Source organism: Lithobates pipiens, unplaced genomic scaffold, assembly GCF_037356315.1.
Source record: "Lithobates pipiens isolate NorthernLeopardFrog02 unplaced genomic scaffold, aLitPip1_a1.2 Scaffold_346, whole genome shotgun sequence".
NCBI classification, from domain to species: Eukaryota; Metazoa; Chordata; class Amphibia; order Anura; family Ranidae; genus Lithobates; species Lithobates pipiens.
Genome location: NW_027507809.1, coordinates 1 through 62,545, shown reverse-complemented (window position 1 = coordinate 62,545; position 62,545 = coordinate 1). Strand labels below are relative to the sequence as shown.

The following is a 62,545-nucleotide window of genomic DNA, read 5'->3' as shown; positions in this document are numbered from 1 at the left end:
GGTACTCTGCCCAAGAACCGCTGCACCACCAGGTTAAGGACGTGTGCTACACAGGGCACATGGGTCAGTTGTCCCTGTCGGAGGGCGGAGAGGAGGTTGGTGCCATTGTCGCAAACCACCATTCCTGGCTTAAGCTGGTGTGGCGTCAACCACCTCTCGGCCTGCCCCTGCAGAGCTGACAAAATATCTGCCCCAGTGTGGCTCCTGTCCCCCAAACAAACCAGCGCAAGCACGGCATGGCATAGTTTTGCCTGCGTACTTGCGTAGCCCCTTGAACGCCTACGGAGTACCGCTGGTTCCGAGGACAGAGCACTGGAAGAGGCCATGGAGGAAGAAGAAGAGGAGGGGGTGGAGGAGAGAGGTGTGTCACAACCAGTAGTAGTATTTTGGAGGCCGTGGTGGCGGAACAACCTCCACACTACTGCACCTTGTCCTGCATCCTTCCCAGCTGCCAGAAGAGTGACCCAATGGGCCGTGAAGGACAGGTAACGTCCCTGTCCATGCCTGCTGGACCATGATTCAGCGGTAATATGCATCTTACCGCTGACCGCCCTGTCCAGCGAGGCATGGACATTCAACCGCTGGGCATGTGGATGGCTGGGAGTAAACTTCTTCCGCCGGTCCAGCAGCTGGGGCAGGGACATTTGCCTGCTATAATCGGATGTGGATGTACCACTAGCAGAGTTCCCGAAGCACTTGACTGTGACACACCTAATTCTACACCTTCATTCCTCTCAGAGCAGGTTTCAGAGAGGACTGAAGGTCTAGTGGGGTTGGAGATGCCAGCTAATGAGGAGCAAGGAGAGGTCCGCTTTGTTCTTTGGTGTGGGTCTTTAAGGTACCCTTGCCAACGAGCTGCATGGCAGGTCAACATATGTCAGGTCAAGCATGTGGTGCCCAAGCGGCTGATGTTTTGGCACGTGAGATACGCTTGAGACATATGTTGCAAATAGCAGCGGTGCGATCTGATGCACTCGTCTCAAAAAAGGCCCACACCAAAGACTTTTAGAATAACGCGCAGAGGCAGCGCCCTGCACAGGCGGAGCTCTGCGGTGTGATTTAGTCGGTGTGCTGCCCCTAAGCTGGCCCCCGGAGGGCATCCTGCCTTGTTGGAGATGTGCCTACTCCTCCTCCTCTCTCCTATCAGGCACCCATGTGGAGTCAGTGCCCTTATCATCCCCTCCCTCTTCATCGCTGGAGTAAACCTGGCAGTATGCTGCAGCTTGTGGAACATGACTGCCAGATTGCTGTCCTTCTTGAGCATCCCCTCTCTCTGCGCTCACGCTACTGCCTTCCTCTAGCTGGGTATCATCATCAGAGCCTTCAAAACACTGGGCATCCTCCTGGAGCATGTACCCAACACTGTGCTCAAAGAGTTTGGGGATTCCTCAGGAGGACATGGTGGGTCTAGGGAAGGAGTGACTGATGATGACATTGAGATGAAGGGAAGAGGATGCGTTGGCAGCCCTGAGCCTGGGTGAGAGAGGATGAGGAGGATGAGGAGGGCTTGGTCATCCACTCTACCAAGTCTTCGGCATGATGCGGCTCAACACGTCCAGCTGCTGAAAATAAGGACAATCGTGTCCCATGGCCACGTGCTGATGATGACGATGCACCGCGTCCACGACCAGCACTGTTGTCTCTAGACACAGAGCTTGCTTGCCCTCTTTTATCGGCTCGTGACTGTCTGACTCTCCTTGTTGGCCTTCCAGACATGGTAATGGGCTGCAGGGAGATGGGGAAAACCAGCAATTGGGTAGTGTATATTGTGCTGGAGGCACACAACACCCACTAACTCCTGCAGATGCCGTATTAGAGAACACCAGCAATAAAGGGTAGATACAGGTGTATACTGTGCTGGAGGCACACAACACCCACTTGAACGCCTGCAGATGCCTGAGAAAAGAACACACTTTCCCGCCTATCTTGCTCTTTCCCTGCACGCCGGAACACACTACACATGGCCGCCGCGCTGGCGGCCTTATATAGGTGAGCGTGTACTAAACCCCCTGAGCTATAATTGGCCGCAGGCATCCAACCTGTGGCCAATTATGGCTGTCCTCGCTGCCGGCGCTGTGATTGACCAAGCATGAGGGTCACAGTGCGTGCTTGGCCAATCATGAGCCAGCAATGCGCTTTCGATGGCCCAGTGCATTATGGGCCGTGAGCGCCACACGAATTTGGCGCGAACGGCCCTAACGTTCGGTAGTCACCGAATGGGCGAACAGCCGGTGTTTGAGTTGAACATACGTTCGACTCGAACACCAAGCTCATCCCTAAATGGTCACCAACAATACTCAGGTAGGCCGTGGTGTATAAACCATGCTCAATTGGTACTAAGGGGCCCAAAGTGTGCTAAGAAAATATTCATCCCCCCCCCCCACAGCTCAGTTTCTTGTTCTTAGCTGATGAGAGTGGTACCGGTGTGGTCTTCTGCTTTTGTAGCCCATCTGCTTCAAGGTTGGATGTGTTGTGAGTTCAGAGATGGTATTCTGCATACTTTGGGTGTAACGAGAGGTTATTTGAGTTACTGTTGCCTTTCTATCATCTGGAACCAGTCTGCCCAGTCCTCCTCCGACATCAACAAGGCAATTTTCCGCCACAAAACTACCGCTCACTGGATATTTTCTCTTTTCCCACCATTCTCTGTAATCCCGAGAGATAGTTGTTGTGTGAAAATCCCAGAAATGCTCAGACCGGCCCGTCTGCCACCAACCACCATTCCACGTTCAAAGTCACTTCAATCCTCTTTCTTACCCATTCTGATGCTCGGTTTGACCTTCAGCAAGTTGTCTTCACCACGTCTAGATGACTAAATGCATTGAGTTGCTGCCATGTGATTGGCTGATTATCAATTTGTGTTACCGACCAACTGAACAGGTGTACCTAATACAGTGGCCCGGTGAGTGTATAAGGCGCAAACACTAATAGAATCAAACTGATTGATCCATAAAAGACAAATCGGTTTGGCGGATGTTAACGCGTTTCGGCCACGGCCACCTTTTTCATAACTGGCCTTTGGAGCCGTCTTTGGTCGCTAAAAACGTTTTCAAAATCCAAAAAACTGCCAATTTGGATTCAGCTCAGGACATCCAAAATTCCACCTGAAATTCGGGACTGGGGTTTGAGTTTCCTGATGGTGACAACATTGTAATAGACATGTGCGCAGCCGAAAAATTACTTTCCTTTTCATTTTTGTTTCGCTCGGTTTTTTTTGTTTGTTTTTTTTGTTTTTTAGGTCATTCGATCGCAATTTGTAAATTCAAAATCAAAAACCGGAAAATTTGAAATCTGAATAATAACTAACTAATAATAACTATTACTAAACTCTTAAATGATAGGTATTGGAATTTGCTTTCAAATTTGGCATTTAGCGAACGTAACGAATACGAATTTATCGAATTATCTGAAAAAAAAATAGAACAGAACGAATTAATAATAATAAATAATAATAATAAAGTTTTTTATTATTATTGTTATTTATTATTAAATTTGTTAACATTCCATTTGTTTAGATGCAGCATTCGTTTGTTTTTTTGGGGATTAATTCGTAACTTTGGATAAATTTGTATTCGTTACGTTCATTAAAACGCCTATCCAACACCTATCAGTTAATAGTTAGTAATATTATTATTATAAGTTAGTTATTATTTTCAGATTTTAGAATTTTCCAGTTTTTGGATTTTCCTAGAATTTTCTAATTACGAGTTTCCAAGTTTCTGAATTTTCAAATTTTCTCATTTCTGATTTTCTGAATTTCCGAAGTTTCAAATTTTCAAATTTCCGAATTTCTAAATTTCTTAATTTCTGAATTTCTAAATTTCTAAGTTTCTAAGTTTCAAAATTTCAGAATTTCTGAATTTACGATTTTCTGAATTTCGAAGTTTCAAATTTTCTAATTTTCTCATTTTCTCATTTCCAAATTTCTGAATTTCCTAAGTTTCTAAGTTTTTAAATTTCTAAATTTCTGAATTTTCAGAATTTCTAAATTTCTGAATTTCTGAATTTCTGAATTTCTAAATTTCTAAGTTTCTGAATTTCTGAATTTCTGAATTTCTGAATTTACGAATTTACGAATTCCCGAATCTTCAAATTTTTAAATTTCCGAATTTTTGAATATCTGAATTTCCGAATTTCCAAATTTTAGAATTTCTCAAAATTTAAGAATTTACGATTTTTGAAAATTTGAATTTACTAATATTCTGAAAAATTTGTTAAACGGGTGTTTTTCGTTAATTTGGATATTCCAAATGAACAAATTTGGCAAAATTTGTTAAAGAAACGAAGTCGGATGTCTACATTGTATCCGGCCTGTGTAATCTGTGATGAAATGGAGACTTCTAGTCGCCAACAGAAGCCCTGTGACAGAGTGACAATGTAGAAACACAACTGGGGTACAAGGACAGAGCGTTGTCACCCTATAGCAGGAAGTGCCTGAACGAGGACCTCCATGGCGGGATCACCAGTAAATCTTTAATGAAAACTGCAGATAAAACTTGGATGGAATTTTAATGATTGGGTTTTTTTTTCCCATGTGATGCTCAGACAGCTCTGCCGCCCAGCCCCATCCTGACATCTTTTTTTGGAAGGGGGGGAGCATTGTTTATTTTCACGTGTACCTGACCGCTAACCTTTCCCTGCTGAAAAGGCGAAAAAATTTCATAGACAAACTGTCAAATTCCACAGCCGGAGACAGACTGTAGACGCTCTCAGCTCCGGAAACCGTACCGGCCCTTTAAAAAAAAAAGAAAAAAAAAAGATACAAACAAAATAAGTGAAAACAATGAGGACATTCATCAGCCTCTGCTGCTTTCCCGCATTATTCCTGCCGCTGGCTCCTGCTCCGGGCCAATCAACTGCCAATTCTGTTTTTCTGTAACGAGTCGGCGCACTGATTACATGGGCCGCGATAATCGGGAGAAATATACGCATTCCAAAAAAATAAAAATTAACTTTATAAGTATTATAAGAAAAGACTTAATAAAAAATTTTACACATTTTATAAAAAAAATGTAAAATTAAATTTTTTGATGACTTTAGAAATTTCTGACAAATTTTATAAAATGTTATAAAGTCGGACCGCTGATTACATGAGTCGCAATAGCTGGGAAAAATGCGCATTCCAAAAAAAAAAAAACGTTATACATTAAAAAAAAAAAAAAAAAAGACAATACATTTTTTTACAGATTTTTATAAAAAAAATGTAAGATTAACATTTTTTATACAAAAAGACTTTATAACATTTTAGACAAATTTTATAAAATTTTAGACAAATTTCATAAATTTTATAAAGTCAGCATGCTGATTACGCGAGTCGTAATAACCAGGAAAAATTCCAAAAAAAAAATGTTTTATAGTATTTCTATAGTATTATAAAAAAAAACTTATAAAATGTTGACGAATTTATAAAAATTTTAAATAAAACATTTTATACAAAAAGACTATTAAAATATTTAAAATTTTATAAAAAATTATATTTTTTTTTATATAAAAAAAGACATTATTAAAAAAAAAAAGACTTTATAAGTACAGCCTAAAAGAAAATGATGACGGCTGCATGGCCTTTGTCGGAGTTTCCTGATGGTGACACAACAGCGGAATAATACTATTTTTGAAACGGCCAATGTAGCCTCCATTGTGTGGCAGAAGACATAGGTGACAACGCAAGTGCGATTGAAAGATGGGGGCGGAGCGTTGTCACCCTAAAACAGGAAGTGCCTGAACAAGGCAGGATCACCGGGGATGGTTGTAATCATTGTTGTAGATTTCAGAATGTGGAAAATTAACTTTTTGAAAGGGACATTTTTTTTATTTTTTATAAAACGCATTCTTTTTGTGGAGGCCACGGGGTACAGAGCTCTCCCCACCCCCCAGTACAGAGCTCCGACCCCCCCTACAGAGCTCTCCCCCCCAGTACAGAGCTCTCCCCACCCCCCAGTACAGAGCTCCGACCCCCCTACAGAGCTCTCCCCCCCCAGTACAGAGCTCTCCCCCACCCCCCAGTACAGAGCTCCAACCCCCCCTACAGAGCTCTCCCCCCCCAGTACAGAGCTCTCCCCCACCCCCCAGTGCAGAGCTCTTCCCACCCCACAGTACAGAGCTCTCCCCACCCCCCAGTACAGAGCTCTTCCCACCCCGCAGTACAGAGCTCTCCTGCCACCCCGCAGTACAGAGCTCTCCTCCCACCCCACAGTACAGAGCTCCCCCACCCCCCAGTACAGAGCTCCAACCCCCCCTACAGAGCTCTCCCCCCAGTACAGAGCTCTCCCCAGCCCCCTACAGAGCTCTCCTCCCACCCCACAGTACCGGGCTCCCCACCCCCCAGTACAGAGCTCCAACCCCCCACCCTACAGAGCTCTCCCCCCCAGTACATAGCTCTCCCCACCCCCCAATACAGAGCTCTCCCCACCCCCCCCTACAGAGCTCTCCTCCCACCCCCCAGTACAGAGCTCTCCCAGCCCCCAGTACAGAGCTCTTCCCAGCCCCCTACAGAGCTCTCCTCCCACCCACAGGACAGAGCTCCCCCACCCTCCAGTACAGAGCTCCAACCCCCCACCCTACAGAGCTCCCCCCCCAGTACATACCTCTCCCCACCCCCCAGTACAGAGCTCTCCCCACCCCCCTACAGAGCTCTCCTCCCCACCCCCCAGTACAGAGCTCTCCCCACCCCCCTACAGAGCTCTCCCCCCAGTACAGAGCTTTCCCCACCCCCAGTACAGAGCTCTCCCCACCCCCTCACAGAGCTCTCCTCCACCCCACAGTACAGAGCTCCCCCACCCCCCAGTACAGAGCTCCAAACCCCCACCCTTCAGAGCACCCCCTTAGTTTCCCCTCCCTCACAGTACATTGCTCTCCCAATCCCCTCAGTAAAATCACCCCCCACAAAGTACAGAGCCCCCATTCCCCAGTAAAGAGCTTTCCCACCCCCTCCAGTTCTGAGCTCGCCCTCCCCCACAGTACATTGCTCTCCCATCTCCTCAGTAAAGCCCCCCTGTTTAGTCAACCCCCCACAGTACAGAGCTCTCCCCCAAACGCAGTGTAGTGCTCCACTTACTGTACAGGCGCTCCCACCACTCATCTGAGAGCTTTCCCCACCCCTCTAGTTCAGAAATTCCCCTCCCCACAATACAGAGCACTCTCCTCCTTCAGTACAAAGCCCCCTCCCCCCACACAGTAAAAATCCCCCTACAATGCAGAAACCCGTTATCCCTAGTAAGAGCTCCCCCAACACTTTAAGGACCGTAGTGAAATCAAACAAGTCAGTCTGTACCCCAATACAGCTCCCCCGGTCAGTGTGTACCCCAGGTACCCCAGTAAAGCCCCCCAGGTCAGTGTGTACCCCAGTACAGCCCCCCAGGTCAGTGTGTACCCCAGTACAGCCCCCCCAGGTCTGTGTGTACCCCAGTACAGCCCCCCAGGTCAGTGTGCACCCCAATATAATCTCTCCTTGGTCAGTCTGTATCCCAGTTACTTAGTTACATAGTAGGTGAGGTTTGAAAAAAGACAAAGTCCATCAAGTCCAACCTATGTGTGTTGATTATATGTCAGTATTACATTGTATATCCCTGTATGTTGTGGTCGTTCAGGTTCTTATCTAAAGTTTCTTGAAACAGTGATGCCCCTCGCTGAGACCACCGCCTGTGGAAGGGAATTCCACATCCCTTGCCGCTCTTACAGTAAAGAACCCTCTATGTAGTTTAAGGTTAAACCTCTTTTCTTCTAACTTTAATGCGTGGCCACGTGTCTTGTTAAACTCCCTTCCGTGAAAAAGTTTCTCCCTATTGTGGGGTCACCAGTACTGTATTTATATATTGAAATCATATCCCCTCTCAAGCTTCTCTTCTCCAGGGAGAATAAGAGGTCAGTGCTCACAACCTTTCCTCATAACTAATATCCTCCAGACCCTTTATTAGCTTTGTTGTCCTTCTTTGTACTCGCTCCATTTCCCAGTACATCCTTCCTGAGGACTGGTGCCCAGAACTGGACAGCATATTCCAGGTGCGGCCGGACCAGAGTCTTGTAGAGGGGAGAATTATCTTTTTATCTCTGGAGTTGATCCCCCTTTTAATGCCAATATTCTGTTTGCTTTGTTAGCAGCAGCTTGGCATTGCTGAGCCCATCATCTACTAGGACCCCCAGGTCCTTTTCCATCCTAGATCCCCCAGAGGTTCTCCCCCCCCAGTCTATATATTGCATTCAGATTTTTGCCACCCAAATGCATTATTTTACATTTTTCTACATTGAACCTTATTTGCCCACCCTATTAATTTGTTCAGCTCTTCTTGAGATTCTACAGAGATTCAACTGTTTCCCCCATCCCCCATCCTCCAGGTCATTTATGAACAAATTAAATAGGATTGGTCCCAGCACAGAACCCTGGGGGACCCCACTACCCACCCCCGCCCATTCCGAGTACTCCCCATTTATCACCACCTCTGAACTCACCCTTGTAGCCAGTTTTCAATCCATGTACTCACCCTATGGTCCATGCCAACGCACCTTATTTTGGACAGTAAAGGTTTATGGAGAACTGTGTCAAATGCTTTTGCAAAATCCAGATACACCACGTCTACGGGCCTTCCTTTATCTAGATACACCACGTCTACGGGCCTTCCTTTATCTAGATACACCACGTCTACGGGCCTTCCTTTATCTAGATACACCACGTCTATGGGCCTTTCTTTATCTAGATACACCACGTCTACGGCCTTCCTTTATCTAGATGGCAACTCCCCTCCTCATAGAAGGTGAATAGATTGGTTTGGAAAGAATGATTCTTCATGAATCCATGCTGATTACTGCTAATGATACCGTTCTCATTACTAAAATCTTGTATATAGTCCCTTATCATCCCCTCCAAGAGCTTACATACTATTCATGTTAGGCTAACTGGTCTGTAATTCCCAGGGATGTATTGTGGGCCCTTTTTAAATATTGGTGCTACATTGGCTTTTCTCCAATCAACTGGCACTATTCCAGTCAGTAGACTCTCAGTAAAAATTAGAAACAATGGTCTGACAATTACTTGACTGAGTTCCCTAAGTACCCTCGGGTGCAAGCCATCTGGTCCCGGTGATTTATTAATGTTAAGTTTCCCAAGTCTAATTCTAATTCTGTCCTCTGTTAACCATGGAGGTGCTTCCTGTGATGTGTCATGAGGATAAACACTGCAGTTTTGGTTACTGAAGCCCCCCGATTCCCTCGTGAAGACTGAGGAGAAGAATAAATTCAACACATTCGCCATCTCCCCATCCTTTGTAACCAGATGTCCTTCCTTATTCTTTATGGGGCCAATATGGTCTGTCCTCCCTTTTTTACTGTTTACATACTTAAAGAATTTCTTGGGATTTTTTTTTGCTCTCCTCCGCTATGTGTCTTTTGTGTTCTATCTTAGCCACCCTAATTGCACCCTTACATTTCTTGTTGCATTCTTTGTAAAGTCTGAATGCTGATGATGATCTCTCAATCTTATATTTTTTGAAGGCCTTCTCCTTTGCTTTCATATGCATTTTTACATTGGAGTTAAGCCATCCAGGACTTTTGTTCGCTCTTTTAAATGTATAACCCAATGGGATGCATTGGCTAATGCCCTTATTTAACCACTTGCCGACCAGCGCACGACGATGTACGTCGACAGAATGGCACGGGCAGGCAAATGGGCGTACATGTACGTCCCTTTAAATTTGCCGCCCTGCCATCGGGAGCGCGCCGCCGGCGGTGCGCTCCTGCGCTGGTCGGGACCTCCATGAGTCCGACGCGGGACCCGCGGACTCGATCGCCGCGGGCATCCCCGTGATCATCTCACGGAGCGGCCGAATGAAGAAATGCCGTTGTAAACAACATTTCTCCATTCTGCCTAGCAACTAGTGACGCTGATCTCTGCTCTATGTAATTGGAGCAGAGATCAGTGTTCACTAAATGAAAGCCCAACCCACCCACAGTTAGTAACACACCCCTAGGAACACTTAACCCCTACACTGCCACCCACTGGTTAACCCCTTCACTGCCAGTGTCATTTACACAGGAATCACTGTATTTATATAGCAGTGATTATTGTATAAATGACAATGGTCCCAAAAATGTGTCAAAAATGTCCGATGTGTCCGCCACAATGTCGCAGTCACAATAAAAATCGCTGATCGCCGCCATTACTAGTAAAAAAAAATAATAAAAAATTATTAATAAAAATGCTATAAAACTATCCCTATTTTGTAAACGCTATAACTTTTGCGCAAACCAATCAATAATCGCTTATTGCGATTTTTTTTACCAAAAATATGTAGAAGAATACGTATCGGCCTAAACTGAGGGAAAAAAAATTTTTTTATATATTTTTGGGGGATATTTATTATAACAAAAAGTAAAAAATAATGCGTTTTTTTCAAAATTGTCGCTCTATTTTTGTTTATAGCGCAAAAAATAAAAACCGCAGGGGTGATCAAATACCACCAAAAGAAAGCTCTATTTGTGGGAAAAAAAGGACGTCAATTTTGTTTGGGAGCCACTTTGCACGACCGCGCAATTGTCAGTTAAAGCGACGCAGTGCCGAATCGCAAAAAGTGGTCTGGTCTTTGACCAGCAAATTGGTCCGGTCTGAAAGTGGTTAATATGCTCTTAAAGCAAAATCTCTCCTCCGCGTTCTTTGTTCCTAATAATTTCTCCCAATTCATGCCTTCTAGCAAGGTTCATAGTTTAGGGAAGTTGGCTCTTTTGAAATTCAGTGCTGTTGTATTCCCCTTATGTTTCCTATTTGTGTGATTTATACTGAAGCCAATTGACCTGTGATCACTGTTTGCTAAATTGCCCCGTATTTCCATATCCGTGATCAGGTCTGTATTGTTGTTAATCAGTAGGTCTAGTAAAGCTTTATTTCTAGTTGGTGCGTCTACCATCTGACCCATAAAATTGTCCTGCAAGACATTTAGGCGAGCCGTAGATGAATGCGCGGTTCCCTCCGCCCAGTCTATGTCTAGATAATTAGAATCGCCCCCCACCAATATAAGTAAAAGCACTGGAAGCTGATGGGAGGGAGGAGAGGAACAGGAGGACTGGTTTTCCAGGGCTACCACTGATGTGTCCGGACACAGGATCTAAAACCCAGCCTGTCCGGGTCAATCCCGGACCAGTGGCAACCCAAAGCGCACCGCATTTCCCAGAGATAACACCACTGAACCAAGACAAAAAAAAAATGGCAGGGGTTCAAGGGTTTTGTAGCCGATCGTTTTATCAGGCCAGGCTGCCTGGAGCTCCCCAGACCATTCTGTGCAATCTTACATTTGCTTAATACACACTTCAGCAGCCGGCTTCAGATTCCCATTCAATTCCCAACACAGCTTCCGGCTTAAAGATTCACAATTCGGGAGGTTTGCTTTTTTTTTTTTTTTTCCAACCAACAAACCAATCGAACTTTTTAGACGTTCGCTCATCTGTAACTAACAAATGCCAGGCAGTAAACTAAAGACCATCCATTCAGGGTTTACATCGACTTTAATGAAAAAGTTCTCCTCCATTCACGTCGATGTGAAAGCCACATGTTCGTGCCGCTCGCGGTATGAAATCTATTTTATACGGGTTTTGGCAATATCCTGGACTGATTTTATTTTTCCAGTATATCACATGCCAGCGAGCCAATGTTTAGATGGGTTTTCTTTTTTTTTTTTTTTTTTTTCGTGAAAGGAGTTTTTTATTTCGTCTCTCTGTTTATCCAACCCCCTCCCCCGTTCTTGTTCAAAATTAAAATATATGCGAAGAAAAAAAGAAACTTTTTTTTTTTTCTTTTTTGTAAGCTAATAATTTAAACGGCTTGATATGATCGTGTATTAATATTTTTTGGTTTCTTGGCTTTGTAATATTCTGACTCTGCAATGAGAATCCAATGACAGATCCCATGTCCTGACCTCCTTGTCCATGTGTCACGCTGATTGACAGGAGCTCGGGGGAAGTCTGGGGGAGTCTGTGAAATTTGGCACCCTCAGCATCCTCCATTCCCAGATTTGATATTTATTTATTTTATTTGAAATTGATTTAATTTAATTAAATTTTAATTGTTTTAATATAGTTTAATGAATTAATAAAATTTTTATGAATTAATTAATAGTTATTTAAAATTTTAATTAATTAAATTAAAAACAAATTAACATATTCATACAATTTTACATTTCTTTTTTTTTTTTTTTTTATTTGACATTTTATATGTTTTTATACATTCACGAGCCACTTTATTAGGTTCATCTGCTCATTTGCTCAAAGTGCTAATCAGCCAATCAACACGGCAGCAACTCAATGCATTTAGGTATCTAAGCATGGTGAAGACGACTTGCCGAAGTTCAAACCGAGTATCAGAATGGGGAAGAAAGGGGATTTAAGTGACTTTGAACGTGGCATGGCTGTTGGTGGCTGACGTGCCGGTCTGAGTATTTCTGGGATTTTCAACTCCGATTTTCAACTCAGACCCCGACAACCAACGGCCAGGGTTGTCAGGAAGAGGCCCTTGTCCTTATGAACATGGGGACAAGGTGCTTTGGAATGGGGAGGCCGCGCGCCCCCCTTCCCCAAGGCACCCCCCCATGTTGAGGGCACGCGGCCTGGTACGGCCCAGGAGGGTGGGGGGGGCACTCGCTCGTCCCCACCCCCTTTCCTGGCCAGCCGGGTAGCGTGCTCGGATAAGGGTCTGATATGGACCTGGCGGGGACCCCCACGCCAATTTTTCGGCGTAGGAGTTCCCCTTTAAGTCCATACCAGGTGACGGGGCCAGCGAAACCTCCTTCGCTGGCCCCGGCTACCTGGAGAAGCGCTCCGCGTGTGTGGGTGAGTCCGTTCATTTCAAAAGTACGCCGTATTAGTCCGCCGAAAAAGTGCCGTGTGTGGGCAAGTAGCTAGTTCGGAAAGTCCGGCGGAAAGTCCGCCAGACTAAGTCCGCCGGATAGTCTGCTACGTGTGTACGCGGCATTAGGATCACAGAGAATTGTGGGGAAAAGAGAAAATATCCAGTGAGCGACAATTGTGTAGAGGAAAATGCCTTGTTGAGGTCAGAGGAGAATTTGGCAGACTGGTTCCAGATGATAGAAAGGCAACAGTAACTCAAATAACCTCTCGTTACAACCAAGGTATGCAGAATATAATCTGTGAATTCACAACACATCCAACCTTGAAGTAGATGGGCTACAGCAGCAGAAGACCACACACCGGGTGCCACTCAGAACGGGAAACTGAGGCTACAATTGGCACAGGCTCACCAACATCGGACAATAGAAGATTGGAAAAGCGTTGCCTGGTCAGATGAGTCTGGATTTCAGCTGCGACATTCAGATTGTGGGGTCAGAATTTGGCGTATGGATCCATCCTGCTTTGTATTACCGGTTCAGGCTGTATCCATATCACCTTGTTGTATCTACGCCACCAACAGGGGCGTTGCTAGGCGGCAAAAAGACCAGGGGCTTCAGCCCGAAGTCTAGTGGGGTGTCCACCATAGGCGCTGCAGGCTCCAGAAGACAAGACCTGTTATATCACCGGTTCAGGCTGGTGGTGGGGGTGTAATAGTGTGGGGGATGGGGTATCACCGGTTCAGGCTGGTGGTGGGTGTGTAATGGTGTGGGGGATGGGGTATCACCGGTTCAGGCTGGTGGTGGGGGTGTAATGGTGTGGGGGATGGGGTATCACCGGTTCAGGCTGTTGGTGTTGGGGGTGTAATGATGTGGGGGATATTTTCTTGGCACATTTTGGGCCCCTTAGTACCAATTGATCATGGTTTATACACCACGACCTACCTGAGTATTGTTGGTGACCATGTCCATCCCTTTATGACTACAGTGTCCCCATCTTCTGATGGCTCCTCCCAGCAGGATAATGCACCATGTCACAAAGCTCCAATCATCTCACCACTGGACAATGAGGTCCCTGTCCTCCAATGGCCTCCACACTCACCACATCTCATCCAATGGCCTCCACACTCACCACATCTCATCCAATAGAGGAGCTTTGGGATGTGGTGGAAAGGGGAAGTCTGGAGCAACTGTGTGATGTTATCAGGTCACTATGGAGCAAAATCTCTGAGGAACATTTCCAACACCTTGTTGTATCTATTCCACCAAGAATGAAGGCAAAAGGGGGTCCAACCCGCTACTAGCAAGGAGGACGTAATAAAGGGGGTCCAACCTGGTACTAGCAAGGTAGCCGGGGAGTGTATATTTGTTGTTAGGTACACTTTAAAGAGATACATTGTATCTAAGAAGTCAGCTGCCTTTTTCTTTCCATACCTCGAAGATGGAAAATTTCCGGCACTCTTCCAGGAAGGTGTGAGCTCCTCCGGCCCTCCTTGTATCAGTGAGCTGTACTCAGCCTAATGCACCCTCTCCCCGGTGTACAGTATATAATGGTATATATGGTCTGTTTATTGGACAGTAGATGGACAGGGTGTTGTGATTGGTCAGGTGTCCGGACAGAATACATTTTTTATCTGCGCTGTCTGAGATACACTTAGAGGACCACAAATCAGACATTGAGAGAAGGCTCTGAGTGTTTAGAGGCAGTATAGGAGGAATAATAATTCTAGACATGAAGCTGACCTCCCTCCCGGCAAACCTTCTGCAGAATACAGACGACATGCTAAGGGCCTGGTAAGTTAAAACTCATTGTGTCTAGAGATGAGATGAACGTACCTGGGTTCAGCTGGGGGGGGGGGGGGGGTAGGTTAGAAGACAGTGACTGAAATTCAGGGGCCAGATCTGAACCCCATTGAGGTCAACTGGAGGCAAATGTCAACAGTTCTGGCCATTGCTTAGACTAATAGGCAAGAGATTGTCAAGGAAATGAAATGGGGGTGGGGGGCTGGGCACTGCCCTGGGGGACATGTACCAGAGGATACTTTCCCTCAACAAAGACTAGATTTGCTCAACATGGGGGAGTAACTTTGCCAGGGGAGACCCTTCTTCAAAAGCATCCCATGCTGATGAGTACAACCGGGACAGCTGGATAAATGGCTCTATATTTAGGATGTATTCGGTCTATAAACCAGAAGCTCTGGATGGACAGTTGGAGAAATGGCTCTATATTTAGGATGTATTCGGTCTATAAACCAGAGGCTCTGGATTGACAGTTGGATAAATTGCTCTATATTTAGGATGTATTCGGTCTATAAACCAGAGGCTCTGGATGGACAGTTGGATAAATTGCTCTATATTTAGGATGCATCCGATCTATAAACCAGAGGCTCTGGATGGACAGTTGGATAAATTGCTCTATATTTAGGATGTATTCGGTCTATAAACCAGAGGCTCTGGATGGACAGTTGGATAAATTGCTCTATATTTAGGATGCATCCGATCTATAAACCAGAGGCTCTGGATGGACAGTTGGATAAATTGCTCTATATTTAGGATGTATTCGGTCTATAAACCAGAGGCTCTGGATGGACAGTTGGATAAATAGTTCTATATTTAGGATGTATCCGGTCTATAAACCAGAGGCTCTGGATGGACAGTTGGATAAATTGCTCTATATTTAGGATGTATTCGGTCTATAAACCAGAGGCTCTGGATGGACAGTTGGATAAATGGCTCTATATTTAGGATGTATTCGGTCTATAAACCAAAGGCTCTGGATGGACAGCTGGATAAATGGTTCTATATTTAGGATGTATCCGGTCTATAAACCAGAGGCTCTGGATGGACAGTTGGATAAATGGTTCTATATTTAGGATGTATCCGGTCTATAAACCAGAGGCTCTGGTTGGACAGTTGGATAAATGGCTCTATATTTAGGATGTATCCGGTCTATAAACCAGAGGCTCTGGATGGACAGTTGGATAAATGGTTCTATATTTAGGATGTATCCGGTCTATAAACCAGAGGCTCTGGTTGGACAGTTGGATAAATGGCTCTATATTTAGGATGTATCCGGTCTATAAACCAGAGGCTCTGGATGGACAGTTGGATAAATGGTTCTATATTTAGGATGTATCCGGTCTATAAACCAGAGGCTCTGGTTGAACAGTTGGATAAATGGCTCTATATTTAGGATGTATCCGGTCTATAAACCAGAGGCTCTGGATGGACAGTTGGATAAATTGCTCTATATTTAGGATGTATTCGGTCTATAAACCAGAGGCTCTGGATGGACAGTTGGATAAATAGTTCTATATTTAGGATGTATCCGGTCTATAAACCAGAGGCTCTGGATGGACAGTTGAATAAATTGCTCTATATTTAGGATGTATTCGGTCTATAAACCAGAGGCTCTGGATGGACAGTTGGATAAATGGCTCTATATTTAGGATGTATTCGGTCTATAAACCAAAGGCTCTGGATGGACAGCTGGATAAATGGTTCTATATTTAGGATGTATCCGGTCTATAAACCAGAGGCTCTGGATGGACAGTTGGATAAATGGTTCTATATTTAGGATGTATCCGGTCTATAAACCAGAGGCTCTGGATGGACAGCTGGATAAATGGTTCTATATTTAGGATGTATCCGGTCTATAAACCAGAGGCTCTGGATGGACAGTTGGATAAATGGTTCTATATTTAGGATGTATCCGGTCTATAAACCAGAGGCTCTGGATGGACAGTTGGATAAATGGTTCTATATTTAGGATGTATCCGGTCTATAAACCAGAGGCTCTGGTTGGACAGTTGGATAAATGGCTCTATATTTAGGATGTATCCGGTCTATAAACCAGAGGCTCTGGATGGACAGTTGGATAAATGGTTCTATATTTAGGATGTATCCGGTCTATAAACCAGAGGCTCTGGTTGGACAGTTGGATAAATGGCTCTATATTTAGGATGTATCCGGTCTATAAACCAGAGGCTCTGGTTGGACAGTTGGATAAATGGCTCTATATTTAGGATGTATCCGGTCTATAAACCAGAGGCTCTGGATGGAAAGTTGGCCATAGGAACCTATGGAGATCAATTGCATGACTCTATTGGTCATTGTGCTTATGGGTATAAAGGGGGGGGGGCGGGTTAGGAGAGAAGCAGTGTTACAATGTTGCCATCTCTACTCCATAGTATTTTATTGGGATGTTCCTCCCCCCCCCCACTATGCTCCATGTATCTGTACCGTCTCTCTGTATAGAATCAGGAGGGGGGGTTCACATTGTGTAGGAAAATTAGAGAAGCCGATTGATTAGGAATGCAGAAATCCCCTTTCTGGACAATTTCCATGAAAATTTGTTTTCTCCCCTTAAATAGTGTAATTTTGTTTTCTTGCTGAGCCGTTCTCAGTGTATTTGCTGGCGCTGAAGTATTGATTTCTGCTCTAACCTGCATGGTAATGCAATCAGGGGAAAGTGTCCTCCGACGCAGACTCTCAATTATCAGTCCTTTATGTAGGAAGTCTGGCCAATCTGCATCTCATCCTGACCCAGGAGAACCCCAAAGGATTCTGGGAATGGAGCTTCAGTACTACAAAGCCAAGAGGACTACTGTAGTACAGAGCATGTGGCACCGGTGTACAATCTGGGGGGGGGGGTGTTAAAAGGGGGGAACTGTCAGGTATTTATTCTTTCTCAAGAGATCCCAGTACTCTCCCCTGATGATGCCACCATCTGCTTCTCTGTCCAGAAGGACGGAGTCATCTCTGATCAGGCATCATCCAAAGTCACCATCTACTTCCTGGACTAGTATAGGCTAGTGTAGGCTTTGAGATGACACGATCAATTCTTGGATGTGTTCAGAAATGTCTGATACAGATTCCCCCCCCCCCCCCTGCAGTCTCAAGGCTGGGGGCAGGGGGGCAGTGTGGAAGTCTGGGCAGCATTGTGGTGAAGATGGAGGTTATGGACTGAGATAGGAGACTCTGCAGAAAACCTGGTGGTCCTATAAAGGATGAGGTTTCTGGAGCGAGCTGAAGGGCACTGTGGGACTCTGTTGAAGTTTGGGCGCTATTGAAAATTGGGAGCATTATGGAGGGCTGAAGGCTCTGAAGCAGGCTTGAGGTGTGTGTGTGGGGGGGGGGGGTGGTGGTGAAAGTGTGGGAGGCTGGGTGGTACTGTGGTGGGGATGGAGGTTCTGAACTGGGATAGGGGACTCTGCAGCAGACATGGTGATTCTGCAGCCGACTTGGTGGCCCTGTAGAGCATGGGTCTTCAAACTACGGCCCTCCAGTTGTTCAGGAACTACAATTCCCATCATGCTTAGTCATGTCTGTGAATGTCAGAGTTTTACAATGCCTCATGGGATGTGTAGTTTCGCAACAGCTGGAGGGCCGTAGTTTGAGGATCCCTGATGTAGAGGATGAGGTTTCTGGAGGAAGCTGAGGGGATCTGTGAGGCACTGTGGAGTTTGGGGACACTATGGAGGGCTGGCGGGCTCTACAGCAGGCTAAAGGGCACTGTGGGAAGTTGGACGCTACTATGGAAGGTGGAGGACTCTTAGGGGATTTGGGAGCACTATAGGAGGTTTTGGGGGCACTATGGGAACTGGGAGGCACTGTGAGAGGTTTTAGGATCTGCAGTTGGCTTGAGGCCTGGGAGAAGGGAGGCTGGGATGTGGCAGTAGGCCACGGCCTGGCAGTTGAGAACCTCTGCTTTAACATGACCTCAATAACCCAATGGCTTAAACAGTCATGTGAAATAATTAAAAAATTAGGATCTGTTTGTGGCCCCACCCATGACAGTTATGGAGCTCTGTAGACTCCCCATTTCTGATTGATCTTGGGCAGAGCCAATGGGCTGCCATTGATTTTCCTGTGACCCAAAAAGACCTGTATTGTGTGCTGTTCAGACTTTCTGGAGGGGGTACTAGTCCTTAATGTCCGCCACTGGGAGTGCAGGTCAGGAGGGAGCCCATCCCGGCTCCAGTGATCACTCAGTATGAAGGAAAGGAATCCCTATGACCGCACATCCGTATCATCCCAAGTGCAGTGGTAAGTGGCAAACTCAGCCTGCACTCCGGCCAGGCGATGGCCCCAACGCGTTTCTCTCCGCCCCTCGGAGCTTAGTCATGTGGATGGGGATTTTCCTGTGATGCCTGTTGTGTCCCCAAGGCCGGCCAGGACCCCTCAGCTCACTCATATCAAATGGACCTTCAGGCTTATAGAAAGATCTTTAGTAATTAAAGTTCCCTGCCTTCCAACCTCCATTTCACGTGTATGGTCTTCTTCTTCAAGGTAACAAAAAGAAAGCCAAAAAAACAAGAAGATTTATTTGGACTCCTATTACCACGTGGGAACTCACCCGAAAAAATCTCTTAATCTCCCCTAAGCTCATAACGATGGAGTTTTTTTTTTTTAATGTAGCTAACGAACGCGGACAAAACAAAAAAGCTTGGATTCCTCCGATGTCTCCCTTTTCACACAAAGGGCGCCCTGAAACAGAATCGCCTTTTAGCAGATGACCCAGTTTCTGCGATATTGTCTGACGGAGAGGGGGGGAGGGGGGGGGGGGCGATTATTTGGAAATATCAGCGGATGGTTTAAATGACTTTGCTGGCAAAATACAAGCGCTGTCCTTTTCTGCAAAGAAGAGCTTCCAAAAAAAAAAAAAGAAAAAGAAAAAAAAAAGTTTTGTGTGCAGTCATATAAGAAGCTCAGTGTTCGCAGCGTGGAGGGGGAGGCGGGCAGCCCTGCAGTTTGTTGAAAGTGTTACATGCCATTAGGTGCAGTGTAAACCATCCCGGGCTCTGCTCCTGACAATGGCGCTCTCAATCCGAGATGACTTTTTACTTTTATAGACTGGGGAGGAAAAAAAAAAAAAAAAACCTGGGTCCTAATACCGATAGCAGCATTTGCAAGAAGTTACAAAACGTTCATGTCCTGCCTGGGAGTTGGAGGCTAGACGGTCTTCCTGAAAGGGACGAGGTAAGGGGGTCTCTGCGTTCGGAATTCTGCAAGGAATTTCAGTTTCCTGAGGACGTTCTCTGCGACTAATTAACTATATTCCAATCTATTGCTAACCACCACAATCTATTGGATAGAAGCGACCAGACTGGACATTCTGGATGGCTTTTCAGGTTCCTGAAACCTTCCTGACCTTGATATGTAACAATATTGTAAACTATTGGTAACCTACACAATCCATAGGTAAAGACTTATAGGATTTGAGCTTTCTGAACCTCTACTGTGCTAAAAAAAAATTGTGGATCTCTTGCTAACCAACGCAGTCTGTAGAATCTATCAAGTTGGTCATTTTGGATGGCATTTGTGGTTCCTGAAGCTTTCCTGTCTCAATATGTATCAATATATTATTAAAATATTGATTACCTATGCAATCTATAGATAAAGGTTTATGGGATTTGAGCTTTTTTTCGAAAACCTTTATGGTACTAAAAAAAAGTAACAATATTTTGATATATTACTTACCAACTCAACCTATAGGATAAGGTCTACCAGATTGGACATTCTGGATGGCACTTCAGGTTCCTGAAACCTTCCTCAGCTTGATATGTAACAATATTTTAAACTATTGGTAACCTACACAATCCATAGGTAAAGGCTTATAGGATTTGACTTTTCTGAACCTTTACCGTGCTAAAAAAATATGTTTGGATCTCTTGCTAACCAAAGCAGTCTGTAGAATCTATCAAGTTGGTCATTTTGGATGGCATTTGTGGTTCCCGGAGCTATCCATTCTCAATATGTATCAATATATTATTAAAATATTGATTACCTATGCAATCTATAGATAAAGGTTTATGGGATTTGAGCTTTTTTTCGAAAAACCTTTATGGTGCTAAAAAAAAGTAACAATATTTTGATCTATTACTTACCAACTCAACCTATAGGATAAGGTCTACCAGATTGGACATTCTGGATGGCACTTCAGGTTCCTGAAACCTTCCTCAGCTTGATATGTAACAATATTTTAAACTATTGGTAACCTACACAATCTATAGGTAAATGCTTATAGGATTTGCGCTTTCTGAACCTTTACAGTGCTAAAAAATATTTGAATCTCTTCCTAACCAACGCAGTCGGTAGAATCTATCAAGTTAGTAATTTTGGATGGCATTTGTGGTTCCTGAAGCTTTCCTGTCTGAATATGTTTCAATATATTATTAAATATGTATAGCCTATGCAATCTATAGATAAAGGTTTATGGGATTTAAGCTTTTTCAAATCTTTATGGTGCTAAAAAAAAAGTAACAATATTTTCATCTATTGCTTACCAACTCAACCTATAGGATAAGGTCTACCAGATTGGACATTCTGGATGGCACTTCAGGTTCCTGAAACCTTCCTGAGCTGATATGTACTCCATATGTATCAATATATTATTAAATATTGATAACCTATGCAATCTGTAGATAAAGGTTTATGGGATTTGAGCTTTTTCGAACCTTTATGGTGCAAAAAAAAGTAACAATATTTTGATATATTGCTTACCAACTCAACCTATAGGATAAGGTCTACCAGATTGGACGTTTTGGATGGCACTTCAGGTTTCAGTAGCCTGCCTAGGCTGAAATGTAACAATAATAAAAACTTCTGATAACCTACACAACCTACAGGATAAGGTTGATGTGATTTGAGCTTTCCGAAGCTTTACAATGCTAAAAAGTAACAATATTTTGCTCTATTGCTAAACCTATAGTATAAGAACTATCAGATTGGACATTCTGGATGGCATTTCAGGTTCCTGGACGCCTGGTTATGCTGATATATAACAATATTTAAAATTTTTAAAAATCTGCACAATCTGTAGGATAAGACTTATAGGATTTGAGCTTTCTGAACCTTTACTGTGCTGAAACTTAATATTTCAATCTATTGATAACCAATGGGCAGCACAGTGGTGTAGTGGTTAGCACTCTCACCTAGCAGTAAGAAGGGTGGCTGGTTCGAATCCCAACCACAACACTACCTGCCTGGAGTTTGCATGTTCTCCCTGTGTGGGTTTCCTCCGGGTACTCCGGTTTCCTCCCACACTCCAAAGACATGCAGGTAGGTTAATTAGCTTCTGTCCAAAATTGGCCCTAATATATAAATGGGGACCTTGGATTGTGGGGTAGGGTAGGGACTGATGTGAGTGTGCAATGGAAAGTGATGGGGACAATTGTAGACACTCAGGTTGAACTGGGTGGACTGGTGTCTTTATTCAACCTTACTAACTATGTAACTATGTAATGAAATCTGTAGGCTAAGATCTATCAAGTTGGTCAATTTGGGTGGCATTTGTGGTTCCTGAAGCCTGCCTGTCCTAATATGTTACAATATATTATTAAAAATGAATAACCTATGCCGTCTATGGGTAAAGGTTTATGGCATTTGAGCTTTGTGAACCTTTACTGTACTAAAAAGCAACAATATTTTGATCTATTCTTAACCAACTCAACCTGTAGGATAAGGTCTACCAGACTGGACATTCTGGATGGCACTTTAGGTTCCAGAAGCCTGCCTAGGCTGATATATAACAACATTTAAAACTATTGATAGCCTACACAACCTATAGGATACATTTTATGGGATTTGAGCTTTCTGAACCTTTACGGTGCTAAAAAAGTAACAATATTTTGATCTATTGCTAACCAATTCAACCTATAGGATAAGAGAACTATCAGTTTCGACATTTTCAATGGTACTTCAGATTCCAGAAGCCTGCCTAAGGTTTATATATTACAATATTTTAAACAAAAACCTATACAACCTTGAAAACGTATACAACCTATAGGCGAAAATGTATAGGTTTTGAGCTTTCTGAACCTATACTATGCTAAAACACAATATTTTGATCTTTTGTTAACCAATGCAATCTGTAGGATAAGATCTGTCAGGTTGGTCATTTTGCATGGCATTTGTGGTTCCTGAAGCATTCCTGTCCTAATATGTAACAATATATTATTAAATATTGATAACCTATGCAATCTATAGGTAAAGGTTTTATGGGATTTGAGCTTTCTGAACGTTTACAGTGTTAAAAAGTAACAATATTTAGGTTTATTCCTAACCAACTCAACCAAAACGATAAGATCTATCAGATTGGACATTCTGGATGGCATTTCAGGTTCCTGGAAGTCTACCTAGGCTGATAAATAACAATATTTGAAACTATTGATAACTTACACAATCTATACTATAAGGTTTTTGAGATTTCTGAATCTTTACTGCGCTAAATCGTAACAAGATTGCAATCTATTGCTAAGCAACACAATCTATATGGTATGATATTGGATTGGTCAATCTGGAGGGCATTTCAGATTCCTGAAGCTCTTCTGTCCTACAATGTAACAATAATTAGAAAAAAAATGTTAACCTGTGTATTCTATGGAATAAGATTTATGGAATTTAAGCTAATTTATTGTGCTAAAACATAACAATATGTTAATCTATTGCTAATACACACAATCTATAGGATTAGGTCTACTCTATATTGTCAAAAGTATTGGGACACATGCCTTTACACGTACATGAAATTTAAGGGTATACCAGTCTTAGTCTGTAGGGTTCAATATTAAGTTGGCTCCGCCCTTTGCAGCTATAACAGCTTCAGCTCTTCTGGGAAGGCCGTCCACAAGGTTTAGGAGTGTGTCTATGGGAATGTTTGACCATTCTTCCAGAAGCACATTTGTGAGGTCGGGCACTGATATTGGACAAGAAGGTCTGGCTCGCGATCTCCACTCGAATTCATCCCAAAGGTGTTCTATCGGGTTGAGGTCAGGACTCTGTGCAGGCCAGCCAAGTTTCTCCTCCTCAAACCCACTCATCCATGTCTTTATGGACCTTGTTTTGTGCACTGGTGCACAGTCATGTTGGAACATGAAGGGACCATCTCCAAACTGTTCCCACAAAGTTGGGAGCATGAAATTGTCCAAAATGACTTGGTATGCTGACGCCTTAAGAGTTCCCTTCCCTGGAACTAAGGGGCCAAGCCCAACCCCTCAAAAACAACCCCCACACCATAATCCCCCCTCCACCAAATGGTTTGGACCAGTGCACAAAGCAAGGGCCATAATGACATGGATGAGCGAGTTTGGGGTGGAGGATCTTGACTGTCCTGACCTCAACCCGATAGAACATCTTTGGGGTGAATTAGAGCCGAGACTGCAAGCAAGGCCTTATTGTCCAACATCAGTGGCTGATGCGCTTCTGGAAGAATGGTCAAACTTTCCCATAGACACACCCCTAAACCTTGTGGACGGCCTTCCCAGAAGAGTTGAAGCTGTTATGTCGGCAAAGGGCGGGGCCAACTCAATATTGAACCCTATGGACGAAGACTGGGATGCCATTAAAGTTCACATGCGTGTAAAGGCAGGTGTCCCAATACTTTGATTCATTGATAACCTTTAAAATGTATTCTATAGCATTGGATCGATGAGAGTTGAACTTTCGGAACCTGTTTTGTGCTAAAATGTAACAATATTCAGATCTTTTGCTGATCTACACAATCTATAGGATAAGATATAGCAGAGCGGATTTGTTCTCCTTCTTGATTTTGGCACAATATTCTTGAATAGGGTAAGGGGTGTTTAAAGGGGGGAGTTTCAACCTCCAGAAGGGGTTCTGTGGTATTAGCTAGTGATGTTCCAATCTATTGCTGACCTAGACAGTCTATATTAGCAGTCTACAAGCGTTTCAGAGGTCTACATTGTACACCTCTTACATCAGAGTTCCCATCTGAGTCCTTCTTTACATCAGAGGCCCCCGAACATCAGGATCCCCATCAGAATCCCCCCTTACATCAGGGTCCCCATCAGAGTCCCCCTTATATCAGGGACCCCATCAGAGTTATCCCTTACTTACAGGTCCTTATTAGAGCCCCCCTTTACATCAGGGACCCCATCAGAGTTCTTCCTTACTTATAGGTCCTTATTAGAGTCCCCCTTTACATCAGGGACCACATCAAAGTCGCCCTTACATCAGGGTTTCCATCAGAGTCCCCCACTTACATCAGGGTCCCCATCAAAGTCCCCCATACATCAAGGCTAGAGTTGCCACCTTATCCCTTTAAACCCGAACACCTTTGAATTAGTCGGGTTCTGAGGCTAATTGAATGCAGATAAGGCACTGAGTTTAATTACCACCTTAATCAGCCACAGAACCCGTGTAATTTAATATGTGTTTGGGTTTAAAGGGATGAGGTGGCAACCATAATCAAGGCATCCATCAGAGTTCCACCTTACATCAGGGGCCCCCACTTAAATACGGGTCCCCATCAGAGCTCCTCTGAAATCAGAGCCTCCATCAGTGTCACCCTTGCATCAAGACTGAAGGCTTTTGAGAGGAGTACTAAGGCAGGGTGCTGTGATGTTTTCAGGAAGCCATGTACAGCTCTTCCCACCAGCCATGATCTGCTTCAGTGGCGGAACCACCAGGGTTGACTTGCGGCTGGGCCCCGCTGTTCTGCCACTGCCGGGGACATTAATCATTCAGCTTCTGGACTTCATACTTCCCACGGTGCACACAGGAGAGGGGTGGGAGGAGGAGGAGGAGCAGATGGGCTCTCTCCATAACCATCTGTGTGAGGGAGGGGTGAGGGGAAATGTAAGTGCAGGCTCTGGGCTGTATGAGAGAGACACTCTGAGCTCAGAGTCCTGCTGAGGAGGCACTGATAGGCTGCACTGATGGGCACTGATAGGCAGCATTGATGAGCACTGATAGATGGCATTGATGAGCACTGATAGGCGGCACTGATGGGCACTGAGAGGTGGCATTGATGAGCACTGATAGGCGGCACTGATGGGCACTGAGAGGTGGCATTGATGAGCACTGATAGTAAGCATTGATGAGCACTGATAGGCAGCACTGATGAGCACTGATAGGTGGCATTGATGAGCACTGATAGTAAGCATTGATGAGCACTGATAGTTGGCACTGATAGGCAGCATTGGTGAGCACTGATAGGCGGCACTGATAGGTGGTATTGATGAGCACTGATAGTAAGCACTGATAGGCGGCACTGATGGGCACTAATAGGCGGCATTGATGAGCACTGATAGGTGACATTGATGAGCACTGATAGTAAGCATTGATGAGCACTGATAGGTAGCACTGATGGGCACTGATAGGCGGCATTGATGAGTACTGATAGGCGGCACTGATCGGTGGCATTGATGAGCACTGATAGTAGGCATTGATGAGCACTGATAGGCGGCGCTGATGGGCACTGATAGGCGGCATTGATTAGCACTGATAGGCGGCGCAGATGGGCACTGATAGGCGGCATTGATGAGTACTGATAGGCGGCACTGATCGGTGGCATTGATGAGCACTGATAGTAAGCATTGATGAGCACTGATAGGCGGCGCTGATGGGCACTGATAGGCGGCATTGATGAGCACTGATAGGCGGCGCTAATGGGCACTGATAGGCGGCACTGATGAGCACTGATAGGCAGTATTAATGAGCACTGATAGGCGGCCCTGATGGGTGGCATTGATGAACTCTGATAGGCGGCACTGATGGGCACTGATAGGCGGCATTAATGAGCACTGATAGGCGGCATTGATGAGCTCTGATAGGTGGCACTGATGGGCGCTGATAGGCGGCATTGATGAGCACTGATAGGCGGTTGTCATGTGCCTTGTGGCAGAGCCTTAAGTGTAAAGGGAGACGCCTCGTACAGCCCCAGCTCAAGGACCACTGATGTTGCGACAAGGTAAGGTAAGTGTGCCTGTAAGATCTTCCATTGGTTGCTGAGGTGCATGGCAGGTGTGTCACCAGGGTTGGGCTGGATAGTTGAAGCAGCGGATGGCAGCAGGAACAGCAGACCCCAGGCTGGGTAGGCAGCAGCTGGTAGATGCAGTGAGACCGGCAGCACACAGCAGATAGAGGACCAGCGTAACTGGGTACAATGCAAAGCAGGACAGGCGGATAACTGGACGCAGGGTCAGACAGGCCCGATCAGCAACGGATGGTCAGGTACAGGCATAAACGGCAGGCAGAGAATTGTCAGGACACAGTGAGAAGTTGGTAACACGAGATCAGGCAGATGGGCAAGAGGTAAACAAAGTCTAGAGACAAGCCAGGGTCAGGGCAGGTAGTGTTCAAGCGTGGTCAGAATAAGCCGGGTCATTCACAGAAAACAGGAACACAGGTAACAGCTTCAGATTAGACAGCAATCTCCTTGGGGGGGGTCAGAAGCAGGGGGGACCGGTCTTACGCTCAGAGAATGGGCAGATTAGGTAAGTATATCTCTGCTCTGCAATCCTCTAGACAAAAACTAGCAGTTAACCCATGTGGTGCGGGCACAGCCCCGCTGCATGGGGGAATAATATGTTTTCCCGGAGTTCTTCTTTAAGTATCTGTTTTGCCCCCTTATACATTATTTTAACAAATTGACAAACTCTATTAAAGTCTAGTGGACCCAAATGTGAAAAATCAAAAATGACCATTTTGGGGGGTTAGAGTACTGCCCTGGGGGACATGTATCAATGCAAACTTTTTTTTTTAAGGATCGATTTTAAATGAGCAGTGATTTAATGATGCTTAAAGTAAAACAATAACAATGAAACATTCCTTTAAATATAGTGCCTAGGGGGTCCCCTTCGTTTGCCTGTAAAGTGGCACATCTGTGCCATGTATGGAACCTGCTGCAGCAAAATTGACATTTATAAAGAAAAACAAAATTCCATTTAAATTGGCAGCAATACAAAAAATGTTTGGTCCTCCCCTAATCCATACCAGGCCCTTATCCGAGCATGCAGCCCGGCAGGTCGGAAGGAGGGGGGCGTGGTCTAGTAACCTCAACATAGGGGGGTGCTTTGCTGCAGACATTTTTCTATACCCTTCCCCTGGTCTGTGCCACCATACAATCCTGTCTCGAAGGTCTACAGACAATTCCTTGGACTTGGTTTGTGCTCTGACATGCACTGTTACCTGTGGAACCTTCTATAGACAGGTGTGTGCCTCTCCAAATCATGTCCAATCACCCGAATGTACCACAGGTGACCTCCAATCAAGTTGTAGAAACATCTAAAGGAGGATCAGTGGAAACAGGAGGCACCTGAGCTCAATTCTGAGTGTCATGGCAAAGGCTGTGATAATTATGTAGATGGGAGGAGCCTGTGATACTTATGTACATGGGAGGAGTCTGTGATACTTATGTAGATGGGAGGGGCCTGTGATACTTATGTAGATGGGAGGGGCCTGTGATACTTATGTACATGGGAGGAGTCTGTGATACTTATGTAGATGGGAGGGGCCTGTGATACTTATGTACATGGGAGGAGTCTGTGATACTTATGTAGATGGGAGGAGCCTGTGATACTTATGTACATGGGAGAGAGCCTGTGATAATTATGTACATGGGAGGAGCCTGTGATAATTATGTACATGGGAGGAGCCTGTGATACTTATGTACATGGGAGGAGTCTGTGATACTTATGTACATGGGAGGGGTCTGTGATACTTATGTACATGGGAGGAGTCTGTGATACTTATGTACATGGGAGGGGTCTGTGATACTTATGTACATGGGATGAGCCTGTGATACTTATGTACATGGGAGGAGTCTGTGATACTTATGTACATGGGAGGAGCCTGTGATACTTATGTACATGGGAGGAGCCTGTGATACTTATGTACATGGGAGGAGCCTGTGATACTTATGTAGATGGGAGGAGCCTGTGATACTTATGTGCATGGGAGGAGCCTGTGATACTTATGTACATGGGAGGAGCCTGTGATACTTATGTACATGGGAGGAGTCTGTGATACTTATGTAGATGGGAGGAGCCTGTGATACTTATGTACATGGGAGGAGCCTGTGATACTTATGTACATGGGAGGAGCCTGTGATACTTATGTACATGGGAGGAGTCTGTGATACTTATGTACATGGGATTTTTTCGCTTTTTATTTTTAATACATTTGCAAAGATTTCAAACAAACTTCTTTCACGTTGTCATTATGGGGGATTGTTTGTAGAATTTTGAGGAAAATAATGAATTTAATCCATTTTGGAATGAGGCTGTAATATAACAAAATGTGGAAAAAGTGCAGCTCTGTGAATGTTAATAGTATGTACAGCACTGTGACGGCTCCTCCCACCAGCCATGATCTGCTTGCATTGCATAGAGAAGGAGATCCATTGATGACATCATCATCAGAATGTGATGAAAACGTGTGATGTGAGATTTGGGGCTCATTGCGGTGTTTCTTCTCCCCTCAGACTCTCCTCTGTGGTCATGATGTGCCCCACGTTAAGTCCAGCAGGACGTAGTCCGGGCCTCTCCGACATGCACCAATACAGTCAGTGGCTTTCCATCCGGCATGAAGCCAACCTGCTGCCCATGAAGGAGGACCTGGCCCTATGGCTGACCATCATGCTGGGTAAGAACATTCATCACAAGGGTTACGCTGCCCAAAAGTGACATTTCAGTTGTAGATGGAGACTGCTGGGCTGGCGTTATATATCTGCTGGAGAATGTTGGCTCTGCCCCCCCCCTCCCCCATCTCTAGAGTTGGGGCAACTCCACACACCTCTATGTGCTCCAGATTCTCCTTCCACATTCTACATTAATCCGGCAGAGAGGGTGGGAACCCCTCATAATGGGCACAGCGGGTGTACAGACCCGGGAACTTGGTGCAGGCTATCAGCACTTGTATATCAGTTATCAGCCCTCGTATATCAGTCATTAGCCCCCCTTATATCAGTTATCATCCCTCGTATATCAGTTATCAGCCCTCGTATATCAGTTATCAGCCCTCGTATATCAGTTATCAGCCCCCATATATTGCGCCCTCATATATCAGTCATTAGCCCCCTTATATCAGTTATCATCCCTCGTATATCAGTTATCATCCCTCGTATATCAGTTATCAGCCCTCATATATCAGTTATCAGCCCCCATATATTGCACCCTCATATATCAGTCATTAGCCCCCCTTATATCAGTTATTATCCCTCGTATATCAGCTATCAGCCCTCGTATATCAGTTATCAGCCCTCGTATATTGTGACCTCATATATCAGTTATCAGCCCTCATATTTCAGTCATCAGCCCCCCATATATCAATTATCATCCCTCGTATATCAGTTATCAGCCCTTCATATATCAGTTATCAGCCCTTGTATATTGCTCCCTCATATATTAGTTATCAGCCCTTGTATATCAGTTATCATCCCTCACATATCAGTTATCAGCCCTCGTATATTAGTTATCATCCCTCAGATATCAGTTATCAGCCCTCATATATCAGTTATCAGCCCTCACATATCAATTATCAGCCCTCGTATATTAGTTATCATCCCTCACATATCAGTTATCAGCCCTCGTATATTAGTTATCATCCCTCACATATCAGTTATCAGCCCTCATATATCAGTTATCAGCCCTCACATATCAATTATCAGCCCTCGTATATTAGTTATCATCCCTCACATATCAGTTATCAGCCCTCATATATCAGTTATCAGCCCTCACATATCAATTATCAGCCCTCGTATATTAGTTATCATCCCTCACATATCAGTTATCAGCCCTTGTATATTGTGACCTCATATATCAGTTATCAGCCCTCATATTTCAGTCATCAGCCCCCCTTATATCAGTTATCATCCCTCGTATATCAGTTATCAGCCCTTCATATATCAGTTATCAGTCCTCGTATATTGTGTCCTCATATATCAGTTATCAGCCCTCACATATCAGTTATCATCCCTCACATATCAGTTATCAGCCCTCACATATCAGTTATCAGCCCTCACATATCAGTTATCAGTCCTCGTATATTGCGTCCTCATATATCAGTTCTCATCCCTCGTATATCAGTTCTCATCCCTCGTATATCAGTTCTCATCCCTCGTATATCAGTTATCATCCCTCGTATATCAGTTATCATCCCTCACATATCAGTTATCAGGCCTCGTATATCAGTTATCAGCCCTCGTACACGGCTGAGTGTACTGTGAGAACCATTTCACGATTGTAATGGATTTTCCATAGAAATAAAGAAGGTCCCCCCCCCCCCCCCCCCCGCAGATCGCTGGTTCCAGTTAATACGGCGCTCTGTAAAATATGTCGGGGGGCCGTGTTTCAGAAATGAAGTACAACCTCTCGCCGGTATAAAGCACGGCAAATTGAAAGCTGACACCTAATATATTTTTCATTGGATACAGATGTTCCCGGCCAATGTAATTGTGCTGCCAGAGCTTAGCTGCACTAAAAAAAAAGAAAGAAAAAAGAAAGAAATGTTGAAAAGAGTCCTGCGGCGCGCAGAGAGAGGAGCGTCCAAAACCTGGAGGAAAAGAAAGGTCCAATCCGAAGTGGTCACATGACACGCGACACCACCACTGTCACCGCGTTACAGCTCCTTCTCTAGGCTCCGTTCACATACATCCGAATTGGAAGCGTTTTGAGCCACATCCGATCCGCATGACATGTGAACCAGACCGGCTTTCTATAGAGCCGGGTCACATATGTGCGGTGCGGCGGCGGCGGCGGCAGTGCGATTTCACTACCAATTTGAGTCCCGTGCGTTTTCTGAGCACTGCAATGCGGCTCCGATGCAAATTCCAGGCTCATTGCCTCCTATGGGAACGCTTCGGAATCGCACATGTCATCAGTTTTGAACACGACCACTTACTTTAGGTATGGATTTTGAGGGGAACCCCCACATCAAAAAAACAAAACACGTGGTGCCCCCCCAAAATCCATAGTAGACCCTTAGATCTGGTATGGATTTTAAGGGGAACCCAATGGCAAAAAAATCACTCCCCCCCACAAATCTATACCAGATTTTGAGGGGAACCCCATGCCAAACCCCCCCCCCCCCAAAAAAAAAACACATTTCCAACCCTCAATCTATACCCCATGGGTTTTTTCTTTTTTTTTAATTTTGGTGTGGGGTTCCCCTCAAAATCCATACCAGACCTAAGGGTCTGGTATAGATTGGGGGCTGGAAACGCGTAGGTCTGGTATGGATTTTAAAGGGAACCCCACACCAAAATGCAAAAAAATAAACGCGTGGGGTCCCCCCCAAATCCATACCAGATCTTGTATGGATTTTGAGGGGAACCCCATGCCAAAAAAACAAAATAAAAACAAACCCCCTAACCCCTCCCCACAAATCCATACCAGACCTTGTATGGATTTTGAAGGAAACCCCATGCCAAAATTTTGGAATTTCAAAAAACACGTCTCCCCCCCCCAAATCCATACCAGACCCTTAGGTCTGGTATGGATTTTGAGGGGAACCCCACACCAAAATTAAAAAAAAAAGTGTGGGATCCCCCCAAATCCATACCAGAACGTTAGATTTGGTATGGGTTTTGAGGGGAACCCCATGCCAAAGAAAACCAAAAACGCGATTTCCAACCCCCGATCTATACCAGACCCCTTAGGTCTGGTATGGATTTTGAAGGGAACCCCACACCAAAATTTAAAAGAAAAATGTGTGGGATCCCCCCCAAAATCCATACCAGAACGTTAGATCTGGTATGTATTTTGTTGGGATCCCCATGCCAAAGAAACCCCAAAAAATGCATTTCCAACCCTCAATTTATACCAGACCCTCAGGTCTGGTATGGATTTTGAAGGAAACCCCACACCAAAATTAAAAAAATAAAAGTGTGGGGTCCCCTCCCCCCCAATCCATACCAGATCTTGTATGGATTTTGAGGGGAACCCAATGCCAAAAAATAAACAAACCCATTCATCCCCTCCCCACAAATCCATACCAGACCTTGTATGGATTTTGAAGGAAACCCCATGCCAAAATTTAGGAATTTCAAAAAACATGTCTCAGACCCTTAGGTTTGGTATTGAGGGGAACTCCACACCAAAATGACAAAAAAAATGCATGGGACCCCCCCCCCCCCAAATCCATACCAGAACGTTAGATTTGGTATGGATTTTGTGGTGAACTCCATGCCAAAGAAAACCAAAAAACGCGATTTCCAATCCCCAATCTATACCAGACCCCTTAGGTCTGGTATGGATTTTGAGGGGTACCCCACACAAAAATGTAAAAAATAAACACATGGGGTCCCCCCAAATCCATACCAGATCTTTTCTTGATTTTGGAGTTTGAGGGAACCCCATGCCAAAAAACAAAACAAAACAAAAAAACCCGCTCACCCCCTTCCTACCAGACCTTGTATGAATTATGAAGGGAACCCCATGTCAAAATCTAGGAATTTAAAAAACACGTCTCCTCCCTGGTATGGATTTTGAGGGAGACCCCATGCCAAAATTTAGAAGTAAGAAAAACGCGTCCCCCACAAATCCATACCAGACCCTTAGCTCTGGTATGGAATTTGACGGGAACCCCACATCACAATTTAAGAGAAAAATGCGTGGGATCCCCCCCAAATCCATACCAGAACGTTAGATTCCCATGCCAAAGAAACCCCCCAAAAAAACGCATTTCCAACCCTCAATTTATACCACACCCTTAGGCCTGGCATGGATTTTGAAAGGAACCCCACACCAAAATTTTAAAAATAAAAGTGTGGTGTCCCCCCCAAATCCATACCAAATTTTGTATGGATTTTGAGGGGAACCCCATGCCAAACTTTAGGAATTTGAAAAACGCGTCTCCCCCCCCCCCCCGTATGAATTTTGAGGGGAACCCCATGCCAAAGAAAACCAAAAACGTGTTTCCAACCCCCAATCTATGCCAGACCCTTTAGGTCTGGTATGGATTTTGAGGGGAAACCCACACCAAAAAAAATAAAAAAAAGTGTGGGGTCCCCCCAAATCCATACCAGATCTTGTATGGATTTTGAGGGGAACCCCATTCCAAAAAACAAAAAAACAAAAAAAAAAAACAAACCCACTCACCTCCTCCCCACAAATCCATACCAGACCTTGTATGGATTTGGAAGGCAACACCATGCCAAAATGTAGGAATTTAAAAAACGCATCTCCCTTGGTATGGATTTTGAGGGGAACCCCATGCCAAAATTTAAATAAAAACACGTGGGGTCCCCCCCAAATCCATACCAGACCATTAGATCTGGTATGGATTTTGAGGGGAACCCCACACCAAAACAACCCCCAAAAAAGCGTTTCCAACCCCCAATCTATACCAGACCCTTGGGTCTGGTATGGATTTTGAGGGGACCCCCACACCAAAATTAAAAAAAAAAAAGAAAAAAAAATGTATGGGGTCCCTTCCAAATCCATACCAGAACCTTAGATCTGGTATGGATTTTGAGGGGAACCCTACAATAAAATTAAAAAATAATTAACCCCCCCCCCAAATCGGTATGGATTTTAAGGGGAACCCCAGGCCAAAGTGTTTTTAAAAATGGCGTGGGGGGTCCCCCCAACAATCCATACTAGACCCTTATCTGAGCGTTTCCAACCCCCAATCTATACCAGACCCCTTAGGTCTGGTATGGAGTTTGAGGGGAACCCCACACCAAAATTGTTTAAAAAAAAGAAAAAAAAAACGCATGGGGTCCCTTCCAAATCCATACCAGACCCTTAGATCTGGTATGGATTTTGAGGGGAACCCTACGATAAAATAAAAAAATAATTAAACCCCCCCCAAATCGGTATGGATTTTAAGGGGAACCCCAGGCCAAAATGTTTTTAAAAATGGCATGGGGGTCCCCCCAAAAATCCATACCAGACCCTTATCTGAGCATGCAGTCTGGCAGGCCAGGAAAGGGGGTGGGGGGGTGGACAAGTGACCCCCCCTCCCCCTGAATGAACCATACAAAGCCACACCCCCCCCATGGGGACAAGGGCCTTTTCCCCACAACCTTAACTGGTAACAAGGGGGGCCCCAGATCCTGGCCCCTCCATGTGAATGAGTATGGGGTACATTGTACCTCATACTCATTCACCCAAAAAAATTTTTTACAAATAAATACACAATTTTTTGACAATTTCTTTATTAAAAAAAACCCCAAAAAACAATGCCCCCCCCCCCCCCATGTAAATCTATCGGCAATCATGATGAATGGTGAGAAAACTCCCAAAAAAACAGGCTCGTCCCCGATGCTGGACAGTTCTTAGATAACTAAGGGGCGGGGCCACCCGATGACGTAACCAGGTGACCCCACCCCTTATGACGTCATCGACCCAGAGATTCCTATCCCTCTGTTTGCCCTCTAACATTTAGGAACATGTGTAGAGATTTGGGTTTTGTTTATGCCCACACCTCAGAGCTCAGCTGGTCTGCCCCAGGAAAAAAAAGGGAAATCCAGCATCATCTAGCCCCTTTTCATCCAGAGCCTGGCGGTCCCTGGCCCCACCCCTTTCATTTATTGGATCATTTATTGTATCTCAGTTCATACAATCGTAGGCTTAACGTCACATGATGGCGGGTAAAAGACGATGAAGTCATTTTGTAATGCGGATATCCTCTTGTCTGCTCAGCAGGGAAGGAGGTGACGGCGGAGACCTTCATGGAGAAGCTGGATAACGGGGCCCTCCTGTGTCAGCTGGCGGGAACTCTACAGGACAAGTTCAGGGAGAAGCTGAAGGAGGCGGGAAAGTCGGAGAAGGTGAGCGGAGCTCTGCTCCTCGCTACTAACTCATATCCATTGGACCGTTTATCAGACACACAGTGCCTGGAAAAAGTATTCATACCCCTTGACATTCCCCCACATGTTGTCATGTTACACCCAAAAACGTAAATGTATTTTATTGGGATTTTATGTGATAGACCAACACAAAGTGTCACATAATTGTGAAGTGGAAGGAAAATGATAAATGATACAAATAAATATGTGAAAAGTGTGGGGGGGAGGGGCATTTGTATGGCGCCCCCCGGAGTCAATACTTTGTAGAACCCCCTTTCTCTACAAGTCTTTTTGGGGGTGTCTCTACAAGCTTTGCCCATCTAGAGAGGACATTTCTGCCCATTCTTCTTCTTTGTAAAATATCTCAAGCTCTGTCAGATTGGATGGAGAGCGTCTGTGATCAGCAATTTTCAAGCCTTGCCACAGATTCTCAATGGGATTTAGGTCTGGACTGTGACTGGGCCATTCTAACACATGAATATGCTTTGATCTAAACCAGTGATGGAGAACCTCGGCACCCCAGATGTTTTGGAACTACATTTCCCATGATGCTCAACTGCCCTGTGGAGTGCATGAACATCATGGGATAGGTAGTTCCAAAATATCTGGGGTGCCAAAGTTCTCCATCACTGATGTAAACCATTCCATTGTAGCTCTGGCTGGATGTTTCGGGTCGTTGTCCTGCTGGAAGGTGAACCTCCGCCCCGGTCTCAAGTCTTTTGTAGGTTTTCTTCTAAGATTGTCCTGTATTTGGCTCCATCCATCTTCCCATCACCTCTGACCAGCTTCCCTGTCCCTGCTGAAGAAAACCATCCCCACCACATGATGCTGCCACCACCATGTCTCACGGTGGGGATGGTGTGTTCGGGGGATGGGCAGTGTTAGTTTTCCCCACACATAGCGTTTTGCTTTTTGGCCAAAAAGCTCCATTTTGGTCTCCTCTGACCAGATCACCTTCTTCCACATGTTTGCTGCCCCCTCCCCCACATGGCTTCTCCCAAACTACAAACAGGACTTCTTATGACTTTCTTTCTCCAATGTCTTTCTTCTTGTCACTCTTCCATAAGGGCAGATTTGTGGAGAGACGACTAATAGTTGTCCTGTGGACAGATTCTCCCCCCTGAGCTGTGGATCTCTGCAGCTCCTCCAGAGTTACCATGGACCTCTTGGCTCTTCTCTGATGAATGTTCTCCTTGCCCGGCCCGGTCAGTTTAGGTGGACAGCCATGTCTTGGTCGGTTTGCAGTTGTGCCCATACTCTTTCCATTTTCCGATGATGGATTGAACAGAGCTCCGTGAGATGATCAAAGCTTGGGAGATTCCTTTATAACCCAACCCTGCTTTATACTTCTCCACAACTTCATCCCTGACCTGTCTGGTGTGTTCCTTGGCCTTCATGATGATGTTTGTTCACTAAGGTTCTCTAACAAACCTCTGAGGGCTTCACAGAACAGCTGTATTTATACTGAGATTAAATTACACACAGGTGGACTGAATTTACTAATTAGGTGACTTCTGAAGGCGATTGGTTCCACTAGATTTTAGTTAGGGGTATCAAAGTAAAGAGGGCTGAATACAAATGCCCCCCCCCCCCCCCCCCCACACACACACACATTTTTCACATATTTATTTGTATCATTTATCATTTTCCTTCCACTTCACAATTATGTGACACTTTATGTTGGTCTATCACATAAAATCCCAATAAAATACATTTACGATTTTGGTTGTAACATGACAAAATGTGGAGCATTTCAAGGGGTGTGAATACTTTTTCCAGGCACTGTATATTTCATGCTCAGTAATGTGCACCCCATTTGTTCCATAAATACGGAGCCATATTTGTTTTAGGCATCATCAAGGGTCACTTAGATGCCGAATCAGAGATGACACAATCATTTAAATCCTGGTGTCTGTGCGGTGCTTGGTTGTGTCCACAAATGTCTGACACTGATCAGCCCCCTGCTGCAGCCTCCCACCTTGTGACTTGTTATAAAGTTACATCGCTGGAGGCTAATCAGTAAAAAAAAAAAAAAAAAAAAAAAAAAAGTAGGAACAAACCAAAAAACGTATTTTTTTTTTTTTTCGAACTTGGCTGGTTGCTTTAACTGACATCATAAGCAGATGGAAGCTCACGCCCTCGATCTGCAGGCAAATTAAACAGAGTATTTACAAAAGTAACAATGTTGCTCTGTATCTCTCCATCTCCTGTCTGATCAATGTGTATAAACAATGTAACTTTGTATCTTTATCCTGGCTAAAGAATGTTTATAAACAATGTTACGTTGTATCTCTCCATCTCCCATCTGATCAATGTTTATAAACAATGTTATTTTGTATCTTTCTCCTGGCTAAACAAGGTAACTTTATATCTCTCCATCTCCCATCTGGCCAATGTTTATAAACAATGATACTTTGTATATCTCTATCTCCTGTCTGATCAATGTTTATAAACAATGTTACTTTGTATCTCTCCATCTCCCATCTGGTCAATGTTTATAAACAATGTTACATTGTATCTCTCCATCTCCCATCTGGTCAATGTTTATAAACAATGTTACATTGTATCTCTCTATCTCCTGTCTGATCAATGTTTATAAACAATGTTACTTTGTGTCTCTCTATCTCCTGTCTGATCAATATTTATAAACAATGTTACTTTGTGTCTCTCCTTCTCCTACCTGTCTGTACAATGTTGTTGTATTTTTCCAGGAACTCTGCAACTTCCGGCTGTCATTTTGACAGTTGGGAATGGGCAGTCAGTACACAGGGGGCAGAGGGACGGGGTGCACTACATATTCTCTGTGTATCTCAATGAGGTTGTGTGGTGTGGAATTCTCGGGGTCCCCGGCTGGTTAGTGATAAAGGTGGAAGGTTCTCCAAACAATGACGACGTTCCTGTATATTGTCACATATCAGGAAAGTATCTATGAAAACTTGTGCAGTTATTGAAAGTAGAGATAATAAAGAGGATTTGCGGCGGAGCCGGTGATTGGCTGCGATGGGTCATGTGATCACGGTGAAGGGGGCCCGGAATTCAGTGCGGTGATCTGGGAATTCAGGTCAGCTGATCTGTTATATGGAGGAACAATGCCTTCAAACATGGACGGCATCAGGCGGTGTCCGGAGGGAGAGGTCCTTCAACACCCAAGTGACACATTCCACGGGGCACCCCCTATGGGGGGGGGTTATTATCGGGGTGCAGGTGCGGATATCTGCAGACCCCTCAGCGTGGTTTCCTCCGCTCCCGGGGACGTTGTAGATGAGTTGGGTCGTTCAGTTTTGCAAGTTGTCCTCATATCTCTTCTCAGATGCTGTAGATGTGAGATCCCACCTCAAGAATTCCAAGTTTCATCCAAGTCCTGTGCTCATTACAGTGCTAGGGGGGGGGGGTGTCATGAATGCCCCCCAACCCCAACCCCCACCCATGGGTCCTCCTAATGTGCAATAAATGCCTAGGCAGTCTAGCTATGAGCGAGATACTAGATGGGGGCAAAGACACAACTACGACACCAGGAGACATTAAAGGGGAAGATGTTGTCGGGTCAAAGCACCTATCCTGCTGGCCAACCGTTTTCAGGAACCTTCATAAGTGGGACCTGCCCTGGAACTAGCATGGCTCCTGCCAGTCAGGCACTTCATGGAAGCCTGTGAGATATCCACCATGGTCACCATTGTCACCAGATACTAATAAAGGCCGCCATGTGACCACCTTGCAGCAACTCAGAGCTGAACTCCAGACACAAGAACTTTGATAGAAGAATATTCATTAATAGCCACAGAGGATATAAATTCCCTTTGTGAGCACCAAATGCCTTTGCAAACCCAGATATTACCTTCAAAAAGTAGCAGTGACATCATCACGGTGCTGTGCATAGCCTGTGCAGAGAGCAGAGCCCGTGGGAGGAGCCCGGAAGGCTCCACCCACTACAAAAAACTACAGGAGGGGGTGGAGACAAGACCAGTCACCCTGCACAAGGAGAGAGAGCAGAGCTGTGGGAGGTGCCCTAGCAGGCTCCACCCACTACAGAAAACCACAGGAGGGGGCGGAGACAAGACCAGTCACCCTGCACAAGGAGAGAGAGCAGAGCTGTGGGAGGTGCCCTAGCAGGCTCCACCCACTACAGAAAACCACAGGAGGGGGCGGAGACAAGACCAGTCACCCTGCACAAGGAGAGAGAGCAGAGCTGTGGGAGGTGCCCTAGCAGGCTCCACCCACTACAGAAAACCACAGGAGGGGGCGGAGACAAGACCAGTCACCCTGCACAAGGAGAGAGAGCAGAGCTGTGGGAGGTGCCCTAGCAGGCTCCACCCACTACAGAAAACCACAGGAGGGGGCGGAGACAAGACCAGTCATCCTGCACAAGGAGAGAGAGCAGAGCTGTGGGAGGAGCCTGGCAGGCTCCACCCACTGTAGAGAACTACAGAAGGGGCGGAGACAAGACCATTGTATTTTCAGTCTGGTTCACTGGGGTTCATTACCCACTTTCACCCTTTTCCTGCCAAGGCTAATTTTTTTTAGCTTTTAGCGCTTTCACACTTTGAATGACAATTGCGCGGTCATGCAACACTGTACCCATATGACGTTTTTGTAATTTTTGGCACACAAATCGATCTTTCGTTTGGTGGTATTTAATCTAAAAAAAAAAAAAACATTTATCGTAATTTCTGTTATAAAATTTTGCAAATAAGTAATTTTTCTTCTTCACTGATGTGCGCTGGTGAGGTGGTACTGATGGGCACTAATAAGTTGCACTGATGGTCACTGATGAGGCTGCACTGATGGGCACTGATGAGGCTGCACTGATGGGCACTGGTGAGGCTGCACTGATGAGCACTGATGAGGCTGCACTGATGGGCACCAATGAGGCTGGATTGATGGGCACCAATGAGGCTGGATTGATGGGCACTGATGTGCACTAATGAGACTGCACTGATGAGGCTGCACTGATGGACACTGATGAGGCTGCACTGATGTGCGCTGGTGAGGCTGCACTGATGAGCACTGATGAGGCTGCACTGATGGGCACTAATAAGCTGCACTGATGGTCACTGATGAGGCTGCACTGATGGGCACCGATGAGGCTGGATTGATCGGCACTGATGTGCACTAATGAGACTGCACTGATGAGGCTGCACTGATGGGCAATGATGAGGCTGCATTGATGAGCACTAATAAGCTGCACCGATGGTCAGTGATGAGGCTGCACTGATGGGCACTGATGAGGCTGGATTGATGGGCACCAATGAGGCTGGATTGATGGGCACTGATGTGCACTAATGAGACTGCACTGATGAGGCTGAACTGATGGGCACTGATGAGGCTGCACTGATGTGCACTGGTGAGGCTGCACTGAAGAGGCTACACTGATGGGCACTAATAAGCTGCACTGATGGTCACTGATGAGGCTGCCCTGATGGGCACCGATGAGGCTGGATTGATGGGCACCAATGAGGCTGGATTGATGGGCACTGATGTGCACTAATGAGACTGCACTGATGAGGCTGCACTGATGGGCACTGATGAGGCTGCACTGATGTGCACTGGTGAGGCTGCACTGATGGGCACTAATAAGCTGCACTGATGGTCACTGATGAGGCTTCACTGATGGGCACCGATGAGGCTGGATTGATGGGCACTGATGTGCACTAATGAGGCTGCACTGATGGACAATTATGAGGCTAGGCTGCACTGATGTACGTTGATGAGGCTGCACTGATGGGCACTGATGAGGCTGGATTGATGGGCACCAATGAGGCTGGATTGATGGGCACTGATGTGCACTAATGAGACTGCACTGATGAGGCTGCACTGATGGGCACTGATGAGGCTGCACTGATGTGCACTGGTGAGGCTGCACTGATGGGCACTAATAAGCTGCACTGATGGTCACTGATGAGGCTTCACTGATGGGCACCGATGAGGCTGGATTGATGGGCACTGATGTGCACTAATGAGGCTGCACTGATGGACAATTATGAGGCTAGGCTGCACTGATGTGCGTTGATGAGGCTGCACTGATGGGCACTGATGAGGCTGGATTGATGGGCACTAATAAGCTGCACTGATGAGCACTGATGAGACAGAACCCTATGGGAATTTCCATGCTTAAGAATTTCATACAAAATACGAAATTTCATTAACGAATTTCAGAATTTCGGATCCAAATGAACAGAAACATGACTGGCGTTTTGTTCACCAATCAGAGGAAGTCAGCACAGCACAGGGATGGTGGGAACCCCTCATAATGATAAATTCATCATAACGAACTTACGTTATTTTAATCAAAAAATTACGAATTTAACGAAAATTCGTATTTCGTATGAATCCGAATTGAATTTCGTACATGAATTACGATTTTTTTTTTTCGTTCGGAACGAAATGGAACGGAACTAAACACATTTTTTTGGACGGCGCCCATGTCTATCGCAGTAATACAGGTTGTGGTGATGCGTGTTGAAGACTCCGCCCATTTCAATTTCTGTATGGTATTTAAAATGGCGCCCGCATTGTAACGTAACTATTGCAGTGACTTGTGTTACAAAAAAAGGGTCAGCCGCTTTTCTTTTCCTTTTTTTTTTGGCATTTTAGGTCCGGTTCACACAGGGGGCGACACGAGGCGACACGACTTGCCGTGCCGCGACCTGACAAGTCGCCCCCGTTCTGTACTACGGAACCGTTCTAAGAGGAGCGACTCGAGTCGCTCCGACTCAGAAAAAAGGTTCCTGTACTACTTTTGGGCGACCTCGGGGCGACTTGCATTGACTTCTATACAGAAGTCATTTGCAAGTCGCCGCTGAGGTCGCGGCAGGTCGCGGCGAGGCAAGTCGTGTCGCCTCGTGTCGCCTCCCTGTGTGAACCGAGCCTAAGGGTTGCAGTGGGAAAATAAAAATGTAAATAAAAAAAGTATCCAAATGAACGGGACATTGTTCCAATATAACAGAAGAAGGGAACTATTGCACAAAAGCAAACTCACTCAAATGAATAAAATAAGGATGTGAGAAGCTGCCAACATATATAAGTGTTCCCACACCGATAAACAAAAAAAAAAAAAAAAAAAAAGCGCCCGTGCAATATGATCGATCGATATCCACTTCGCCCGATTCATCCCAGCAATCGATCAACTTGCCAACCAACCACTCCCCCGACCGGAAGTAGATTGCGGGAGCTTGGCGCCGTTTTTTCCCGCCGCCCTCCTCAGAGAAGGAGGACTAGAGAACAGGATGAGCCTGAAGCCCACTTCAATATCGATACTGTCATGGATGTCACTGGAAGTCGATCGATTGCTGGGATCCTGCTTTTTACTCATACTAAGGCTTGATTTGACCCGTAGGGGGTCTCCATTTGAGGTGAGAGGCTGGGGGAGGGGGGAATGAGTGGCGCACCACGGATGGTGATAGTAATCGGACGAAGTGGATATCGATCGATCATATTGCACATGCACTTTTTTTTTTTTTTCCTCCTTTTCCTATGAAGTGCCATATGGAGATTTGTCTCCTCCTTATTGGATTCTGATTGCGCTTTCATCACTTCTGGATTTTGCGCTTTATTTCTCTGTATGCGCTTTATGAGAATATTGGACTTTACTCGATCGCACTTTTGAAGTATATTTGCACTTGAGCATTGTGTTTGCACTTTATGATTATTATGCATGTTTGTGACCTTTTATTATATTGGAGATCGGTCACTAGCTTCAGCGCGGCCTTGGAAGTGATCGGCAATCAGTGTTTCAATCGTTTATTTTTATTTTTTTCACTTATGATTCTTACTTAGCGCCACATACCTCTGTATTCATTCTTACAATAGAAGCTAAAAAAAAAGCGCCCCCGAATGACTCTGTTCTGCGCAGCGAGCAAAGCGTTAAAATTCCACTTAATCCCCTCCAGCCAATTCATTTGGAAAAAAAGGCGAGCTATAAAAGTGCGGGGCTCTCGGATTTCACAACACCGGTGCAGCGCGGGACCCCAGGAGCCTACCAAGAACTCAACTCCCTGGAATGGTTGGGGGATGACATCATGGCTTCTCACATCCTGCCTTAAACCACATGCCCCGCCACCAGCGAGATGGGGCAGCCCCGGGGCAGCTGGGGACCCATCAGACTGATACTTGAGACGGGGGGCCGCGGGCATCTCTGATGAATGGCCGAGCTGGAAATATTAGACGGTGTCGACCAGATTCATTCTCACCACCTGGAAAGCTAATTATTCCTCTGGAATCTGCCGATCGAAACTCGCCAGAGAGAGAGAGAGAGAGAGAGAGAAGAGAAGAAATTGGGCTATTTCATTGAAAAAAAAAAAAAATTGAGTCTGGTGTTTGCTTTATTCAGAGATCCCAATTGGGGTCCAAGGGGGGCGGCCATACACGGGTCAGTCATATTTGGTGAAGAACAGCTGGCACATATGGCTTGGCGTGTTCAGGCACCGCCACTTTTGTCCCTGACATACAGTTGGCGTATAAGTCACAATATTTAGACGTGAGCAATTTGCTTAGTTTCCGAATTCGTTTTATTTTTTTTAACAAATTTTGACAAAGTCGTTAATTTCGTAAATATCAGAATTTCTGAATTCTTCAGAATATTCAAAAATTCGAAATTTTCGGACATTTCGGAAGTTCGAGATTCAAAAATGCGAGGAATCCAACAATTCGGAAAGCCAAAAATAAGAAAATCGGAAAAAAATTCAAAAGAACGAAAATTCAGAAAATAAGAACGAAGATCCGAAAATTCAAAAATAAGAAAATCCGAAAATTCAAAAATAAGAAAATCCCAAAAGTTTGGAGATTTGGATATCCAAAAATAAGAATGAAAATCCGAAGATTACCACTGTGTCGCCCTCTACACCACTGTGTCGCCCTCTACACCACTGTGCCGCCCACTACACCACTGTGCCGCCTTCTACACCACTGTGCTACCCACTACACCACTGTGCCGCCCACTACAACACAGTGCCGCCCAATAATAACAAGAAAATTCTAAAATAAGAAAACCTGAAAATAAGAATGAAGATCCGAAAATTCCAGAACCCGATAATTCGGAAATTTGAAATAATAACTAACTAATAATAACTTTAACTAATACTAACTATTAAATCCCAGGTATTGGAATTTCCCTTCAAATTTGGCTGTTAGTGAACGTAACGAATACAAATTTATCTAAAGTTACAAATGATACGTAATAACGAATGCCGTATCAATGAATGCCGTATCTAAATGAATGTAACGTAATGAATTAGGCACCGGCACTTTTGTCCCTGACATACAGTTGGAGTATAAATCATATTATTTAGACATGTGCAATTTGTTTAGTTCCGAATACGTTTTTTTTAACAAATTTAACAATTTTTTTTAACAAATTTGTTCATTCGGAAATATCTGAATTTCCGAATTTTTGAATTTCTGAATTCGGAATATTCTGAAATTTGAAATTTCGTAAATTTCGTAAATTCGAAATTCAAAAATGCTAAAATTTTGGAAATTTGGATATCCAAAAATAACAATGAAAATCCAAAGATTCTAAAGGATGAAAATCTGAAAATAAGAACGAGGATCCGAAAATTCAAAAATCCGAAAATTAGAAAATCTGAAATGATAACTAACTATTACTAACTATTTAATTATAGGTATTGGAATTAAAGGAGCTCACACTCACCTTCACCTTCTCATAGGTATTGGAATTTCCTTTCCAATTTGGCTGTTAGTGAACGTAACGAATGCAAATTTATCCGAAGTTACAAATGATCCATAATAACGAATACCGTATCAAGGAATGCCATATCTAAATTAATAGAATGTAACAAATTAGGCACCGGCACTTTTTTTGTGTTTAGGCACCGGCACTTTTGTCCCTGACATACAGTTAGAGTATAAGTCATATTATATAGACATGTGCAATTTGTTTAGTTCCAAATAAGTTTTTTTTTAACAAATTTTGACAAATTTGTTCATTCGGAAATATCCAAATTTCCAAATTTTTGAATTTCTGAATTCGGAAAATTCTGCAATTCAAAATTTTGTAAATTTCGTAAATTCAAAAATGCAAAAATCACAAAATTTTGGAAATTTGGATATCCAAAAAAAAGAATGAAAATCCGAAGATTCTAAAGGATGAAAATCCGAAAATAAGAACGAGGATCCAAAAATTCAAAAACCCGAAAATTTAAAAATCTGAAATAATAACTAACTATTACATTATAGGTAATGGAATTAAAGGAACTCACACTCACTTTCACCTTCTCATAGGTATTGGAATTTCCTTTCAAATTTGGCTGTTACTGGATGTAACAAATACAAATTTAAGTTACAAATTATCCGTAATAACGAATGTCGCATCTAAACAAATGGAGCGTAACAAATTAATAATAATAATAGTAATAAAAACGTATTATTATTATTTATTATTATTTTGTTCCATTCCATTTGTTTAGATATGGCATTCGTTATTGCGGATAATTTGTAACTTTACAGATAATTTGTAACTTTGGATAAATTCGCATTCGTTACATTCACTAACAGACAAATTTGGGAAGGAAAAAAGGAAATTCCAATACCTATAATTTACTAGCTAATTGTTAGTTAGTTATTATTTAGAATTTTTGGATTTTCCTTTCTTATTTTCGGATTTTCAAATTTCAGAATTTTTTCATTTAAGAATTCCGAATTTCAGAATTTTTTTAATTTTTGAATTTACAAATTTTTGAATTTACAAAACAAAACAAAAAAAAACAAATGAAACGAAAACAAAAATTAACACATTTTTCAGCAGTGAACATGTCCAGTAATGATAATTGGGGTACGACTTTTGCATGATCCGGGGGTCTAAGTTAGGGCCCATTCACACTATGGCATTGCGCTAATGTGTGTGTTATGCTGGCTTTACTGCAATGCACAGCAACACACATTGCATGCAGGGCCGTCTTTAATATTGATTGGAACCTGGGCATTTCTTGGCCCCTTCCTAATCCACTTATCAACTATTTTCAGGCAGTGTGGGGCTCAAGGGGAAGCTGCCTTAGGGCTCCACAACAATGACTGGGCCTGGGTGTCAGGTCTGGGCTCAGCCCTTCCTTCTCTGAGCTGGCCGCTAAGCTGTCGGCTAATTGCCAGCTCCCATCTCTCTCCACAGTGACTCAGCTGTTGATGATATCCTGCTCGTCAGTCCTGCCTACTTAAGCCTTCCAGCCCAGAGGATCTTTGCCTTCACCTTGGTCAACATCACAGAGACTTTCTCCTGCATTCCTGTTTAACCGCTTGCTTACTGGGCACTTAAACCCCCCTCCTGCCCAGACCAATTTTCAGCTTTCAGCGCTGACGCAGTTTGAATGACAATTGCGCGGCCATACAACACTGTACCCAAATTACATTTTTATCAATTTTTTAGCACTAATAGAACTTTCTTTTGGTGGTATTTGATCACCTCTGCGGTTTTTATTTTTTGTTAAAAAAAATGTAAAAAGACCGAATTTTTTTTTTTTAAAAAGTTTTTTTAAATATCTTGTTATAAAATTTTTAACCAGGTCATTTTTCACCTTCATTGATGTACGCTGATGAGGCGGCACAGATGGGCACTGATAGGTGGCATTGATGGGCAATGATGGGTGGAAATAATGGGCATTGATCTGTTACACTGATAGGCAGCACTGCTAGTTGGCACTGATGAGTCACTGATTGGCACCACTGGTGGGCATTGATAGGTGGCACTTGTGGGCATTGATAGGTGGCACTGGGGGGCTCTGGCAGGTGGCAGTGGCAGGTGGCACTGGAAGGGGGTATCGGTGGCACAGATGAGGCATAATTGCCTCTTCCTCTTCGGGACCGATGTCCTTTGCAGATGAGCCGGTGATCGGCTTTTTTTTTTCTCCACAGTCTGTCTGAGTGAGGAGAAAGAAAAAACAACTACCAAGCTTTTGTTTACATCATGTGAACAGCTGTCATTGGCTGACAGCTGATCACATGGTAAGGGACCGGCCCCTTACTTGGATTGGTGATAACCCGAGTCTCGGTGATCACAGTGCGCTCCGCAAGCGCAAAGGGGAGGACGTCATATGACTCTCTCTCGGAAATTCAGGTCCGCGCTGTGGCCGTCATTCGGCTATAGCGCGGACGGCAAGTGGTTGAAGACTTGCTTTGCTAACATCCCTTCTGGCTCCAGATCCTGCTTGCTGTTCCACTACATTGATCCCTGACTTCTGGCTTGGCTGACTATCCGTTCCGGGTTACTGAACTTTTTTGTTTTGGTTATGTTTTTTCTTTTTAGGGCTCCTTCACACAGATGTGCCCGTGTACGGAGCCCGCTCTGCTCAGCTAGGGGCCGAGAAAGGGTTAAAACCACCCGCAAAGCGCTGATTTCAATGGGCAGGAGCGGTTTAGGATACACCACACCCAATGATGTTGACTCCTTTCCCAAATGACCAATCCCAATATTGCTCCTGAACAGTGGCGGCTAGTACTCCATTTTTTGGGGGGTGGCAGCAAACAAACCACCCGCCAACCGCCTCTCCTCTGTAGGTTGGTCCGTCAGTCAAACCCCCCCCTCACCTGTTCATCCATAAACTCCCAAAAACGGCTATTTATGAACTTCAATGTGCATGGAGCCTTAATTTAAAAAAAAAAGTTTACAAGTTCTCCTTGAAAAAAAGCAAAAAAAAGCAAAAAACAAGAAAAAATAAATAACAAGATTCGGCTCCCATAGATTTTGGGAGCTGAATGTTTAGAGGTAGCAGATTTTCTGGATTTACGGAACCTCCTGGGATCTAACATTTGTTCAGTTCACTCATCCTTAATTGTAACAAACTTTTTTTTTTTGCATCTTTGAATGGTCTATTTATTTTTATCTTGTTTTTTTTTTTTTTGGCGGGAGTTCTGTTTAAAGGGCTAGGTTAATGGAAATTTCTTTAGGGCTGGCCCGAGGGTAAAGCCCCGTACACACTATCAGATTATCTGCTGAGTTTTTCCTTCAGATTTACCAAAACCATGTAGTAGAAGGGCCTGCCTGATTGCATACGCATTGAAACTCCTAAGGTTTGTCCTCATATTATATGGTTTTGGTAAATCTGAAGGAAAAACTCAGCAGATTATCTGATAGTGTGTATGGGGGCTTTAGAGAGAAGGAGGTGAGTATTGAGGTTTGGGAAAGCTTAACATTTGGTTAAGGTAAGGACTGAGGTTGAGATTGGGGATCAGAATGAGGTTTAGGTGTTAGGTTGAGGATTGGGGATTAGGTTGAATTTTGGTATTCGGGTGAGTGATATAGAATAGGTTGATGGTTGCATTGAGAATTAACTTAAGGCTGAGGGTTAGAGGTTAGGTTTAAGGTAATGGGTATGTTGGAGGATTTAATTTAGGGATTAGGCTGAGAGCGTTGGTTTGGGGTTAGGTGGAGAATTGTGGTTGGTTTTAGAATGTTAGGGGTTACTGTGGTTGTAGTTTCAGTTCAGAATTGGGGTGGGGGGTTGAATTTCAGGGAAATGGCCCATACACACGATCCGTCACTTAATAGTCGCAATTTGAATTTGAATAGGTTACTAAAGTCGTGAAAATTCTCATACGAAAGAAGAAGAAAAAAACGGAAGTGCCGTCATGCGTTGTAATGTATTTGTATTGTATTTTCGGATGACAACTGTATTGACTAAGCTACATTCATATGGTATCTTATGAGGAAAAAATGTTCATGCTTGTCCGATCGAATAATATCAGATCAATTGTCGTGACCGGCTCTCGAAAAGCTCCGTCCTACCGATCCGATTATCGTCAAATCGCATCGAAAATTGTATTTTTCGTCCGATTTTCGAGTCGTGTGTACGGGCCTTTAGGGTGTAGAGTTAGAGAGAGCGTAAAGGTTGTGGGTTAAGGTGGAGATTGAGGATAGAGGAGGAGTTTGGGCTGAGGGTTAATGTAAGGGCAATTAAACTGGGGATAAGGGCTGGTGTTAGGTTGGGGATCGGTGTTGTGTTTAGGTTAAGTCTAATGTCGGACTTTCTGGCAGAAAAGATCCGACGGAATCATTCCATCGGATATTTTCCGATCGTGTGTGGGGCTTCATCTGACATTTTCTTTCAAAAATTCTGACGGACCTAGCAATAGAACATGTTTTAAATCTTTCCGACGGAATCAATTCCTATGGGGAAAACCGTTCGTCTGTATGCTATTCCGACGGACCAAAAAAACGACGCAAGGGCAGCTATTGGCTACTGGCTATTGAACTTCCTTTTTCTAGTCCCGTCGTACGTCACCACGTTCTAAACGATCGGACTTTGGTGTGATTGTGTGTAGGCAAGTCCGTTTCAGCGGAACTCAGTCGGAACTCCATCAGAAAGACCGTCAGAGTCTATTCTGATGGAAAAACCGGTCATGTGTACGCGGCATAAGGGTTAAAGATGAGGCTAATGGTTGGAAATTGGGTTAAAGATTGAGATTTGGGTTAGATTAAGTTTAAACTCTAAATTTGGGGCTAAAGGTATAAGGTTCAGGATAGAGACCTGGTTAGGATAGGTGTAAGGGGTAAAGTTGATGTTAAGGGTTGGGGGTTAGATTAAAAGTTGAAGTTGGGGTTAGATTGAGTGTAAGTGGTAAATATGAGGCTAAGGGTGGAGGGTTAAATTGAGATTAGGGTTAGGTTTAGGGTAAGGTTAAAAGGTAAGGCTGAGGTTAAGGCTTGGAGTTAGTTTGAGAATTGGGATTGGGGTTGGGTTAAGTGTAAGAGGTAAAGTTGAGGCTAAAGGTTGGGGGTTAGGTCCAAGACAGAGGCTGGGGTTAGGTGACGTGTAATGGAAAAGGTGGAGGATAAGTGTTGGGGGTCAGGTTCAAGACAAAGGCTGGGGTTAGGTGACGTGTAAAGGGAAAAGTTGAGAATAAGTGTTGGGGGTTAGGTTGAAGCATAAGTTTGGGTTATATTAAGTGAAAGGGTTATGCCCCGTCCACACGATCGGACTTTCCGCCAACAAAACTGTGGATTTTTGTTTGAAGGTTGTTGGCTCCAATTTGTCTTGCATACACACGCGGTCACACAAATGTTGGCCAACAATTCCGATCGTGGGAAGGCGGTGACATACAAGACGTACAACGAACCAAGGAAAAGGAAGTTCAATAGCCAGTGCAGCTCCTTCTGCTTGATTCCGAGCATGCGTGAACTTTTGTGCGATGGACTTGTGTACACACAATCGGACTTTCCGACAACAAAGTTTTGTTGGCGGGAAAATTTGAGAACCAGCAAATGTTCGACGGAGCGTACACACGGTTGGACTTCCCAACAACAAGTTCACATCCAACATTTCCCATCAGAAAATCCGAATGTGTGTACGCAGCATAACAGTTGAAGTAAAAGGATTTGAGGATTGGGTTAAGGATTGAGGATGAGGTTAGGCTAAGTGTAAAGGTTGAAGTAGAGGCTAAGGGTTGAGAGTTAGGCTGAGATTAGGGCTAGGTTTAGGGTAAGGGTAAAGGTTTAGGTTGAGGGTAAAGTCAATGGGTTAGATTGTAACAGCGAAGAGTTTGGTTGAGATTAAAATGAAGGTAAAGGGTTGGAGTTAGGTTGAGTGTAAGAGGTAAGGCTGAGGCTAAGGGTTGTGGGTTAGGTTAAGGATTGAGGCTGGAGTTAGGTTAAGTGTAAGGGGTAAGGCTGAGGATAAGGGTTGTGGGTTAGGTTGAGGATTGAGGCTGGAGTTAGGTTATGAGTAAACAGTAAAGTTGAGATAAAGGTTTTGGGATTAGGTTGAGGATTGAGGCTGGGGTTAGGTTAAGTGTAAGGGGTAAGGCTGAGGATAAGGGTTGTGGGTTAGGTTGAGGCTGGAGTTAGGTTAAGAGTAAACAGTAAAGTTGAGATCAAGGTTTTGGGATTAGGTTGAGGAGTGAGGCTGGGGTTAGGTTAAGTGTAAGGGGTAAGGCTGAGGCTAAGGGTTGTGGGTTAGGTTGAGGATTGAGGCTGGGGCTAGGTAAAGTTTAAGGGGTAAAGTTGAGGTAAAGGGTTGGGGGTTAGGTTGAAACATGAGGCTGGGGTTAGGTTAAGTGTAAGGGGTAAGGCTGAGGATAAGGGTTGTGGGTTAGGTTGAGGATTGAGGCTGGGGCTAGGTAAAGTTTAAGGGGTAAGGCTGAGGCTAAGGGTTGTGGGTTAGGTTGAGGATTGAGGCTGGAGTCAGGTTAAGAGTAAACAGTAAAGTTGAGATCAAGGTTTTGGGATTAGGTTGTGGATTGAGGCTGGGGTTGGGTTAAGTGTAAGGGGTAAGGCTGAGGCTAAGGGTTGTGGGTTAGGTTGAGGATTGAGGCTGGGGCTAGGTAAAGTTTTAGGTTTAGGTTAGGTTGAAGTTTAAGGTAGGAGGTTAGGTTACGTTTAAGGGGTAAATTTGAGGTAAAGCGTTGGGCGTTAGGTCAAGGATTGAGGCTGGGGTTAGGTTAAGTGTAAGGGGCAAGATGGAGGCTAAGGATTGGGGGTTAGGTTGAGTTTAAGGTTAGGTTCAGGATAAGGGTAAAGTTTTAGGTTGATAATGACGTTGGGGGTAACAGCGAGGGGTTCATTTGACAAGGGGTATTTTGGAACATTGCTGATACTTTGTTGGGACACCTAAATATCAATGCCAAATAAATACGGTGCGGAAACTTCACCTGTAAACGTTGTCTTCATGCCATAAATTCATGTGCTAAAATTGTTCGTGCCGTAAGAGTTTTTGGTACAATCCAACCGCGTCCTGCTGAATATTAATAATTGCAGTAGGACTGCGGTGGGAAGATGGTCATTTTTGTCTTCTATTTTATTTTATCCATAACCCTTCAGAGTGGTTGCTCATTGGCTGTGCCGGGAAAGGAGTCTTTTGAGAACACATTTCTGATGTGTTTGACCGATAAAATAAGGGTTCCTGTAGTACAGATGGACCTTCACGGCTCTAACGAGCTTCATTTGTTTCTACAGAGTCTTCCATCCAAGAGGATTCCATGCCGAGCCAACGCCCCATCTGGATCCTTCTTCGCAAGAGACAACACGGCCAACTTCCTGTCCTGGTGTAGAAGTATAGGTGTCGGGGAGACCTGCTTGTTTGAGTCTGAAGGACTCGGTAAGTCACCGGCTTTACTTGCAGTCCTGCTCAGGTCACTTTTCTTATACTCATCGAGGTGTCGGAATAACTGAAGTATCTGCACAGCTGCTGGGTCACTTCTACGCACCCCGGGAACATCTGCACCCCATCTCTGCCCCGCTCACCTTGCAAACTGCCACTTCCATGCTACAGGGCTCCACATTCCCCACCAGGGGACCTGGGACTGGCATGGCAAACGGCCAGCTAGAGGGAAGAGAGACCAGCGAACGTCTGTTTGCTGATCTCCACTACCTGGTGAGAGCCCGGAAGTGAAATGCGTTACATCACTTCCAGGTTCTGCTGTCACTTTCCTGACCTCTGTGGCTGTGAAAGAAGCTAATGAAGCACGATCTGCTCCCCATTAGCTTTAGTGGAGGGCAGTTATTGTATCTAATCTAATAGATCAATGATCTCCAAACTAAGCTGCCCTTTGCTTGCTTTTATCTGGCCCTTTGACACTATTCCATTCACTGACTCAAGCAACGAGACATAATTCCTCCCACTGACACCAATGATGGGGCACAATTCCTCCCACTGATACCAATGATGGGGCACTATTCCTCCCACTGACACCAATGATGGGGCACAATTCCTCCCACTGATACCAATGATGGGGCACTATTCCTTCCACTGATACCAATGATGGGGCACTATTCCTCCCACTGACACCAATGATGGGGCACAATTCCTCCCACTGACACCAATGATGGGACACTATTCCTCCCACTGACAGCAATGATGGGGCACAATTCCTCCCACTGACACCAATGATGGGGCACAATTCCTCCCACTGACACCAATGATGGGACACTATTCCTACCACTGTTACCAATGATGGGGCACTATTCCTCCCACTGACACCCATGATGGGGCACTATTCCTCCCATTGACACCAATAATGGGACACTATTCCTCCCACTGTTACCAATGATGGGGCACTATTCCTCCCACTGACACCAATGATGGGGCATAATTCCTCCCACAGACAGCAATGATGGGGCACTATTCCTCCCACTGATACCAATGATGGGGCACTATTCCTCCCAATGACACCAATGATGGGGCACTATTCATCCCACTGACACCAATGATGGGGCACAATTCCTCCCAATGACACCAATGATGGGGCACAATTCCTCCCACTGATACCAATGATGGGGCACTATTCCTCCCACTGACACCAATGATGGGGCACAATTCCTCCCACTGACACCAATGATGGGACACTATTCCCCCCACTGACACCCATGATGGGGCACTATTCCTCCCACTGACACCAATGATGGGACACTATTCCTTCCTCTGATACCAATGATGGGGCACTATTCCTCCCACTGACACCAATGATGGGGCACTATTCCTCCCACTGATACCAATGATGGGGCACTATTCCTCCCAATGACACCAATGATGGGGCACTATTCATCCCACTGACACCAATGATGGGGCACAATTCCTCCCAATGACACCAATGATGGGGCACAATTCCTCCCACTGATACCAATGATGGGGCACTATTCCTCCCACTGACACCAATGATGGGGCACAATTCCTCCCACTGACACCAATGATGGGGCACAATTCCCCCCACTGACACCCATGATGGGGCACTATTCCTCCCACTGACACCAACGATGGGGCACTATTCCTCCCTCTGATACCAATGATGGGGCACTATTCCTCCCACTGACACCAATTAGACATGTGCAATTTGTTTTGTTCCAAATTCGTTTCGGAAATATCCGAGTTTTTAGCTTCAGCTTAGCGCGCTTTGGTTAATCTTTTGCTGAAAACTTGCGTTTGAAAAAAAAAAAAAAAATCATTCCATAAACATCATGTGATATAGAAAAAAAATTGCGACAACTATTTTATTCTCCAGGGCTTCTGCTTTTTCAGAAAATGCATGTTTAGGGGTTTTCAACCAATCTTCAAGCCTAAAATGATTTTTTTTTTTTTTTATAAACATGTTTGCAACAAAACGCAAAAAAACGGCTGTGGATAGAAGGGTTAAAAATGTAGGGAATAAAAAATAAAATAAAAAGCGAAGTCCGCGGCTCGGGCGCCGTGCGATCTTTTGACTTGGGAAAGAAACGATTGCTGGAAAAATGTCAAATATGTGAAGAAGAAGAAGAAGAAGAAGAAGACGGCCTTTATGTGTCATATCAGAGGAGAGTCTATTTTTGGGTTCTCCTTTTCATATCAAAGCGTCTTTATCGGAGGCGATCGCATGGCGCCAAACACATGACTGCCAGTCAGCCCCCAACGAATAAAGAGCGGAGATGTTGGGCGGCGGTAGATAACGGGGACGGGATAAATGGCGGCTCTGTGCGCGGGGCGATGAAAGGCCTGACACCAGATCCTCGGGGGCCCCCCCCCCCATCCAGGATGACTCCCCGTATCTCCATCTCCATCTCTGCTATTGTAACAGGAGACACCAGGATGGAGCGGCTCCCCGCGGAATACGATCGACTGCCAACGCTCACCGGGGACGAGCCGCTCCTCATCACCGCTTCTCCTGCTTACAAAACAGAAAAACTGAAAATATTATTTAAAAATGTATTAACATTTTTATTTAAGTACTGAGCTAGAGATAAATCCCCCCCCCCCCCCCCCCCCCGGCCTTCCCTTCAGTCCTCCACGTGGTGTTGTACCGGCTCCTCTCCTGGACTGAAACGGCCTCCTCTGATTTCACCGCACACTGTGAGCTTCTCACCATGTGCATTAGAAGCTGCGGCAAGTCAGATAGAGCTCCGCCCCTCATTTCCTGGCTGGAGGACATCAAACATCATTGAGCTCTTTCCTCCCGCAGTCTGACTGTCCCTGGCCCCGCCCCTTTCTCCCAGTTCTTTCATAAAAAAAAATAAAAAAAAGGCTCAACATCACATGTGGGAGTTGCCAAGAATGGTCTGCATGCAAATACAGCCTGTCTAGGAACGCCCACTTCTCCGGACTCATACCCACCCGTTAATGGTATTTTTATTTTATTTGCATAACTCCTCCCACAACTTACATCAGTGCTTATAGCCGTTGGGAGGAGTACTGAAGCGGGATGTTTTCAGGAAGCAAAGTATAGCCCCCTACTGACCCCTCCCACCAGCTATGATCTGTCTGCATTGCATAGAGAAGTACAGAGACCCCGTGATTACCTAAATTACAAAGTGACTCGAGATTTGAGCCCCCCGGCTGCAGTACCAGGTAGTGCACCCCAGAGCATCAGATCATCCCGTGTCTTCTTGTCACCTCCATGCACACCCTGTGTGGTCCTGGACTCCACTACAATCCAGAGCAACCCGTGTCTTCTTGTGACCTCAGTGCATCCTTGTGTGCCCCCTCATGCAAGTCTGTGTACCCCATGACTCCCACCTCCCCTCTGCACCCCATAACTCCCATGCACCCCTCTGCACACCATGACTCCCATGCCTCCATGACTCCCATGCCCCCCATAACTTCCATGCTGCCCTCTGCACCCCATGACTCCCATGCACCCCTCTGCACCCCAAGACTCCCGTGCACCCCTGTGTGCCCAGGAATTTCATGCATCACCTGTCTGCCCCATGACTCCTATGCATCCCTGTGCACCGTATGACTCCAGTGCACCCCTCTGCACCCCATGCACACCTGTATGCCCTATGACTCTTGTGCACCCCTGTGTGCCCCGTGACTACCATGCACCCTGTGTGCCCCAAGAATTTCACGCACCCCTGTCTGCCCCATGACTCCTATGAATCCCTAAATACCCCATGACTCCCATGCACCCCTCTGCACCCCATGACTCCCATGCACCCCATGACTCCCATGAACCCCTCTGCACCCCATGACTCCCATGAACCCCTCTGCACCCCATGACTCCCATGAACCCCTCTGTACCCCATGACTCCCATGAACCCCTCTGGACCCCATGACTCACATGCCTCCATGACTCCCATGCCCCCCTCTGCACCTCATGACTCCCATGCACCCTTCTGCACCCCATGACTCCCATGAACCCCTCTGTACCCCATGACTCCCATGAACCCCTCTGTACCCCATGACTCACATGCCTCCATGACTCCCATGCCCCCCTCTGCAACTCATGACTCCCATGCACCCTTCTGCACCCCATGACTCCCATGAACCCCTCTGTACCCCATGACTCCCATGAACCCCTCTGTACCCCATGACTCACATGCCTCCATGACTCCCATGCCCCCCCCTCTGCACCTCATGACTCCCATGCACCCTTCTGCACCCCATGACTCCCATGCACCCCTGTGTGCCTCAAGAATTTCATGCCTCTCCTGTCTGTCCCATGACTCCTATGCATCCCTGTGCACAGTATGACTCCAGTGCACCCCTCTGCACCCCATAACTCCCATGCACACCTGTATGCCCTATAACTCTTGTGCACCCCTGTGTGCCCCATGACTCCCATGCACCCCTGTGTGCCCCAAGAATTTCATGCAACCCCTGTATTCCCCAGGAATTTAATGCACCCCTGTGTTTCCCAAGAATTTCATGCACTCTTGTGTGCCCAAAGACCTCCATGCACCTCTGTATGCCCTATGACTCCTATGCACCCCTCTGCACCCCATGACTACCATGCACCCCTGTGTGCCCCAAGAATTTTATGCATCCCCTGTGTGTCTCATGACTCCTATGCATCCCATGTGCACCCTTTGATTCCAGTGCACCCCTGTGTGCCCCAAGACTTCCATGCACCCCTGTATGCCCTATGACTACTGTGCACCCCTATATGCCCTATGTCTCTCATGAACCCCTGTGTGCCCCAAGACTCCTCTGCACCCCTGTACATGCTATGATACCTGTGCAGCCCTGTATGCCCCAAGACTTCCATACACTCCTGTGTGCCCCAAGAATCCTGTGCACCCCTGTGCTCCCTGTGACTCTAGAGCAGTGTTTCTCAACACCAGTCCTCAAGGCTCCCCAACAGGTCATGTTTTCAGGATTTCCCTCAGATGGAACAGCTGTGGTAATTACTAAGGCAGTGAAACTGATCAAATCATCTGTGCAAAATAATGGAAATCCTGAAAACATGACCTGTTGGGGGGCCTTGAGGACCGGAGTTGAGAAACATTGCCCTAGTGTACCCCACAGCATCCTGTGTCATCTAGCGACTCCTAGTGCACCCTTTGTGTCTCCAGGACACTTGTGTCTATGCCCAGCCTCTGCCACACTCTGCACTTGTATGGCCTACTACATTTCACCAGGGCCACCAATAGAAATCATAGGGCCCCATAGAACCTCCCTGCCCCCGCCTGGGACTGCTCTGCACAGCCCGAAACTTACACCCGAGGGCAACTCCAGCTGTCCCTCTCCGACCCTCTTCTGAACTGATGGCACCCGGGGAACTTTACCTTTCTTGTTGGGAGCTGCGACCCATAGGGAATACTCCTTCAAAGCCCAGTGGAAAAAAAGAGTCCCCTCTTCTCTCCAGAAGAAGGGACACTTCTGGGGAGGATCTGTTGCACTAATGGATCCTGGGCCCAGTGCAACAGGATTGGCTCTACCCCCTATCAGTAAAACCCCTCTCCAGCAGAGGTCCCTCAAGGACCACCGATAGTCTCTCCTCAGCATTGCTTCTTCATCTTCCACCCGACTCCCCTTCCTTTTTATGGGCTTCTCAGTCCCCAGCAGACCTACTCCTGGGGATTGGCTGAGGGCCCACCACAATCCCAGGCAGCCCCTCCTAGCCTCCCCCCTCCACTATCTTCTAGAATGTTCTCCAGTATTCTAGAAACAGTAGGAGCACCAGAGAGTTGCCAGGATGAGTCACCCAGCCCTGAACTCTAGTAACCCTGACCCAGATTTAATGAGGTTTATCCCGGTGCAAGACTACTGTATGTCTTACCTGCCCTTCACTTCTAGTAGCATACACCAGAGGGCGCTACACTTCTCTCACTGGATATCCATGTCCATGACACCTCCTATGCATCATTTATCCAGATGGTCCCATCTCTGCTAGCGGAGCGGGAGGGATTGTGTCCCTATTCTGACCCACCCTGTGCAATCTGATCCCTCCTACTTGTTAGGGCTGTTCACAGCATAGAAGTAAATTAACCTAGAAAATTCAGCTGGCTGCAAGTACAGAAAATAAAATATTCAAACGCAATAAAAAGAAGTAAAAAAAAGTAAATAAATAAAAAGTTTTAGCTTCAAATATCTAATAATCAAAAAAAAAAACATTCAGACCTCAGGACCTCCATGAGATAAATCATCTTCTTTGAAAAGGAATTTTTTGCTCCTTTATTAGAGGAGAAAGGTCAGAGTATGGAGAGCGAGTGCTGCGCACTGACAATGCTCTGTCTGTTCCTCATTTTATGCTTCACGTGTCGTAGACAGTCGGCCAGCTGACGGTTTGGACAGCGTCTGCCAAACTTTCGATTCCTCCTCCCCCCTCCCCAAAAAGAAAAAAAATGCTGTGTAACCTTTCAAGAAGCAATACCAGTAACTGTGCGATGGACAGAGCCAGAGTTCGGTGATTCCTCTTCCAGGAAGCATTTATGATGATTTTTGTATAGCTACTAAAAAAAACTGCAGCCAGACAGACAGATGCATCCAATCACCATAAGTTTTTTATATATATATATATATATATATATATATATATATATATATATATAGTGCCTCTTACTGCAGGAAATTCATATTGTTGTATTTTATTATTTTATGCTTAATGGCCCCTGGAAGATTTTCACCTTAGGCAGCAGCCACTATTGCCTTTCCAGGTACTGTGCAGTAATAAAGATATTAGAAATTTCCCTTTAAATTATAATGTGCCCTGCAAGTAGTTATGTAATTTTTTAAATAATTCAATTATAAATATATATATATATATACATATATGAGAGAGAGAGAGAGTATGTTTATATTATAATAATATATATTTATAATATTATAATATTGATATTTATGTATGTTTTTTGTATTTTTTTTTATATGTACAATACTAGAATTGTATATATAATATAATTTTATATTATAATACTAATAATTATGTTTTTTTTTTCGTATATATATATATATATATATATATATATACACATACATACATACATACATACATACATAAATAGATAGATATACATCTATCTATCTATCTATATATATATATATAGATGTGTGTGTGTGTGTGTGTGTGTGTGTGTGTGTGTATATATATATATATATATATATATATATATATAAATGGATAGATGTACATCTATCTAAATATCTATATATATATATATATATATATATATATATATATATATATATATATATATATATATAAAATTTGTGTGTGTAGATATATATATATACACACACACACAGTATATTTATATTATAATATTATATATTTATAATATTATAATACCAATAGTTATGTATGTTCTAAGTTTTCTTTTTAGTATGTATCATATTAGAATTTTATATATAATATAATTTTACTCTATAATAGTTTATATTTATAATATTATAATACCAATAGTTATGTATGTGTTTAGTTTTTGTAATATGTATTATATTAGAATTGTATATCATTTTATATTATCATATTATTAATTTCGCTTTATACTTTTAATATTATAATGTTATGTATAATATTATATTAAAATATTATATATTATTAATAGTTATGTATGTTTTTAGGTTTTTTTTAATACTTATATTATTATAATTTTCTATATAATAGAAGTTTATATTATATTATTATATATTTATAGTATTATACTATTAATAGTTATGTATGTTTTTCTTTTTTTTTTAATACTTATAATATTATTATTTTATTTTTTTATTTTCTATAATATAATTTTCTATTATAATATTATATACTTATAATATTAATAATATTCATATTATTAATGTTATAATATTATAATATATTATAGCAATAATAGTAATAATATTATCTTTATTTTCTCCTTTGTTGTAATCTAATGCCTTCTAGATGCCACCCCAGCTGTATATTGGTAGGACGCTGATTTTTTATCATTGCTCGTCCATCACCATTTCACATATCACCATCCTTGTATTCCTGGTGTCCTCTATACACATCACCTCCACTCTGCTTTACGCACCGAACATTCGCATTTAATTTGAAATGTATCTAAACCCCAGAATAAAAAACCCAACATAATATATTGCAGCTTACCGGGCCATCAGATGTGATGTCTGCATTCGTTTTCTTTTTTAGAATTTTTTCCCTTATTGTCACCTGGTGATCCTGCCAGTAACTCACTTGCTGTCCTAGAGTGACACTATTGATCCTGCCTAGAGTGTCCTAGAGTGACACTACTAGTATCTATGTAACTGATAACTTTCTATGCTACACTCTTTATCTGTTACATTGTTCCCAGTTATTTCTGAGGACTACAGAACACCTCCCCTTTTCTTTACCCCCCATAACATGGGTGGAGGTGGTTTGTAGTCCTTAGAAATAAATTGGGAATGATATAACTGTGCTGCACAGGAGGTTATCAGCTCATAGGCTTTCTGGCAGGATCAATAGGTCCTCTTTGCATTTATTGAACAGATGGAACAAATCACTTTAATAGGATTTTTAAAGTGACACTAAATTCTGGTTTAGAAAATAAAATTCTATTTCAGTCTGGCTTCCTGTTAGAGGGAACATACATTGATCGTGGCCCCATTGTGTGTAGGGACACAGCCACCCTTTCTACTTGCCCCTGAGATGGACTGTAGACTATGGACTATGCACTGTGTATGATGTATTATGGACTATACACTACAGACTGGACTATAGACTATAATGGAGAAAACTCCACCTTAACGGGACTTTAGTGGCAGAAATAATTAAATCCAGAATCCACAAAAAAAAAAAGGGTATATAAAATTTGAACAAATTTTGTTCACATTTTAAATACATTTCTTTTTTTTTTTGTTGATTTCTGTATATTAGAGATTTGATTATTTGGGCCACTAAAGTCCCATTAAGGGGAGGGGGGGGGGGGGGGTTCTCCATTATCTCTACTATTTGGGATGTGGGCCCACTAACTCTTCTGGAACTATAGACTATAGACTGTGCACTATGGACTGTGCACTATGTATTATGTATTATGTATTATGGACTATGCACTACAGACTGTACTATAGACTATGGACTATAGACTGAACTATAAAATATGGACTATGTACTATAGACTATACACTATAGATTAGACTATAGATTATAGTCTATGGACTATGGACTATGTACTATGTCCTATGCCCTATAGACTGGACTATAGACTATGCCTAATAGATTGGACTATAGACTGTGGACCATGTACTATAGACTATGCCCAATAGACTGGACTAAAGACCATTGACTATGTACTATGGATTATGGGCCATGCCCAATAGACTGGACTAGGCTATGGACTATAGACTATGGACTATGGACTATGCCCAATAGACTGGACTATAGACTATGGACTGTAGACTGTAGACTATGGACTATGGACTATAGACTATAGACTGGACTATGGATTATAAACTATGCCCAAACTATGCCCAAATGGACAGGACTATAGACTATGGATTATGCACGCCCTATAGATTATGGACTAAAGACTATGCCCAATATACTGGACTATAGACTATGGACTATGCCTAAAAGACTGGACTATAGACCAAGAATGCCCTATAGACTATGGACTATAAACTATGGACTATAGACTATGGACTATAGACTGGACTGTAGATTACTGACTGTGGACTACGGACCATTGACCATGGACTATAGATTGGACTATGGATTATAGATTAGTGTACATAGAGCAGTGTACATGACCACATGCAGTGTGCACTGCTCGTTCCAAACAAAGGGAAGTGAGGTGGGAAAAGGACAGGATCGGGAGCTCACAGAGGACATTACAAGGGGACAATTTCATGGGAAATAGATTACAGGACCATTTAGTAGGTGGATGTGTATGGATAATATTTGGAGAATAAGGATATCGTTTAGTGTCACTTTACCAGGCCAAAATGGAGCCAATCAGAGCTGTTCGTTGTTGGGGTGTACATACACTTTAGCACAATGAAGAGGTCTCTGAATACCATTCTGAGAGCTCTGTGTTTTTCCATTACTAATCATAGTTTGGTGTGATTGTATGTGCACCATTCACACAGATCTCCATCCGACC

At 44.3% G+C, this 62,545-nt stretch overlaps 1 protein-coding gene across 3 annotated transcripts; it reads left to right on the top strand.

The window, feature by feature from the left end:
• The first annotated feature begins 14,490 nt into the window (after window positions 1–14,490).
• On the top strand, window positions 14,491–52,483 carry LOC143955170 (growth arrest-specific protein 2-like). Of its 3 annotated transcripts, none has more exons than XM_077465263.1 (4): window positions 14,491–14,615; window positions 29,050–29,210; window positions 35,213–35,340; window positions 52,253–52,483. In XM_077465263.1, the coding sequence occupies exons 2-4, from the start codon at window positions 29,066–29,068 to the stop codon at window positions 52,466–52,468; spliced, it is 489 nt and encodes a 162-aa protein (XP_077321389.1). In that variant the 5' UTR covers window positions 14,491–14,615; window positions 29,050–29,065; the 3' UTR covers window positions 52,469–52,483. The 3 variants fall into 3 exon arrangements, with proteins under 3 accessions (XP_077321389.1, XP_077321390.1, XP_077321388.1); XM_077465264.1 differs by lacking the exon at window positions 14,491–14,615 and adding an exon at window positions 19,553–19,802 and having other exon boundaries at window positions 35,216–35,340; XM_077465262.1 differs by lacking the exon at window positions 14,491–14,615 and adding an exon at window positions 19,557–19,802.
• The last annotated feature ends 10,062 nt before the right edge of the window (window positions 52,484–62,545 follow it).

Coding starts and splice junctions, on each gene's coding strand:
- LOC143955170 (XM_077465263.1), top strand. CDS start 29,066: ATGATGTGCCCCACGTTAAGTCCAGCAGGACGTAGTCCGGGCCTCTCC. Junction 29,211..35,212: donor ATGGCTGACCATCATGCTGG/GTAAGAACATTC, acceptor TTGTCTGCTCAG/CAGGGAAGGAGGTGACGGCG. Junction 35,341..52,252: donor AGGCGGGAAAGTCGGAGAAG/GTGAGCGGAGCT, acceptor TTGTTTCTACAG/AGTCTTCCATCCAAGAGGAT.